General features: G+C 40.3%; 1 protein-coding gene and 1 long non-coding RNA gene across 5 annotated transcripts; both read right to left on the bottom strand.

Moving 5' to 3' along the window:
* Positions 1 to 27,266: 27,266 nt before the first annotated feature.
* Positions 27,267 to 45,512, bottom strand: rnpc3 (RNA-binding region (RNP1, RRM) containing 3). 4 transcript variants are annotated; one of them, XR_005638015.1, is made up of 16 exons: positions 45,408 to 45,512; positions 44,602 to 44,758; positions 44,464 to 44,511; positions 44,207 to 44,316; positions 43,680 to 43,769; positions 38,386 to 38,497; positions 37,657 to 37,725; positions 36,599 to 36,741; positions 36,263 to 36,388; positions 35,663 to 35,805; positions 32,680 to 32,865; positions 31,428 to 31,526; positions 31,169 to 31,227; positions 30,207 to 30,339; positions 27,805 to 27,882; positions 27,267 to 27,311 (listed from the first exon to the last, which is right to left on the bottom strand). XR_005638015.1 is itself a non-coding variant. In XM_039790580.1 (16 exons), exons 2-15 carry the CDS (start codon positions 44,752 to 44,754, stop codon positions 27,814 to 27,816), a joined length of 1,536 nt encoding a protein of 511 aa, XP_039646514.1. In that variant the 5' UTR covers positions 44,755 to 44,758; positions 45,408 to 45,512; the 3' UTR covers positions 27,553 to 27,633; positions 27,805 to 27,813. The 4 variants fall into 4 exon arrangements, 3 of the variants coding, with proteins under 3 accessions (XP_039646514.1, XP_039646516.1, XP_039646515.1); XM_039790580.1 differs by lacking the exon at positions 27,267 to 27,311 and adding an exon at positions 27,553 to 27,633 and having other exon boundaries at positions 31,432 to 31,526; XM_039790582.1 differs by lacking the exon at positions 27,267 to 27,311 and adding an exon at positions 27,553 to 27,633 and having other exon boundaries at positions 31,432 to 31,526; positions 32,680 to 32,862.
* An 832-nt stretch (positions 45,513 to 46,344) lies between these two features.
* Positions 46,345 to 49,248, bottom strand: LOC120552481. Its single transcript, XR_005638014.1, has 3 exons — positions 49,196 to 49,248; positions 47,423 to 47,560; positions 46,345 to 47,318 (listed from the first exon to the last, which is right to left on the bottom strand). It is a non-coding gene; the product is annotated as an uncharacterized LOC120552481 (long non-coding RNA).
* Between the last annotated feature and the right edge of the window lie 3,414 nt (positions 49,249 to 52,662).

Below are 52,662 nucleotides of genomic sequence, written 5' to 3'. Positions count from 1 at the left end.
CAGGGGTAGCTGTCTTCCTCCATGTACCTCATCTATCACTGCCTATTTCTAGGAGACTCACCCGTTTCCCCAACCACACACACAGATGGAAGGAAGTGAGAATTCAATCTTTCCTTGCCTCACAGTCATCTGCAGAAATGCATTCGTTCACCCTTTGCCCAAAACCTGCCAATAATCGTCCACCAGGGCGGGAAAGAATCACTGCAGATAGCCAAGCTTTTCCCATGTGATCTATTTCCAATCTGTAAAGTCCCACAGGTAGATCAGGGACAAGTGGAAACAGGGTTGAAGGAGTAGCGGTGGTCTTCAACAGCCGGGATCCTGTGCCACTTGGAAAACATACATACAGTACCATTCAGGAGCCCAGAGCCATATTCATTACAAGGCTTTGATTTGATGATTCTCTGTCTGGAAGTGACATTATTTTATTTTTTTATGGTTGTGTTTTGTATATGAGGTGTTTGGCTCTAGTTGGACAATTTATGGGTTGCACTGTTGTGTTGTGGCTGCTGTGGTATGTTTTATTTGTTCTTTGTTTTGTGCAAAGTGGAGAATGTTGTGTATGGACATTGGACCGGAAGCTGTTGAATTAATTACTGTTGGATTGGTGTCATGTGATTCCGTGTGGGATGGACGACTTAGTGGCATGACACGTAAATAAAAATATCAAATCAAATCAACAAGGGAATTCTTTTTATTTTTTACTTTTAAGAAAAATAGTTCATAACACATTCTTTTTACTTTACTTAATAAAAAAAATAAAATATATTTTTAAATATGGAAAACGAGAAAATGTTCCCTGTTGCAGCAAGACTGATCATATCTACTGTATCTATCTCTAATTATATCTAGCACAGCCTTAACAAAACATCAAGCCAAAAAATTGGCCCCAAGTAGCCAGCATAAACAAGCTGTGAACACAACACTGTAAACATTACATTAATGGTCAACAAACAGCAGATATGTTTCTGTCGAGTTATTAGCATAAATTGCTACTTGCCGTGTCATCATGGTTCTGTAAAAGTGTCATTATTTTGACTTTTCTTGTTTCTAAATGTTTCGGTCATTGGTCAGAAATATGGCCACTTGGAGGCAGAACGCCACAACGCAACACATCATCATACCTAAACAACAGAATAGGTAGATTGTCAATGACTCCCAAAACAACAGATATGATAGTTCTATTTACTGCCACACGGTGGCCATTTTAAACATGTGACACGTGGCCACGGTGGAAATTTGAATCATGTGACCGTTCTATTAAACATAACGGGTGCAGTTTTAAATACAGAGTTAACATTGTGAAACGGAACTGGTTAAGTTAAGGGAACAAAAATACATAGGGTTAGTAAAACATCAGAGGACTTAAAATAAGGTTGCGTAAAACTACTAAAATGACAAAGTAACGTGACGTCATGGCGGAACGCCATTGCGTCAAAGACTAAGAGCTGCAAAAACTCGGTTAAGTTAAAAAGTTGACTTATGGTTTCACACGGGACACAAACCCCGGTCTCCTGAGTAAAAGTCCTCTGTCTGTTTGACCCATCAACCACCCCAACCTGCCTACTCATTTAGCATAATTTGGAGCTCTTATACTTTGTCACCTCCCTTCCTCGTTCTTGCGATATTTACTACATCCGCGAGCTGAGCTAAGGGAAACTGCAATCAGGTGATAATTCTCTGTGGCTTCATTACTACGAGCGCCATTAAGATAACATTATTGATTACAGCCACTTTAATGTATGAATCTTCAGAAAGTTTTGAACAATACAGCAGATTCATTATTTAATCATACTAATATTTACATGAATAAAGACATTTGCATGCAGAAAAGGCCCAAATTAAAAAATTCACCAGAATGCAGGTTGTTGAACCCAAAGTTACACTCTTGCTTTAAGCACAGTTTGCTAAATAATACTTCTGTACTCTACTGAAGGTACTTCACCATTGTGTGTCAGTAAGCCATGCCAGTGAACCGGCATGCGCATACAGGACCCTGAAACAGACAAACCTACATGTAATCTGGTCATTATTCATGTTATTAATAACACTTGGGCTTTTTGTTGTGTCACAATGTCTGCTGTGAGGAAAGGTCCATAGGGTAAAATAACAAGTAACACCAGCAGCGACAATAAAAGTAATAATTATAATATCTTTAGTTGGTGTCAAAATAAATGAAAAGTTAAAATAAAAACACTAGCTGGAAAATATTGACTTATAATTTTGTGATGATCATATTATTAGCTGTTATCATTCGCTGAATAATCACTAAATGCCGAATCAACAACTCCAAAATTCAGAAATCAAAAAACAAATATGCCTACGATAAATCAATCAAACAAGTAAAATCACAGACATTCTACCAAAGAGCTAAACAATAAAAAATAAATATATTAAAGCAATATTACTGCAGTAATGTGAGCATGTGATGTCATTACGCACAGGTTTTTATTTGCTTTAAAGCTGTCGGATGGAAACACACTTTCACCGGCATAAATTGCTACTTGCCGTGTCATCATGGTTCTGTAAAAGTGTCATTATTTTGACTTTTCTTGTTTCTAAATGTTTCGGTCATTGGTCAGAAATATGGCCACTTGGAGGCAGAACGCCACAACGCAACACATCATCATACCTAAACAACAGAATAGGTAGATTGTCAATGACTCCCAAAACAACAGATATGATAGTTCTATTTACTGCCACACGGTGGCCATTTTAAACATGTGACACGTGGCCACGGTGGAAATTTGAATCATGTGACCGTTCTATTAAACATAACGGGTGCAGTTTTAAATACAGAGTTAACATTGTGAAACGGAACTGGTTAAGTTAAGGGAACAAAAATACATAGGGTTAGTAAAACATCAGAGGACTTAAAATAAGGTTGCGTAAAACTACTAAAATGACAAAGTAACGTGACGTCATGGCGGAACGCCATTGCGTCAAAGACTCGCAAAAACTCGGTTAAGTTAAAAAAAAATGACAGTTGACTTATGGTTTCACACGGGACACAAACCCCGGTCTCCTGAGTAAAAGTCCTCTGTCTGTTTGACCCATCAACCACCCCAACCTGCCTACTCATTTAGCATAATTTGGAGCTCTTATACTTTGTCACCTCCCTTCCTCGTTCTTGCGATATTTACTACATCCGCGAGCTGAGCTAAGGGAAACTGCAATCAGGTGATAATTCTCTGTGGCTTCATTACTACGAGCGCCATTAAGATAACATTATTGATTACAGCCACTTTAATGTAAAAGGGGAGGACAGTACAGCATAGTTTTAGTACCAGTATATTCATGAATGGACTTGATGTCAGCCCAGACAACCTGCATCTGGGTTGAAAACTTGTGAAAGCATAGGACCTAGTATAATTCACAAGTTTCCAGGGTTGCTTAAAGGTACAATATGTAACATTTCTGCTTTAAAATGTCTAAAAATGACCATACCTACCCAGACAGCATTTACATCTGTGCCAGATCCGTTTTCGAATTAGCAGATTCGCCCAGCAGTCACACTCAGTATGCAGATCTGCACCAACTTTGCGCCAGACTTGTCTGTAGCTTCTGAGAACGACAGTCCGTCCGGCGGGTGCGACGCAGATCCGGGACAGCTGCGCAGACCAGACACGCCACATGTCCGCCCGGCGAGTGCGGGCCGGATCCACGGGAGCTGCGCAGACCGGACGCGCCACAACTGAAATATGTCCGCCCAGCGGGTGTGGGCCAGACCGGACACGCCACAACTGAATTGAGTCCGCTCGGCGGGTGTGGGCCCGTTCTAATACATCATGATGTGGGCCGGATCCACGGGAGTTGCGCAGACCGGACGCGCCACAACTGAATGGAGTCCGCCCGGCGGGTCTGGGCCAGATCCACGGGAGTTGCGCAGACCGGACGCGCCACAACTGAATTGAGTCCGCCCGGCGGGTGTGGGCCAGATCCGCGGGAGCTGCGCAGACCAGACGCGCCACAACTAACGGAACGCTTTTTTCCTGCATAAACCCGCAACTCTATTTGAAATGCAGAGAGGAAGACTGCAGGCTGCACCGTCTTTGTGATTATTGGTAAGTGCATTATACAAGTAAAATTGTAAAAGTAAACTGCTGTTGATGTCATGTTAATCTGTTAAATATGTATAGGCTAAACATAAACGTTTACAAACTTAGTTTACACTGACATTCTGACAACCTGAGACTTGTCAGACAATACGCTGGGTAGGCTAGTAGACCTATAGCTAGGCTATGCTTGTAGTAGCTATATTCTTTTAAACATCCACAACTAATTTGAACAGGCTTTAAGGCTGAATCAGTGATCTTTGCTTATTATTCACCAAAATTACTGAATATCGTGTCCATTGTGTGTTAGCTGCAAAATCGTTTGTTAGCGCTACCCTCTAGGCTAAACCGTCTTTTGTTAGTTTTGTTAGTCTTTACTTAATCACTCTCTCACTCATTCACTCACTACACACCACGTCACATTTGTGCAAGCATTTTACTATAATGTCATGTAATAAATAATCTTTGAATACTTAATCTAACATACTGTTTGTTTCTTTGCTTTGTGTGCTTTTTGTAGGCTACGTCTTACAGGAGCAATGAGGAAGAATCGCATGTCTGACAAAGCCACGGACACGGAGATAAATCAACAGCCATCAGATCTGCCTTAAGACTGCGGGGGTGGACGCCGTGCCCGGTCTCACCCAACTAATGAGCAGTAAATATACCTACAGTAGGCGCAGTGTTCACATTAGGTTACTTGGTTTTGTATTTTTTTTTGTAATTTGAATAATTAACAATGATCTTTAATCATATGCTTTTTCTCTTTTTGTGCATCTGGATTCACGTCAGATGGTTGTTCATGCTGTAGTTTTCTCTTTTGCCTTTTTAAAATAAAAAATAAAAACTATTTTGAAAATTACAAATTGCGTGGATATTTGTAAATATGAATCACAGATCAGGGCCAGATGAGCCCCAGATGTAAAATATGAGTCTGGGCCAGATCCGCACCACACGTCATGGCATTAATAACTGTACTGGGCCAATTCTGTCCCAGATCTGTCTCTGATCCGTAATTCCAACCTGTTCCGGTATTGGGCCGTTGGAACAGATGAGCCCGGCCCAGCTCCGTTTAGCGGATCTGCGCCAAATGCTAATGAAGACCTGGTCCAAATCTGGCCCAAATACATTTTGCTGTCTGGGTATGTTATATATTTTTATGAGTTGTGTTCTTACACTATCCCAAATGTTTCCACCAAATGTCAAACCCAGAGAAATCTGTTATTTTATTTTCAGACACGGCACGTTTCCTTTAGTCGCCCGTCAGTGGCTTCATATAACCTTTCACCCTCCAGTTACTCTAACTTCCGTCAGAACACTGGCACCAAGATGATACGTTCAGGAGTAATTGTAAATCATGCAATGTCACAGAAAAAAAATACTTGTAACCGTAATACTGCTTTTTTTTTGGCCATAAAGCATCATTTTGTGATTAATTACATCCCACTTTTTATCACAGTAATACAACAGATACCTTATTTATTTTGAAAGTTCAATATCGACAAGTAGCTAACACTGATGCTATTGCTTTGTGGGTAACATTATGAGGTTACAACATCATTCAACACGTTTTAGTATGACTGTTTCGACCACAGTTAACAGGACTGGGCTAACCCACGAATAACTTCACTAGCAACGTTAACTGTATAGATAGACGATTAATCTAATGCTAATTTAGCCAGCTAGAACACCCCGGTCTGTCTGCCTCACTCCCCCGGCGCAGAGAGACTCAGTCGGGGATGACAGCTGACAACAGCCCGGACATATAGCTAGCTAGCTATCGTTAGCCCCCAGTCAGCTATCAGCCAGCTACTTTTATTACAGCAACCCCCGGCCAGAACTTATCTCCAGTGCCTGGTGCCTTACGAGCGTACGGCAGTTTAATTAAACGTCGGAAACGGACCATATCAGACCAGGCACCGAGTCACAACAGCGGCCATCCATAGAGTTAGCTACATCTCCCGGCCGCGCTACCGGTGTATGTGCTGAAAATCTCCTCCCTGCCGAATTTCTCCCCTCTTCGCGTTAAGCTGTCTTTACGGTTAGCTAAATTAACCTGACAAAAGGTGAGTTAAGCACCAAAACGAAAAGTTAAGATTACTGAAAAGTGAAGGGGAGATAATTCCGGGCAGCTGGGAGATGTTCTGCTGCTGCACAACCGGCATCGAACGTCCTGGCTCGCTGTCGCGGAGATTCCCCCGACAATCAATCCCCACCCACACCCGTCTCTCAGCCTCGTTTAGTAGCTAGCTAGCGTTACAACAAACCCCGTCCGCCCCGGTGTTGAAACGATCCAAAAGGTGACACTGATATGTGAAATATTTTGTGTTTTAGCTGCTGGCTACTGTTAGCTTGCTGGCTCACGAGCTAACTGGTCAGCTACAAATAAAAATCTAATCAAGAAAAACGTAATTATGTTGGGGAAACTGCAGCTATTTTATTAGAACGAATAAACGTAACGTGAATAAACTTGAACGGGTAAACTCGTCCGTGAACTGATGCATTCTAACTGGCTGTCAGTACCCGATCCGTTCCACCTGCACAATCCGTTCTGCGCATGTGCAAGATCACACGTATGCCATGACGTAGGCGCAGATGATAATGCTGCGTTCATTCCACCACCACCTTGGAATAACGGCACCGCTTCCACCTGCACGATCCGTTCTGCGCATGCGCAAGATGTTCACACGCTAGCCTCCAGCTAACATTAGTTAGCTAATAGCTAATTCGGCGGACCGCTAGGTGATTATAGCGGTCTGCCGTTAGCCTCCCCGGAAGCTGACGTTAGTTTAGCTAACGGTTAATTGGCGCGGACCGCTAGGTGATTATAGCGGTCTGCCGTTAGCCTCCACCGGGAAGCTAACGTTAGTTTAGCTAACGGTTAATTTGGCTAACCGCTAGCTGATTGCAGCGGTCTGCCGTTAGCCTCCACAGTTAAGCTAACGTTAGTTTAGCTAACAGCTAATTCGGCTAACCGCTAGCTGAGACAGCATGTAAACTTTAAAAGACCCTCAAAATAAAACTTGAAAATAAACGTTAACATATATAACAGCTGTTACGTCAGTTCTACTTTACTTGTGCTCATTTAAAATACAATCACTCAATACTTGTCTTTATTGTTATTACTGTAATGTCTTAATTTAGCTGTAGCTTGCTTTTCCCATTAAGTTTAACTTAACGTTATTTTAGACTGAATCTAGCTGCAGAAACAACGTAACCAGTGGGGCGGTGCCTGTTATTTCGAGGTGGCTTGAACGCAGCATTATCATCTGCGCCTACGTCATGGCATACGTGTGATCTTGCACATCCGCAGAACGGATTGTGCAGGTGGAACGGATCGGGTACTGACACTGGCAGCAAAGGTGTTTAACACTTAAAACTCCCATAATTCCACGCAACTTCCCAACGTCATCAAAAGTCCAGTTTTACCGTCCATTGTTTTGGTTGAGAGACCCCTAGTGGCAGAAAGTTACATATTGTACGTTTAATAATAGGCTACTTAATACTATGTCATACTATAAAAAATTTGGATTGATTACCTTCATGTTCTGCAATTTCATGCAGGGAAACTACGGACATTTTATGAAAATCTGTGTTTAAGATGAAATTTGTAATTTTTGAGACCATAGACACATCCATCATCAACACACAGGAGATGGAAAATGCAAATATTTTCTCAATTGATAAAGTGTACTGTAAAAATGTATATTAAAAAGAAATATTTTAAAAACTATGATAATACAATACAATTATTAGATTATAAGATTTTATATGTTTTTTTTATTTGTGCATTTATGTTTACGCAGGTTCCTAATGTTGGTTCAAACTGTCATATCAACATCTGCTGCATGTCAAAAATGTTGTCTGAGCTGTTCAAAAGGGAAATCAATATTAACGTGTAGCCTGGCTTTCCCCTGTGAAACAACCGGCTCATCATTACTCCGACAGACCTCGACTCCCTCCAGTCAAACATCTCCCCTCGACATAAAATGACCTTTTCACCAGGACTGTCTGAGTCAGGTCAGAACAAGGGGAAGATGATCACAGCCACGATCCAACCCTTTCAAACAAAACTACATCCCTCTGGTGAATGCCAACACAAAATCCAGACTCTTCTCTTTCCTCTCTGTCTCTCGCCGCTCTTTTTTCATTTGCATAATCCCTGTGACACTCTGATTAATAACTCCAGCGTGATTTGCATATCTATGCCTGAAATTGAGGACAGACAAAACGCAGTAAATACAGTCCAGAGAGAAACAAACTGTCGAATGTGGTATTGGTGGGACGAGGGATCTTCAGGGAGAGAGATGGAATATTCTTAGGTTAAAACACACACACACACACACACACACACACACACACACACACACACACACACACACACACACACACACACAACACACAAACACACAAACACACACACAAAACGCTTTCAAGAGTACTTTCTAACTCTTCATCTCCAATCCTTTTCTTAAGCCGTTGGCCCCAGCCAAACACAGAAATGCTGGGAAAATGGAGACCTTACTACTCCAGCTGTTCCTGCTACAAACAGTAGTTTAAGAAGATACCCCAAAAAAAAAAAATACATTCCTTGGACATTGAAGGCAAGCATTAGAGGCTTGTATTTGCTTCAACAGTGCCCCCCAGTGGGAGAAAAGATGGGCTCCTCATGATTTCTGCCTAAATTACCATCAGATCATTGCACTCTGCAGTTACATGTAATATCAACAAGTGACATGTCAATGAAGATACTTTTTATTAGACCTGTAAAGAAATAGCTGTGGAAATTACTTTTTGTGTACAATTGCTACACAGACAAACTAGGATACGTTTGATTTTAACCAAATATTCTTATATATATTTTACTCACTAAAAAGACTAACTAAGGTACATTGCGAAATTATATCCTCATATCAAGTCAAGTCAAATTTATGTCTATAGCACATTTAAAACAATGTGAGCTGACCAAAGTGCTTAACACCACAACAGCATACAACAAAATCATTTATGACATACATATAAACCACATATCCTCAGGCGGAGATCAATAGAAGATCAATGAACTAATAAAATGACATGCAGCAAAGGGCTCCAGGTAGGATTTGAGCCCAGGCCACTGCAAAGGACTCAAAGGCCTAAATGGGGAGCACACTCTACTGGGTGAGCTGGAGGTCGCCCCTGTTGAGTATATATTGTATTCAGAACTGATCACCTGATCAACTTCAACAAAGAGCTTCAGCTTTTTAAAATCTAAATGTTTCGTAACAAGCTACTTTTGAGACTGAAACATAATAGTTTGACCAGCAACAACCTAAAGACTGAATCTCCTCACCACTGTGTACACCTTATGCATTTGTGTTGTGTGGCTGAGTCTCACACACACACACACACACACACACACACACACACACACACACACACACACACACACACACACACACAAATTCCCGCTGCCCCTGGGAAACCAAAGGCTGGAGATGACAAGCCCGCAATGAGGTAATGACATTTCCTCCTGCATAATGTGGCCAAAGGCATCTCTCTCTCTCTCAGATGACGACAAGACGGAGATATCTGGCCAGCTCTGGTGACAAGCCCTGCTCTAATCGGCAGGTACAGCTTTCACTGCAGCTCAGGACCAAACCACAGAGTAGCAGCTAAATAATTGAACAGGTGCAATATGTTGAGGCAGGGTGGGGGGAGGTTTGGTAATGGGTGAGGGGGAAGAGGAGCAGGACTCACCTGAAATGTCTGCAGTGTCCTCTGCTTGGGGTAAAAGTCATCAAATGTTGGTTTGGGGAAAAATGTCCAGAAAACATGCTCCCTTCCACTTGATTCCCCCAAAGGCACCAGCTGTCAGCAGCTGCTTCTTTAAAAAAAAAAAAATTATTTCTCAGATTCTCCACCACACAGTCCCTTCATGTCACATTTTGTAAGAAGATGATTTATTATAATGCTACGTTTTGTTCTGAGGTTTGTATTTTTGCTTCCAAGTTCGACATCAAGTCTTCAGGTTGCCATGACAACAAATTGGGATGTCATGATGGCATTTCACCCTTGTCTTACCTTGCGTGAACGACGACTTCATGGCCATACCAATTCCTGATTTCACGGGAAAGGTTGTCAGCGGTGGGACTGGAGGGAGGATAGGTGTGTGTATGTGGCGGGTTGACTGACCTTGGGAGACTGCCTGCGTGCAGGGTTTAGTGAGAGGCAGCGATGGATTCAGTAAGCGAGATGCTGTGAAACAGGTATCCAGTCTCCCAGCCACACATGGCGAGTGCCACAACTGCAGTCAGCCGAAACCGACGTGGCCTGTTTGTGAAGGCAAGGTGCTGCCCTCTGACACAAACAACACTCCAGTGTAGAGCTACAGGTTTCTCCGTGGACAGGACATTAGTTAAAAGTCTCAAAGATGAAGTGCCCAGGAAACTTGGAAAAGAATCCACAAAAGCCAGGATCAAGAAAATAATGTTTGTAAAGAATAGCAGCTTAATGCACAGAATATAATAAAAACCAAGAGAAAATGTATCCAGAGCTGCCAAACGAACCGCACTGAAGATATCTCCTACAGCTGCAACTTTAAATATAATAACATCATACACCTTGAAATGTCGGACCCTTTCACAAAGCAACGTCATGTAGCTCCAAAATCAGCTAGTTAATGAAGTTTTTATTGTTGAATTATACCATATAACCATATACCATAATTCTTTAGATTTTCAAGATACGTAGTGGAGAATTTTGACAAGTTATCCCATCATCTGTCATATATTTACACACTATCTCCATGAAATTACGCTTGTACACTAAAGTTTTTCAAGGGAATGAAGTGGCAAGGTACTGTAGATGAATCGGAGAGGTGTGGTTGGGGTGGATAAAAACATCCGTTAAAAACGTCTTAAAAAGTGGGGGTAGAATTGTATATAATATATAAATAAAAGTTTTTGAGAGAGAGTAGTAACGCTATTTGGGATTACACATCCAGCATCAATAAATGTTCTCTGGGACTCAAAATAAATAAATAAATAAATATGTGTCAAAGTCTTCTGTGCCATCTCTCACTCCAAAAAGTTTGACTGTGCCAATCAATCAAACAGGACGTTATGGCAGAATAATGTGCGTTTCCTTTTAAGAATGCCCGTCAAAGGAGGCATTGTGGTAGAAACCTCCTCTGGACCCACAAAGGTGTCACAGTAAGCAAGGGTTGTCAGAGGCTTGTCACTGCTGGGTGGTTTGAAAGCATGAAAAATATCCTCTCTGGGGACGGAAGGAGGACGAGTGGTGAGGAGAGAGGGAGTGTGCTGATGTTGGTCGGTGTGCATGCGAGTGTGTGAAGGCCTTAACTCAGACAATAGGTCTCCATCCACGCAGCTGGCGGTTTTCACCTTCAGGGGTGACGGCTATATTATTCAGCTTGACAAGCTGTGCCAATGGGAGATCAAAATCTTTGCCTAATTGAATGCTGTGGCAGTTTAGGTTGACTCTATTCTATATGGAGACTGATTGTTTGACTGAAAAGGATTATTATGCGGTGAAGATTCCATCGAAAAGTCATTTTGGTAGACTGAGGGTTCAGAGTCAACGTCATTTATATCTGACAGGAAAGCACCTTTGACACTGACAGCTATGTCTTAAAGGCAATATCCACCTCGCAGGAGATTTAGCATGGGCTCCGCCATTGTTCTTGGATCGGGTTAGGCAGCGTCACGTTTTTGGCAGCCTACGCCAACTTAGCAAAATCTGATTTCTGTTTTTAGAACCATTACTGTAAAAGACTAAATCACTTAGGAATCATGCAACATTATAGTAAACTGCCCACTCCTCCTGCTTCATGGACCTAAACATCTTTTGGAGTGGATTTGACGTATACTCTCAGCAAGGGTTGTTGAGACCAGCTTGGACGCCAATTATAATAATTAATCTTAAAAGATAATTCTGGATTTTTTCAGCCTAGCTTTCACTTTTTTGCCTATGTTACTATTACTTACCATTTGCCAATACTGCTGCTGTCTAACCATTAAAGCAAAGTTGTTTGCCACAAATCCGAAATCTAATGACAAGCAATCTACAGCATATATATTTTGTTTGTAGAAGTAAAGTTTGGGTAGATATAACTAATGCTGACTTCAGAGCTGACTTTATCTGCCAATGTGGTTGTTGGTGCCACTATGTTTATTGCTTGGGTTTGTGTACTTGTGCACAATACAATATCTCCCACCAGCGAAATCCCATACATCCAACTTGTAATTACAACTAGAGGCAGATGTCAGCATGGTTTTACCATTTGGCTGTTTTCTGTTTACAGAACATTATGACTGAATCCAGCATCCTAGTCCCTGGCAGTCTAGCTAATACAAGTTTAGACAGTGTATGCAGGTTCCATTACAGTTTGACATTATCGTGATGAAGGAGCATGTTTTAATCACTTTTGCCAGACCTATCTCCACGGCGCTGTGCCCTAAGGTATGGCTACACCACAGATACATTCTAGGATAGGAGAAAAAAAAAAACACTCTGGGTTGTTTGCAGTTTTTTTTTTCATTTTGTCTTTGTAACTAGATGTCATTGTAAATGAGGGCTGCCCCTTAATGATTTATCAAGTATAAATAAAAGTTGAATATTTCTTTAAACTAATCGCAATCGTCTTGGGCGGCGCTAAGCTCCGGACGCATTGACGGTGGCTCTGCAAAACAGTCCCAGGAAGGAACTCATTTTGGTGGAACATTTGCACCCCGCAAAAGAAAACGCCACACAAAATATGAAATAAAGTTAATTGTTCACACAATACAGTAACGTGAGCTGTATAAATTAGCTAGATACAACGATTCTAAACGTAATTTGCTCTTCCCAGTGTATCGCCGTGTGTACAACAAAGCAGGCCTGCTCGTTGCAAATGTTCCTCACAAGCCATTTTCAGTGTTTGTGAGAGTGGAAGCGGATATCAGTCAATTTTCCTGGAAATGTACTTCCATTGATGCAAGTAAGTAAAGCAAATGGTTAGATTTAGGAAATAATTAAGCATCACAAAGGCAACAGCAAGGAAGTAAAATAACCCTCATTACATCACAAGTTAATTACTTTTGCTTCAGTTTTGGAGTACATTGATTACCTCCTGGACCATACCGACACCGGAAATAAATTTAGGGCTGGCTTTTTATGCGTCCATATAATATCTTTAAACCTAGTCTCAAAGTCTCATGCCACAGGTACCCGGCCACTTTGAAACCATGTAATTGGCCTGTCACAGTATCTTCAAATTAAATGTATTACCGACAAACTAAGTGAAATCAAATTGCACAGTGACATTGCATTTCCTTCTATGTCATCTCTAGGAACTGCATGCAAGATGATGCCATGTCCAAAACAGGCAATTTCATCTGCTAAGTGAGGCCTGTTCATCTTTTGAAATCCAGACTGAAATGCTGTCCCAGTTAATAATGCAAATGCAAATTCTGTTAAATTCAACAGAAAAGAAATTCTTTCAAAATCTTGGAAAAAGGCTGAAAACAACGCAACCAAGTGAACAGATTATAGAATGATCCAGGAAAACAAATAAACAAGCCGGCATCATTATAATATATATAAAAGAATAATTATCTTGTACCAAACGACAGAAATCATTCTCATCGAGCCAAGCATGTGCTATTTTGGTGCGCTTCCTTCTTTCTTGTCAGTTTTGATAAGAGATCAGTGGAATAGATTATGAATTTTCAGAGGTCTCGGGAGGTTGGTTTGGCTCCAGTTAGAATTCATTTAGTCAGATAGCCTCTGTGGATTATGCCTGTTTTCAGAGGCCTGCCTTTCTGACAGGTCATTATTGTACACCACACTGGGACCTACTGCAGAGAGCACCACATAGAGAGCCCCACCATGCGTCCACAGCTCTGCACAGCAGTGTCTACGTATACACACACAATATCAAACATGCCAAACAGGGGGTAAGGAATGCCCGCCCGTCTGATGTGCCGGTAGTTCAGTGGTGGACCTAATAGATCTCCTGCCCTGGCTCTCCATGATCATTACTGCTGCTTCATAGACCCAAGGACAAGGGCCAAAGAGAGGACTCACACTCACATGTACACACTGCGAGCAATGAGCAGAATGCTTGATGATAGACCCGAAGTCTGCATTTAGCTAATAGGAACCCTGTGTCAATATCAAAGGAGGAAGGAAGTGGGGGCAAAGGTTGACATCTCCTCGTTTTTCAAACATATACCGGTACCCACACACACACATCCTGTCATGTACCCAGAGTCAGTGAAAGATAAGCAGTTACATACTGCTAACTACTTCTTTCACTGTGTTCTGCTGGTCATTGCTGTGCAGCAACACAGTAATATCTCACCTTGTTGCAGCTTTGAAGCTAAACCATGAGTTTACTGTATATGAAACATGGATGACATTGCAGAAATTCAGGTAAAACGTTTCCATTGGAAGTAAAGTTTGAAGTCCAACTCACATTTTAAGAAACTATAAAGATACTGCAGCTATTATGCAAATTTTTCAAAAGAGGATGAGAGTCTACCATTTTTTGACATATTTGTGGAAACAGCTTCTGAACTTCAACCCTCTGGGTGAGCATTTCCCTTTGCAGCAGTTATTTGAAAGCAGCCGTTGCTAGGAGACGTGCTGTCTACTTCTGTAGTGGGCTACTGACATCATGCTGTATAACCTACAAACAGGCCAGCCATTAGGAATTATGGGGGGGACAACATTTTCCAAGTTGGGCCCCTCAACTATTATCACCTAATTTATGCAATTCCAAGACTGTTTAGGGACCCTGGAATGTATGGAGCGTTATTTAGCCCTTTTCCGGCATGACATGGTTGGTACTGCAGGATACATAAGGTTGTCTTGTTTCATATGATATCGGTATCTTCACTCGAGCTATCTTCACTCGCCCACATTCAGCTTTTGGGGTAAGGGGGATCACATTAAAAGGGTCAACTATAGACCGTTGCATGGGCCCCCATCATCATCTGGATGCTCCAGAAGAGGTAATTATCTTTGCCTGATTTCTGCACGCGAAAGTCGCCGTATATAGCCGTACTGAGAAATACAGAAACTCTCTGTATTTCTCAGTACGGCTATATACGGCTATATACGGCGGAGCTGATCGTCTTAATTAGCTTTGTAGCAACTCATTTGGCAACAACTTGAATGTAACAGACGTCCATTAAAGCGCCCATATTATGCTCATTTTCAGGTTCATAATTGTATTTTAAGGTTGTACCAGAATAGGTTTACATGGTTTAATTTTCAAAAAACACCATATTTTTGTTGTACTGCACAGCTCTCTCTCACTGCTGTAGATCCTCTTTTCACCTTGTGTTCAGGTCTCTGTTTCAGCTACAGAGTGAGACCTCTTTTCTTCTGTACTATCTTTGATTGCACTCGCACATGCGCAGTAGCTCAGATCGTAGATCATGTCAGCTAGCTAGCTCCATAGACCGTAAAAGAAAGGCTGTTTCTTCAACTTCGGTCAGTTACAAGGCAGGATTAGCTGGGAGAGTTCTAAATGAGGGCGCACATGTAAGTAGTTCTTTTGGAGATTATGGTGAACTTGTGTGTTGTAGCAGTGCTTAGTGCCAGCTCGTTTCGGCTAGTGACGTAGAAAGCTGTGCAGATTTTGACCAGCTCACTCGGAGACTGAAGGCAGATCCGTATCTCACTTAAAACAGCATGGATGGATTTTTTTCAAAGTTTGTATGCGTGTGGAAGCACCAGAGACACAAAATAACACCCCAAATCCCAGAGAAAGTGATTTTTTCATAATATGGGCACTTTAATATACAAAGTTTACGCACCAAAGGTTTAAATACACTATGTGGTTAGAAATCACAGGCCAGTGGATGAATGCAACGACATTATAGCACATCCATGCATTATAGGTTCCGAAGACTCCCAAACATACGACCATTCTATTTCCTGCCACTCTGTGGCGGTTTAATCATGTGACCGTAATCATGTGACTGTTCTATTTAACGTAATAAGCACAGTTTAAAACATGTAGTAAACGTTGTGAAAAGAACTAGTTAAAATGAGTCATGTAAAACTACCAACATGATGACGTAACGTGACATCATTGGTCTGTAAAACTAGGTTAATTTCAAAATGACAGTTGACTTTTGGTTACACAAGAAACATGAACCCCGGTCTCCTGAGTGAAAGTCTTGTTTGTTCACACACATCCACCATCCAAACCTGCCTCCACCTCACTTCCTCGTTTGCTCTCATGGTAATTACTACAGCCACGAGAGTTGCCGCCTAACGAGAAATGTAATTATTGGTCGTTATGAGCTGCTTGCATAAATCGACCCATATGGTCGTTTGGGTGAAAAAAATTGCACATTTTATATACTGTGGATGCACTGATGTTTGTCTTTCCAAACCATTCTTCAAATAGGTCAAGTTTATAACCATTTATATGAAGCCACAGATTAAAGGATAATACTAATACTGTATAAGGTCAAGCAAAAATCTCCACAAATGTATTGAGAAGTCTTATCTAAAACACAATAATCATCAGCTAAATAAATCCAGAAGCATCCAGTTTTAAAGTTAATTCTGATATCATAATATCTCACCAAATAAACATTTTTGGTGGTACATCAGACACAGAAACCTAAAGCACACAGGAGCTTAAGGGTTTCCATGAAATGGTGCCTCTGAGAAATGGTGGTGTTTACTTTTCAGCATTGCAAAATAAATCACAATTACACTTGGAGAAGCAGATAAGGGGCTTGCAATTCAGTCAAACACGACTCTATTTGACCTGTCATGAGCCAAAATTATTGGGGCTTTGACAAAGACCTGACCTAGCTGTCTGACAGTTGACTGGCAGACGGACTTTGCAGGAGAGTAGGCTTTATCTCTCCAAACTGAGACAGGCTCAAGAACAACCGCAGACGGCTCATCGCATCCCTAAAGTAATGTGCAACCGGTCCTCCCCGCAGAGTGTCTTGCTTTGCTGGCTACAGCTCCTAATTAATAAAACAGCAAAGAACCAGGATTTATGTGGAAGCTCAATGGGAGTGTGTACACGTAAGGGGTTTCAATGACCTGACTCCCATTAAGGAGCATTAGAAGAGAAGAAGAGAGGAGCTGCACACAGCTAATATTCACAGCTATTTAGTGAGTGTTGGCCGACTGTCTATCAAAACCGTGACAATAGAGCAGAATTACAAAGAGCTGCCCTTGGGAATGAGTGGATATCTAGATAGGATTAATGTAAACAAGGGAGAAATTGTTGATGATGAGGTTCCTGGCTGCCAAGGGAACCATTCCCTAACAGTGTAGTACAAAGAATTAAGCAGTTGGAAACTACATTGTCCCATTGCAAATTGTGTCACAGAGTACACATCCACCGGGGCGCCCGTTGAATGCTGAAATGAGTCCGGACAGACAACCAGTGAGCCTCATTCTGCAAGGTCATTGTTTCTGAACCTTCCTGGTAATTATTCTTGATACAAGGATTAATATCTAATTCAAGGCGTAGGCCTCGGTGACTCTTTTGTTATTAACTTTGCTACAGTGGGGAAACCTTTCAGGATTATTTCAATTCAGTGATTACTTTTGGCCTGGCAGCTGATTGCAAACTGTGCTTGTAGGTTTACTCACCACATTGATTTCCTTGCCAATATTGAGAGTAGAGCTCCCAAGATATATCACCCTGCTCTCCTTGCTATACTCTCTGTAAATCTTATTAGAGATGGAAGCTGATGGAAGCTCCTTCCCCGCACGATACTGAGGAAGAGCACAAGGTTAAAAGAAGAGACAAGTTCAACTGAGGTTGAAAAGATGTGGTCTTCAACTAACTTCTGCCATAAGAGGGAGTGAATGCCTGTACAGAATACTGACCTAAACAAGTATATGGTCAACTTATTTAGGAGAGTAAACAGAGAATTTCAATTATCTGACTACAGGAGATTGTGATTATTTTAACTGGATTGTTAAACTATTGTTAACTGTAACATTTTCATAAAAAAAAAAACAACTTTTTGTTACCTTGAGCAGTTCTAGAATCTACAGTATGTTAACTTGTCCCACATTGTTAGTTATATAAATACTCAATATGTCTTATTCAATAGCTAAAGTACATTTTCTGGGTTAGTTGTCTGGCTGTAAGCTGCATAGCTTTGCTAGCTAGAACGCTACATAACTCTACTAGCTTACTGGATAGCTAGCAAAAGAATATGCATTATGAATTATTCAACAATAAAGAAGCAGTTCTGTATTTTGTGTGCTTAATTTACATCCGAGGTCAGTCAGAGTGATGAACACAGAAAACTTTCAAAACTATTAACCAACTCTGCCCCTCTATATACTGTTTTAGCCTCTTTTAGCTCATTGTTTTAATTAAAAGGCCTGTGCTAACTATAGAGTCTCAACTTCTCTGCTAAACACCCAAGGCTAAGTGTCTCCAGCTAAATACCTGACAAACCTATCATATGCTTTTCATCCAGTAGTCTACCAAAATGACAAAGATACACAGGTGAACAAATGGAGCACCCCGTAGTTAAAGACCCAGATATTTTCCCCAGGAGTTGGTGGAGAGCAGAAAGACTAGAAAATACAGCTAAAGAAGATTGAATATAGGACTTCCATTTGTCTGGTGGCCAGAAACTCTACTCAAAATGAATGCTTAAGTTGCTGTGTCTACTCGGTGTGTAAGTAGGCAATTGTTTGCTAACACATGAGCCATAAAAACTTAACAAGCTGCTGAAATGTGGTGGCTGTGTATGTCCGCTTCTTTTGATGTTTTTCTGCCCCCTAGTGGCCAAAAGCTGACTCTTGCTGTCCCACTTGCTGAAGAGCAACGGCACCTCTACATATGGGGATATGTCTGTGCTCTTTACATTTTTTTTCTTCATAATTGTAAGCTCTAGCTCTTGTACCTTAACTACAAACAAGCCAAGGACAGGATGCAAAATGTGATATACACACACAGTTGCTGAGTCAGGTCCCTGTTGGGTGTTAGCTAATGATACCAGCTCATGGTAGATGGATAACCAGGCGGTGTCTCACTTCAGAGGCGAAGGCCAGCTCTGCCGTATTGCAAGCACAACAGAGTCGCCGTAGCACTGTTTGGCATGCTGCTCGGCCTCTGCGCGTTAGTCACGTAGAGTCACCCGGGGAATACTTTCTACCTCTACTGATCACCGGCCTGCACCTCCTGGCCCTGAGAAATCAACAGCCAGGATTTATAGATTTACCTTAGATTGGCTGTCCCGCATTTGTACCCCCATAAATACTTTTACAGCTTTGCTAATGCCACTGTTGGGAATAAACAAGGTTACGGCGGGCAAGATGAGGCTGAGATTTAGTTGGCAACTCGGACAGCACAGTGCAGAGCAATGAGAAAGGAGGTGTGATGTCAAAAAAAAGGGAGGAAGAAACTCACATTGGGGATGAGCACTTTATTGCAAAGCAGGGTGTACTTTAACATACCGATACAGGCTTTACAAGCCTCTGCAATAACTGACAAACATCTTGTGCCCTCGCCATTTCTACTGCATAGGTTGTGAAGAGAGTTGTTTTCTCTGAAAAGGCTGAACCATTAAGAGCTGAAGTTTTTTTTTTTCTGTCACTCTGTATGCAACAAAGAAACTCCATCCATAAGGCTCTGAATGCAAACAAGTTAAACATGCAATTAAGATGAATAAATAAAGCTCCTGGCTTAAATAAAACTGATGACCTTGGTTGTAATTCTTATAAAAGACATTATAGATTAATTATTCAAGCACATTACTTCACTTCAGTTTTAAATGCTACTCATTCGGACAACTTCATGAAACTTGCAAGGTTTAAACGCATAAAATATGCATGGTCAAGCCATCACTCTCTCCATAATGAATAAGCATACCTTGGAATTGACACATTTGCTCTCGGAGAGACTTGTAAGACTGACAACCATACACACACTCTGGAGTTGACTTAGCACTGTGTGTCTTCCCACTATTTGCTCCTTCAAAGTCAGCAAAAGCTCCCCGTTAAGTTGGTCCAGGCAGGAAGAAAATTCAGTGAGGGACATTAATTGTTTATACTGGTTTCAGTTGAAACAACGGTCAACTAGAGGGACAAAGTGATTGTTTCAGAAAGAGCTCATGGATATGACATGATCTAATTAGTCTTGACAGACATCTTGCTCTGTCTGCCACGATTTAATTTTGTCTCGTTGAGACAAAAAAATTGATGAACTGCAAAAAATAGCCACATACAGAAACACTTATAAATGTCTCGGCAGTATCATCTCTAATATTTCAATTTCGGAATACAAAAGCATGTCTTGGGAAAATGTTTAGATATATCAGTGATTCTGAGTCAGTCAAATCAGTCGATGATGATGTATTGTAGGTCAAATGATCTGTATTAAAAAAAACACCCCATTTCTAGATTTATAGATGTAGCCTAGTCATCATTTAAAGGTGAACATACACGATGGCTTTCTGTTTATTGATGTCTGCGTGTGGCTGGAAGGCCCACAGGGTCAATGGGATTTAAAACATTTCAATAAAAAGCACTCAGATTACTTCTCAGCCCACAGCGTACACAGAATGTGACAATCTACCTAAGTCTGTGTTTTTATTCTCATGTTATCACACTAGGCTGACTGTAGTCCAGTCTTTAAATGTTGAGACCTTTTTGATCATATCGGATTACCAATTGAAGTACCAATTGTAGTTCAAGTCATCAACACCATAACAAAAAAAGAGTTATTCTTCATATAGGAAGCAGCAACAATCACCTAAATTGCCTGAAATACTTTTTTCAGGGGCTCAAACCGAGGGGCGGGATAAACGGTTGTCTTTCAAATTCCCTCAGCACGCAATAGGATAGTGCTACAGGCAGAGCAACGAAGAAGGTAGCGAAGCTAGTTGATAGATTAAACTTTTGCCGTATTCGGTCGGCAAAACTCGGAACACATCTTCCTTTTTTAAGAATGATTTCAGTGCCGTTCTTTGTTCTTTTCTCAAAGAAAAGCTTAAAAAAGGTCCCATGGCATGAAAATGTCACTTTAGGAGGTTTTTTAACATTAATATGAGTTCCCCCAGCCTGCCTATGGTCCCCCAGCTGCTAGAAATGGTGATAGGTGTAAACCGAGCCCTGGGTATCCCTCTGCCTTTGAGAAAATGAAAGCTCAGATGGGCCGATCTGGAATCTTCTCCTTATGAGGTCATAAGGAGCAAGGCTACCTCCCCTTTCTCTGCTTTGCCTGCCCAGAAGATTTGGCCCACCCATGAGAGAGAGACATCATGGCTTTCAAAACAAGCAAAGTGGCAGTGCGTCTAGATTTCTAGGCTAGGCATTTCTGCCTTTATTGGACAGGAAAGCAGAAAGATACAAAAGGGGAGAAGACATGCAGGAAACATCCACAGGTCGGCTTCAAACCCTAGACCTTCTGCGTCGAGGAATAAACCCTCTGCACACATGCACCTGCTCTACCAACTGAGCTAAACGGCCACAATTGCCTGAAATACTTAAACACAAACTGATTCCAAATTGTCAAAACTCTGCAGGTGGAGGTAGTGTTCATTTATTTACTGTTCACACCAGTGGGGGTACATGAAGAGAGCAGCGATGGCTGTCGGGGAAAAAGCAGATGGCAAATTGAGGGTTATTACATCCTGTGCTTAAAAAAGTTAAGATGCAAAGAGAACTGACACATACACCAGCAAACAAGGAGACAAGAGGGGAAGCCGAAAGCTGTAGGAAGCTTTACATCTTGAATGTGTTACTTCATGCTGTAGGTGATAGTTTAGTCTGTGCCTCAACATCAGCTCCAAAAAAAGAACTCAACAACTGCTCATCAGGTGCGTCCCTGCTGTTCTTTACCTCATGTTTTCATTGTTGCAGAATTGATAACAAGGTAGCATGAAGATGTCATTTTCCCTAGACTGAAGCAAAGTAAAACCAAGTCGGGCGGTTGCACAGATATCTTGGGAAGGGTCTACCTGAATATAGTGTAAAGTGGACGCGGTAAGGTATTTTAGTGTAAATTTGTCAATTCAAAAAAGACACGTACAAGCTGAATGAGACCCAGAGTTGGATACATTTGGAAGCAGAAATGTTGCCAAAAGAGAGAAAACACTGTCTGCCAAGTAAAATGGCGCCACATTTGAACAAGATATACTACATCTCCATTAAACTGCACCGATCACTATTCGAAACCAACTGTTTACTATATAACAAAAATCAGCAATGCCTCTAGTCTCCCCCATTTTCTTAGTATGTATGTATGTATGCAAACCAAGATGTGGCCCACGAGAGGCCCGTGCTGCTCCAGCCTATCGCTCTCTGCAAGTGAATGCTACACCCACTGCATTAATCACTAACGTTAGTTCACGGAGGGCAGGCAACCCCTGCTAACGTAGGTTCAGTGTCACTTTTAATGTCATCCAGCAGCGAGGTTTCCAGTGACGATATGCTGACAGTCAGAGAGAATGAGTGTCCATTTTTTGTACCAAATGCTTTCAAAGATGTTCCCATTAAAGTGTCAGCACAGATCATGCAACCCTAGTTTTCATCTTTAATTCAGCATAAAAAAAGGAGACTTTGGTTTTGTCTTTTTTAGGGTTATAACTAAGACTAACTACATGTTTGTTTTGTTTGTTATTCCATGTTTCAATCCCACTGGTGGCTATACCTTACTGGTTTGCTCATAACTTATTATGTAACTTATAATATTTTGGGGTTAAACTCTTAGGCAGAATGTGCAGTGATACAGTGCAGTATAGCTCAATGGGAAATAATCATCATCATCATCTGCTGTGTAAAAGTTAAGAGTGTGTGCTCGATGTTTCAGTGGTAGTAAAATGATCCAGAATGCTTTCTACAATAGAAAACCTGTGATGTAGGTGTTAATGGGCTTCTTTACATTTAAATTGATTAATATCTGACAAATAAAGCCTATTAAACTGCATGTTAAAACAGGGATTTAAATCCACATCTGGCTTGGCTCAAACATCAAATAACAGAATTAGCTTAAAATCCTCTGGCGGAGCCAAATTACTAATTTGTAAAGAAAACATATTAGATCAACAATATAAATATTGCTGAGGTAATCTACACCTCAATGAGTCTTTAAAGACACTGAGGTCCCAAAAAAAAAAAAATCTAAATTTGATCACCTTCATAAATGAAGTAGAAAAACCAATTGCACACAAATTTCATTTCAGCTAGCAGAATTCTAACAGTTAGCGACACTTTTATTTTCAACAGGTCTTATTTTCTTTATTATCATTCAGTATTTTCTTCTTTTTATTTTTATTTTGGTCGTTTCTGTCCTAAAATCCTAAAATGTTTTAATCCTGGTTGAACCATGTAAAGCACTTTGTAACTTTTGCTTTGAAAAGTGCATTATAAATTAAGTGTATTTTATTATGATAGTGCTACATTTTATAAAATACTAACATGTACACAGGCTTGTACCTTTGACTATTGATTAAAGAACCAGATGTTTTCTAATGCAGTTCATCTTTTGTATTGGCGATTCCACCGGGAGGGTTTCATGTATGCGTCTGTTAAGGAGGGATTAGTTCTCCCAGCAGAACCCTTCTTTGAGAGCAGAAACTTTTCGTCAGTTGCTATAGATGATCCATTTCCTGAGGTTTTGTGTCTCTGATTGAACCTATAGGACCCTGATGTGACAAAGCCACGCTTTGCCAGCACAGCTAAACCCAATAGTAACTGTGTCTGCAGTGGCATGGGCAATGGAGTCTCGCATTGACAGACCTATCAACGGACTGACTGATTGACAAGGTGATGTTTACTGACTTGTAAGTGCATCAGTATTCCGTTTCAGTAAAAACAGAAGCTTACGTTGCACCAGGCTCAACCAAACCTTGACAATACAGCAAAGAAGCCCACAGGTTGGCTAAATTCAGACATCAATGCCGTCATTGGAGGTGTCTGGAGACAGACAGACCTTATGGCCTGGGGCATGTTTATGTTGCCTGGAGCATTCCTGCCATTTTCTTAACATGTTTAAACAAAGATTTTAAGTAGACCGAAATGAAACCTGCAGATTTTCTTAGTTTTCAGCAGGGATCCAAAATGAAAATCTGCAGAATTTAGCAGACTGTTTCTCTGTTTGCGGTGAAGATATGTTTACATTTGCAGCATTATTTTAAAGTTGTTTTATTTTTTTTTAATCTGCAGAAAATTCTGCGTCCGCAGATTCCGTGTGGCACTGATCGTGAGTAAACACTGCACTTGATTTATACACGTAATATGCAGTACAAAGGCAGGAATGAAGGTTGATTCGTACAGAGGTGACCAGAAAAATAGGCCACATGTATTTTATGTCCAACACTGTGTAGGCCTACATATGTACGCAGCAAACAATAGGCTCCATCCAGCCAACATACTGCACACCTGGTTGAGCCCAAAATAAGAAACATATTATGATGATATTACTTCTGGGTAGCTGCAGTATTAAACCGAGACAGAGCCTGTGCAGAGGAAAAGGCAGAACATACATCTTTATCTGCGTCCACTTACAAAAGGTTATCTTTCAAATTGCTCAAATGTTACCTGATAAATGTCCTGGTAACTCTCAATATTTCCACTGCGGCTGGCACATTTGTCATCGTTGAGATGGCGGGCAGAGCAGGGCACAGATGGGAACTCCTCCCTTATGCTGGCGTTGACGTATGAGCTGCAGGTCGGACCAGACGAGCACATGTGATTGATAACTCCGTGTGCCTGGATCTTAACCAGAGAGAGGCTGAACTCATGAGCAAGGCTGCCTGGGACTTAATGAACCACGAGATTTTACAGAGAAGTTACACAAAAGTAAAATCAGGAGGAATGCGATGGATTTGCCATATTACATGCAAAATAACAGGCCGCCTATTTCTGGAAACCATTGCCGTAAATCAATGGATTAAAGTTGCATTTAAATAGCGCCCCCCACCCCAAAAAAAAGTGTTTCTCTGTTATAAGATACACACAATATGCTTTGGACTCTTAGGTTCAGATAATTGTTTAATTATGGTGATTACCCCTTTGTAGGATCTAACAATCACACCCCATTAACCCGCCATTGTTGCACGTGCAGATTATCCTGTTAAATCATGCAGTCACTGTGCTCTCACATGAAGTGGAAATCTGATGAAACATGGCTACAGTATGTGATGCAAGTTGGCTGTGCTGTGTCAAATAATGACTACCATATACGAGAAGACTAAAAATGATGAAAAGACTAAAGTCTGACACCATCTCACATCTTCAGACAATCGGTCATAAAGTCAATGAGTTTTTAGTCACAGAATAGAAGATTGTACTACCAAGGCTTAAAACTTAAGATAATACCAAACACGTTTGATTTTGTCGGAACATCAAGATGGGAAAAACACAGACTTAGGACAGCTCGGACTGAGTTTTATGACCACCACACGAAACGATTGAGACGACAGGAGCAAACCTGAACTCTAGCAAGACTAAGAATTTCATTCAAAAATTTGAAAATTTGTCTGCAAAAGTGGAATCGCTTGAAAAGGCGTTTGGTTTAAGGTCAGCACAACACTGGCATACAGATTACACATTCCAACAGTTAGTAGGTGGTAGCAGTGTGCGCAAATGAGCTTTGCATTTAATGATCTGCATTATAGTGGAGGGACAGGAGGACTTTTCGGAACAATTTTATATAAGTGTACAATTGGTAGTTAAATTAGAATCAATTACAAGGAGATTTTTATAGTGCAATATGCCTTCTTCTAAAGGAGACCGACTTTCTTTTAAACACTTCTGAACTGGGACGTGTGTAACAACAAAGGCTACATGACAAGAGCTGTGATGATATTGCTGCCTTTTGGCTTGTCAGTTAATTCAAATAGCTAATTTCTGAATTATTTCCATGCAGTAATATCATTCACATATTCTGAAAAGGGATTCCAAATGTAGCAGTTAGTTTGATTTTGGAGCCACGGGACGTCTGAGCTGCAACACAACTAAGACAAGTTTGAATGGAAGATTGTCAACTAGGATGAGGTTCAGATAGGTAACGACTGTTAGATGCATTACGAGAGATACAATAAATCATTAGACATCACATTTGTGAAATCTGGAGCATTAAATTGTTTGAAATTAAACTAAAGTGGGTTTGTTGTGTCAAAGTCTTCATCTTACAGTACCACAAAGACTCTACGCCCTAGTACTCACACTGCTTTAAATGCAACAATATTCCATTGTACATTTTTCCAAATGCAGTTTTAAATGCTGTTTTAACCTAAAACAGCATTAGCAAGCAAATGCATGGCATCACCAACACATGACTGGATTGGCAAACAAGAAAGCGAACCAGGACACTTGAAAAATCTGAGGCACAAAGGCCAATGTGACCTATCATTTGAGGATTTAGAGAACTATTTAGTAACAGCTAGACATCAAGCTTATTAAATCGGGCGAGTCTTTTTACAGTTTTAGTTTCTCTGATGGTCACATTTCTATTACTTTGAGTGGGCAAATTGAGAACGAAGACCTTTTTCAGCTCCCAGCTAAAATATGGAAAGATACAGTGTTGCCACTGAAGGAACATGATGAATAATAATAATAATAATAAAATAATAATAATAATAATAATAATAATGAGGTGGTGCTGCTTTTATGTCTGTCGTCAAACCACCAAAGCGGCGTAAAACTGAATCAAACCAGACCGCGTTCGGCCAGCCGCTCACCACAGCAATTCAATGTGTTCCCTCATTAGACATCGTAAAGATCAGACATCCCAAACTTTAACTTAGCTGTGATTGACATGCGCCAAGTACACTCCCAGTATTGCTTACACCAAAAGAGGACAAAAAACAATTTGATTTCCAAATCTTCAGCTATGATGGCTGCTGAGGGGAGAAGTTCTACCTCCAAGGTTTACTCTCTATTATCACACAGATGGGGCCAGCCAGGGATTGTAAAGGTAAGCTAACCCAGTCTAAGCAATTTCTCACAGACTGCAGTCTGTTTGGTTTGTTTGCCGTCTCCTCAGGACTGTGGTTTTTCCACTGTGTTGACAGCCTACCATCTGCTGCAGAGCCAATCTAGATCTCATATAGCTTTCCCCAGTCTGTGTTTACGCTGCTGTCAGGACATTTAAGTTTGGTCCTAAAGATAATCAGTTATGACTGAAGTGAACCCACACATGGGGACATATGTTTGAAGCTGTGATTGGAAGAAAACATGACAAAAGATTATCTTAATAAAATATTTTTTTTTTTTATTTAGTTATAAAAGAAGAAGATGACATCTGACGACCATCACCTGAAATTCAGTCAAACAAGGCAGAGAGAAGTGTAAAGAGAAGTTTGAGAGAATCCAAAATAGCACAGGTTTACAGAGTCTACACTTAAAGTATTTCAGAGAACGTACTGTAAAAGACAATAAGCTACAGAAACAAAGCATGGTACTTGTTTTAAATTTAGACTACATGAATACAAGTCAAGTTGTTTCAAGTTCCAATTGGGCCACAATAACTACAAATAAACTGCCCCATTTTCTTTTCTTTTTTTTTTTTCTCCAAAGGATATATGCCAGAATAAGGATACAAATGGTTCTGCTGGGCCACAATATCAAGTCTTGGCATCTTGAATAAATAAAGTGTAAACACAAATGTAAAAAGAAAACACCATTACAAGAATAATAAGGCTTGTTCTATATATACACACAGAACAGATACACTATGATGTAATGAGGAATCTGTTTTCATTTGAATATTCTCTTTTTGCCTCACCGAATGCTTTAGTGTCTTACTCACCTGTTGAGCTCATCGTTGTTTTGGTCCTCTCTTGGTAACTGTGTTGTCTTCTTTTGGTCTGGCAGATCTAGCAAATTGCTGTGAATTTATAGTTAAGGTCCGTAGGCAACAAACATTTCCATTAAATGGGCAAAAGGTTTACTCTCACTTGATAAAGTATCTTCCTTTTCAGGCAAAGACTTTTAGCTGCTTTTAAGTAAGGCTTGTTGAACAAAAATATAATCCCATACAGGCAACGCATCTGCTCCTTCATCTGGTCCCATTAGCAATCTCTACCTTTCTAATTGTAATTTGGGCATCAACAAATGCATAGCTTTCTTTCTCTACAAATGTAATACACCAATAGCACCACAGAAAATATACACAAAAAACCGCAACCTTGCTGAAAAGCCAATTTCAGCTTTCAGCAGCGCATCAAAGATGGAAAACCACAGACTAATATTTTATATCATACTCCTATATATGATCATGTTTTACTCCCAGAGCTGTATGCGGCAGCTTTAAGCCACAGGGGCCCTCTTCCTTGTGACACTTGCCGACTCATATGAATTTAATTTGAGAAAAGGTCACAGCTGTTTGCTCATAGATGCCAGAAGACTACTGGCCAAAAATGGACCTTTTAAGAGCGTGGGTCTCCTGCTTTTCCGAGGTTGGCTCACTTACTCAGTGACAGCTACTGTCATTCACATAGATTGCAGATGTTCGGCCAATGTGACCATGTTAAATAAAGGGAGAGGAGCCAGATGTGTGAAAGGCTGTCACTGTAGTGCTGTCTCTTAATAAACCTTACACTTTAAACTACTAGCATGTTGTTCTTCCAGCTCAATCATTTTAGTAGCAGGCTGTTTGAGGATTCTCTGGCAAGTGCCATACCGCAGTCTCTAGCTAGCGCTGAAAAAATCATTATAGGGAATCTAAACTGACACCGGCTGTCCTCTGACTATGACTGCCTAAAAAGACATCTCTACCAAAAATGAACCTCCAGTGACACTCCAAATAGAATAAAACCACAAAATCATTCCAAGTCCACCTTATAACACATATTGAGTTCTATTTGCTACATTTTAGCACACTTGCAGTGGTATATTTATACCAGCTGTACAGTTTTTTCTTAACTGTGCAACACCAGCAAAAAACGTATACAAAACATAATAATAATAAAATTCAAAAGGAAAAAATGGCACTTCTTGGCTGGCTGCTTCATCTCACCACCCATTTAAAGTTATAATCCCTAAGAATTTCATGAATTCCAACCTCAGTTGGGCAAGGCCGAACATGCGGCTGCTGCTTCGAGGAGCAAACCCCTATATATGGGCGCCTGCTCTACCAGGGGAGCTACCCAGGCGCCCCCAGTTTTGATACCATTTATGGTTGGCATAAGGCATTTAATGTATTTGTCTTTAGTCATTACTTCAAGTAGTAGTTATTATTGGTAGTGGGGACGACTGCCATTCCCACTTGGATTCCCACACAGCTTCAGGTAGCTTACCTAAACACGGGGGATACACAGGAAACGACAGAGCCTCTTTATCAAGCGAATACATTTGCCAGCAGTTGTGCATCCAACATACAATGCCTAAAACTCTAAACCACCATACTCCAGTTAGCAAAGCAAATTTCAAGCTTTCAAACCGCCTCTTAAATGGCTGAATGCTGACTAAATGTCTAAACTAACTGTCACCTTACCTGGAATATAGCTACATGCAGGACTTTGCTGTTTATTCTTTGAACTCTGAGATGAACATGCTGTCGCTGAGCTAATTGGTTATTGGGGTGCACGTTAAAACGCCATCAAATTCAATAGCCTTGTTCCATTAGACAAGTTCAAAAGGTTGACGTGCAATTATCGGTGTTGGGCTGAGGAAGAGCAGGTGGTGGGGCAGGGCTGCCAGAAATTAGTCCTCGTCCTCCAGAAGGCATGGAGGACCGAAGCCAACCACACATCTGTGATGGTAGGTGTCCACCTAATAATCCTCACACACCACCTCTTAACTGACCCATTAAGTATGTTCAGTGCATTAGTATATACCAGGTCTAAATCCTTCTTTTCTCAAGTGGTCTCTTGTGGGATAAACTTTCCATGTACTATAAACACACTGTGTTAGGTCTCATAAATTCAATATAAAATGGCCTAGTGAGATGGAACAGGAGGTGGATATTACACAACAAAGTGAACCCAGACTTGCTAAGTACATATTAGTTTTGTGTTTTAGGGGAATGGTTTTCCAAAAAAACTAATAACTAATCATTTAAAAAAAAACATTGTACCAGTAAAACGAACTATTCGTATACAGATGCGTCCAACTCCTCCAAATAACTGAACCCTATTAAATAAACTTGGATTTCCACTCCTTAGAAAATCTCGTCCTTGTTTCATCTTGCGAGAGCGAGTAAAAGGATACGACGACGAGAGGTTTGTCATAGAGAACGTAGCCGTTGGTTTCCCGCAGGGCTTTCTCTGCACTCTGCTCACTGGGGAGTCCTACGAAGGCCTGCCCTTTCATCCGCCCCTCCTTCATTAACACAATGTCAAACCTGAGAAAAAAAAAAAAAACCAAAGCAGGGACAAATCATTATCACTCCGGGCTCGCGGCCTAGCCGAGTCAACATTATGCTGAAGCTATTCAGAGTTACAAGAGGAAGATCTTATCTGCTGCTTCTGTAACCACATAAAAACACTGGTTGTCAATCATGTGCCACACTGCCACAGACAACCAGGCTGACCCAATCATTATTTTATGATTTCATGACAAAATCAACATGAATACAGGGTTAATGACAGCAACCTACGTTTAGGTGAAACTGACCGCAGGACCGATCGAAGAATGAATTTTGCACGTCAATACGCAACTGTTCAGTACGGTCTGTGTTTGGTTGAAGTTAAAAACCTGCAGACTTTTGGGTGAAGATGTGGTAACACGGTTTAGGATTATCTGCAAACATGTTTATTCGTAAGAAATTCACTAACTGAGATAAACTGTAGTAAAAAAAAAAAGAATCCACAATTTAGGAGGACCAGAGGACAAACTGTTTCTCTGGCAGAATTGCTTCTCCTTTTTTTTTTTTTTAAATCACCTACATCTGTGTTCAGAGCCTCTACTCGACATAAGCTCGGTTTGATGACTCAGTTGGAATATTCATTTGAAGTACTGCTGATGCACAAACATAAAATGTCCCTCGTGATCTCTGTGTCAGGTTAGATACTTCGTAATAACAACACACAGTCAGCATGAATTACTACACACTCTCAAAGGAAAGTGACAAATTGCCAGAGTCAAAAATAGCTCATGAAGATCGGATGGGGTGAAGTGACACGCAAGCCACGTCAATAAGGTCAAGATCACGTGGATTGCTGTTTACATACATGTTTCTCTCGGCTTCTGACAAAGGGTTGACATATCTCCCATAGATGTACTTCAGGTCCTGGAAGACAAATGATGAATATTAAGACAAATAGTCTTAAAAATCATCTTAAAACACCATTGCAAAATGTAACTTTGACACTGAATGACACAAAATGACAATATGATGACGTGGAAATTGTCTAGAGCAATTAATGAAAACTCCAGAATAAAGCACCATATATCCAGTACACCAAAGTGGGTCAAGTGCTATAAATGTACCTACTTTCTCTTCCACTTGCTTTGCAATATTCTTCACGTACAGTCTGCAGGTTGGCTCACCCGGTTCATAATTTTTAAACACAGACATCCTTTTTATCTCTGTTTGAAAAGAGAGAAGAAGAAAAAATTTGATGCACGGTGCATTTCAAAAACAGGTACAAAGGACCATCACAGAGCTGCCTATACATACATAAAGCCAAATTCAAAGTCATTGCAACTCAATACCATCCACTCAATGTTTTATTTGAAGACCGAGTGGACTGAAGAACTAGGCTAGAGATGTGTGAGACATTAAAGCAATGATTACATGTTTGATCCGAGCACCTAGCAGCCAGTTCATTTTAGATATGGCTTGGACATAACCATTTAGAAATGTTCCCAAATTTGAATTGTTCCCACATATATGTACACTTCCAGCAGAGTGATTGACTTTATTTTGGTTTTAGATTTACATTATAGAAATAAGTGTAAAAAAAATAAAAATAAAAAAAAATAATCAAACTACAGTATCCCCAAATGCTGACTCAGGTGGCGACGGGTTTTCAGAAATTACATTTTAGAACCAAAGCGCTATTCAAACAAGATTCGTTTTCCTTTTTGTCCAGCCATGATGGCTTTCACTGCTCACACTGCCCGCCAAATCTCTCTAATATGCATTTCAAACAACCACTGCTTCCATTCTTCTTGCATCACTTCTACACAGAACAGGATTTGTCAGAGGGAAGAAGAATGTTAACAGAAAACGTTTTTGTTTTTTTCAGTCGATATGATCACTGTGGTACAGGATCAACCTGCAATATACAGCATTAATACAAAGATGGTTGGATTATTATTGGAAGCACTTCCCTAACCATGTATGGCTTCCTGTAATTCAATTACCATTATTTTCTTATTTTTCTGATTTGTTGTGTTGCATTTGAGTTGCTGTGATAAGGGAATTTCCCCAGTGTGGGATCAATAAAGTCCATCTTATCTTAATGTTTTTTCTTCTCAGGTTTGAAAACTAAAGTCTTAAGGGCTGTTTTTTTTTTAAAAACCAATGCCAATGCCAATGATATCGCTTTCCTGATACTGACATCCATGTATTTAGGGTGCGAGTAAATGGAAGCACCTAGTAAACCTACACAAAAATGGGAAAAACATGCAAACTCCACCCATAATGGCCCCATAGTTTGGCCCAAGAGCCTTCCTTGCTGTAAGTGGACCGTGCTAACCGCTGATTCACCGTGATGCTTAAAAAGGTCATGTTTACCATCTCTTGACAGCCGTCCTTTCTCCAGCTCCTTTCTGGAGATGACGTCTGAGGGGAGATCCTGCTCCTCGTCGCTGTGCTCCTCCTGCTGTTGGGACGTCTGGGCGCTGGGGTAAAGCTTCCCGAAACCCTCGGCCTCTGCCACCTCCTGACTGCTGCTGGGGCTGAGCTCCCTCTCAGCCACTTCTGAAGAGACACAGAGGTTGGTTAAGGCTACCACATGGAACACATTACATTCATTCTGGCAAAAAAACAAACAAAGGCAGCAGCTAAACTGTATTTCATATTACGTGCCACTACGTTGGATGCACACTGGATTTCTTTATGATACACAACCGTAAGAGGACACTCTACCTCAAAGACAGATGGAAGTTTCCAATGTGTCTAACAATAGCAGATGGTGAATTAAATCACTACACTTCCGCAATGTTTATCCTCTTCACTAAACCAAACAAGCTCAGGATGGGAAAGTGGAAGCAAATCACATCTTGGTCCCAATTAGTTTAACATATTGATTTTGAAGATTTCTAACCGTGGCATCAATATAAACTGATTGAGTTGAAAATAATGATTAGGGCGGCAATTATGAATCGATTAGTTGTTACCAACTATTATATTAAATCGCCAACTATTTTGATAATCAATTCATCGGGTTTAGTAAGTAAGACAATATCTTTTTTCTAGATTCTTCACTCCTCTGTGACAGTAAACTGAACATCTTTGAGTTGTGGACAAACAAGACATTTGAGGACGTCATGGGACCGGTGGACCGGCTCCGCTGCGTGTCTGCTCCGTGCTCCGCCGTCCGTCAATACCCACCAGGCCCGGATTTGTTGTTGTTCATATAATTGGTTAAAAAAAATAATCCTTAGTTGCAGCCCTAATAAGGATTTCTTTTGTTGGGGTTTAATATGATAAATGCTGTCACATTGGTTGCACTGATAATTGAAAGGTCTGGAGAGTGAGGCATAAGCACATCAGTCTATGTCATATAAAGAACTGTATTCAAATCAAAATCCAATCCTGTTTTGCAAACATGGGTTTGAAAGGCAGTGGGAAGGATAACTCTGGCAGACTTTTGAGGAGTGCACACACGTTGTAGATGAAATTACTAAGAGCAGTGAGCATGTACAAATCCAGGGAGGGGGAAAAAGCTTGTCATCCACATAAGGTGTATGTGAGCGTGCACTGGAGCAAGAAGTGTTGGAGTTTTTCTGATACACCCGGCAGAGAACTAGATCACTGCTTTCAAAATGATCCTCCTTCTTATCTGTCCCCCACCTCCCCTTTCCATTTAAATAGCTTGTTTATCGGATCACCCCCACCCCCCTCTTCCCCAAAACAAGACTAATCCAAAAAGCCACCTGTCATAGTTTATCTTTCCCCTGCCTTTAGAAAATCTTTTGTGTTTGACTTTGAGATCTATTTTACTTCTCAGGGGCTTGGCAGGGAGTGAAGTTGTAGCTAGAGAGAAGGGAGATAAGGCAAACGGGGAACTGCACAGCTGACAAGTAACACAGACTGTGCCCCCAATGACATTTTCTCATACAGATAATGGTAAAAACCTTTTCGGTGCCAGTTTCTGCTGTGATATACTGCTGTGCAACACTTGGCTCTGACTTCACCCATGGTACGGGCTTTAACTTATGTCAATAGCAGTATCAAACCACCTTCTGCTTCAATGTGATAATAAACATGATGTATAGTATTAATCAAATCCTTATCTATCTATCCCTATCTTGCTCAAAAGACAGAAAGCAGTGCACTTTTTATACAGATCCTCCCCCCCCCCCCAAAAAAAAAATGTATGTGCTGACTATAGTATTGGTATGATTTATATTTACTAGCCAATTGTAAAAATAGCCTTTTTGTGTTACTTATTAAAATGTTGCCTGTTTGGTCCAGCCCTAATCTGTATTTGCACTAAATTCCTTCCCAAGATGCATATACTCTTAATTAAGGATGATATGGCTTTTTCAGGGGCGATAGCCAATATTTGCAACCAATATACATTTGCAGTAAAAGTGAAAAGCCTAGTGTCATAATTTAGAATAATGCAAAATCCAAACCAAAACATAGTTTAAATGCCTTTAAGCATATGTTTATTTAAATGCTGCAAAAGGCAACTTTTGTTGTATTGGTATGATTTATATTTACTAGCCATCGAAGCTTCGGTGAGAAATATTTGAATATATTCGAAGCTTCGCAGTTAAACCGAGGCGGTGGTTGAAAAGAAGTTTCCCTGAGCACTCGCTTAAGAACGTAGCAGAGCCTACATATTTTTGTAACCTAACTACGAAAAGCAAGCAGGCAAGAAACAGAACTAAGTGACATGTTCTGTTTCAATACTGCGCCGCACGCATCAGCAATCAAAAGAACAAAAAACACGATTCAGACAATCGGAAAATTATGAAAATCGCAGCCAATAATCGGCCATACTGATAATGGGTCGACGTTGACCTTAAATCGACCAAGTCATTTATGGAGATGATAATCCCACAGTCAGGTGAATGAAAATAATTGTCAGTTGAAGCCCTTGTTTCAATATGAACTTATTACAAACCCTACAGATTTCATTGATGGGGCAAGTGCATTCCTGATTTAACATTAACTATGGTTTACTCCCAGCAAAGTGCCATAGAACGTAGAGGAAAACCTTAATTGAACTGGTCATTAACCAGAACCTGAGTAATCTATTTATAAGCACAAAGGCCAAATAGTCTTAAACACGAGGAGCTGCTGCTTTTCTCGGTTATATCATTGTGTATTGAGTATTTTGGGGGATTGGAACTGGTGTTTAGACAAAGCAAGAACTTTACAGACATCACCTTGGGCTATGGGGAATTGTGATGATGGACACTTTTCACAGTCAGCAAACGATTAATGATTTAATAAAAATAAATCAACAGACTACGTAGTTATGAAAATAATCAAACTGAAGGAAGTGAAAAGAAATGTCAAAATAGGGAAGCAGAGCCCTCACCTCTGCCTTCATCATCAGGTTGACTTGGCCCACTTCCTTCCACTACGGCTGCCACCTCTGGAACCGAAATGTGGAATTCAATTTTCTTCTGCCCAGCGGGGTGGGGCTGCTCAAACACATCGGAGGGCTGCAGCACTGGAGCACTGAGGACAGCAGAGACAATCACCACTCCCATCAACAGCAGCCTCTAAAAAGCCCCAACAATAAACCTGGCTCCTGAGTGGCTTAAGTATTGGGATATTTTGTTCTGGTCAACCAGAAATATTTCCCAGTCCACATACATGTAGCCTCGAGACACTGAGCTGTGGGTGTATTTATAGTTTGTGGTCTGTCATTAAGTGTGTGTGTGTGTGTGTGTGTGTGTGTGTGTGTGTGTGTGTGTGTGTGTGTGTGTGTGTGTGTGTGTGTGTGTGTGTGTGTGTGTGTGTGTGTGTGTGTGTGTGTGTGTGTGTGGTGCTGAAACAATAAGTATCTGAGCCACAGAAGGCTGTCTTTATGAGAAAGACTTATTGCCTGGAGGTTTTTGTCCTGCTTTTTAAGCTGCCCATGAATACTGTCTGTGTGCGAGGACTGGAACATGCATGAGTGCCTTTGGTGTACCTCTGAGAGTCTGGTTTGGGAGCATAGAGTAGATCCTTGATCTTGGGCTTCTTTCTCTTTGAAGCTGTTTTTGGTCTCAAGGGTCTTTTGCATGCTTGGTTGACCAGGCCCATCAGACGAACAATCCTGAAATAAAGCAAGCATAGGGTATAAGGGGGGAAAAATAAAATTGCCCACCCATTGGAATTTAAATACATTTCCCTTCAAGCCACTTAAAACATTTTAACTTCTGAATGATACATTAACACACTGGATCTACTGGCAGAGTAATGAGAAAAAAAAAAGTCAATTCCTTTGTCTTAATAAAATGTTTACGCAGAGATGAGTCCTCTTTACCTCTCCTTGTCTTCGTCTTCCCCACTCTCATACTCTGACTCTTGTCCACTGGACAGCTCCATCTCCTCCTCTGGTAGCGGGGGATAATCAGGAGGGAAAGGAGGAGGCATGGGGAAGGGAGGCGCAGGAGGCAACACGTCAAACTGCAGGAAACAAAACAACATGGCTTAGCTTACAAATGCCTCCGTGTTCCACTGACAGACTTCAGAGCGTAGTCTTTGCCAGGGTACCTGGTAAGTAGTGGTCAAAACTGGGATTCATTGAAGCAGTATAATTGATAACACTATTAAGGCATGGCCGGCCACATGTTCATTATCACAGTAGGGGTGATCGATTTAAATTACATTTACAACATTTTAAAACTTGTGCAAAGTGTTTAAATATTACCGACACCTACGATGTCTGTGATAGGTGGTGATATTTAAAGGGCTGTATTTTCATTAACAATAAATGTGATGATTATTTCTTAAATGGATCATTCGATTCTTGAAAAGTGTCAATCACAATTTACCGAGAGCCCAAGGTGATGTCTTCTAATTGCTTATTTTGTCATAAAAAGAGTGAAAAGCTGAAGAAAGTCATTTTAATCTCAAGTAAGACAAAGCAAAACCGTAAATGTTCACCTTTTAAGAGCTGGACCAAGCAAACGTTATACGGTTGCTAAGAGATTTTTCACTTAAACTGGCATTTTCAACATCCCATTAAAAAGAGGAACATCTATCTCCGCACAGTTTCAGATTCATACAAACACAAGCTTGTCCACTGTCTGCCTTCAGTACTCAGGGCTTTCCATGCACTGTACTCCCATAATCCCAATGCTCACACACGGCCTAAGTTAGGAAACTTTCATTTCTATTTTTACATGGAATCTTTCGAGTGTTACTACTAAATCAATAAGCCACTGCTTGCTGAGGGTCCTTTAGAGATAGGAGTTGGTTGACCTCAATAGTTGAGTTCCTTCCTTTCACACATCTTCTTTGACACACATTTGAATACTGGCCTCTTTATAACAACACAGCCTGTTGATCTTTATCCAGCAATAATGTATACAAGCTTACCATGGGGGGTCTGGCAGTGACTGGGCCAAACGGACATGGTAAATTCATCTTGTTCATCAGATGTAGTACCTGTATAATTGGAGATAGGAGTGTTACAACAGTGATAGTTGTATCTAAAGATTCACACCAAAAGTTGGGTGGGAGCTGGTAGTACAAATATACTGCTTCTCTCAAAACAGGCAGCCTATGTAAAACAGATGGCAAGGCTTTTGCATTTCCATTTAAAATACAAGGCTCAAGCTGAGATTGAGGCTGAGGTGAGATACCAGTGGTGAGGCTGGGCGTGAAGGCGGCTGCTCTGCAACACACTAGCACCACCAAGACGCCAACGCTGGAAGTAGCAGCAATGTAAATCCAGGCAGCACGGCTCCCAGGGAAATGTTAAACCCATAACTCATGCCTCCCACTTATGGTTTATTATTAATACTTCCTCCCCAAATTGAAATTTAAAAGGCAAATGTTTTCTGTTTGATCTTTAAGAGGTTGGATACAGTTCAAAAAAAACCTCTGGGATATTCATATCTCCATTTTACAATATGAATTTGAAGGCTGGAAATGCTGTCACATTTGCATTTTTTTGGACAAATTCCCGCTTCCCAATAAATTAAAGTTTGAATAGAGGGAGAGTATGAAAAGAAGAAAAAATGCAAATACAATACACACAGATTACCAACATTTGCATATCAAAGAAGGTGAAGGTGTTGGAATAAGGTAAAATTATATACTCACTTGAACATAAAACTTGGGCACACTCATGAGGACATGTGTTATATTTGTCAGAATGCTATTAGAAGGTGGGGGGTATAAATATTTCAAAGTGGGATTCAACTGGAAATTCAACCTGTAGAGAGAGTGAGAGGAAAAGACAAAATTACTTAAAAGGAAACTCTGTAGCTGCAACTATCGCCTTCACTTAACAACTCACAAAATATGCCCAAAAAATGGAGACGCGTGAATATGTGGTCCAGACGGTGAGCTTCAGTTAGGTCGCTTATTCTTTAGATGACAAGCACTCAGCCAACACAATGTGAAACCCAGCCATTAAGGGAGATTGGGACCAGCATGCCCTGTCAGCACAAAAGCTTGTCCTCGTGTAATAATAACTTTTATAAAGCCAAGACTCTGCATGGCACGAGAGAACAAATCTAAATCTACTGAGGCCTAATAAACAAAGACTTAAAGGGGAGGTACACTGTTTGTCATCTAGCCAAGTGGCAGATCAAACAACAAAGAAATCTGTTAGTTCTGCTGGGACGTAGATGAAAAGTGAAAACTCAGGAGTTAGTTCAATGGATTACATTTAAAACAAACTATTAACTGTGTAATAATGCTTGGGAGAACAGACTATATTTTGCTACAAGGTGAAAAATAACATGACAATGCAATCTTAAAAAAGGAAAGTAAAAAAAGAATTAAAGAAAGAATTTCCATCAGTTTAGCTGTAAAATTAAAAAGGTTTGCTCCGACTTTCTCAATATTTCAGTTAACAAGAGTACACTAAAATGTTTCTGAAAACATTTGAGGCAGGTAATAAGCAATGCTGTAAGTTTGATTCATATTTGATCAGTGCCACCTAGTTTGACCAGAGTTCACAAGCAGTTATCGACTCCTCGACTGTGATTGGTTGTTTTCAGTCGGCCGCCGTGGAAACTTACAAATGCCATTCAAAGCACTAAGGAAAGGCAGAGGACAGATTTCACAGATATTCTGTCTCATGTACTACGGTCAGGATATATCGACAGTTTCAGCAAATATGAAAACAAACATTTTTTATAAAAGTTACCTACTGCAGCTTTAATGCAATACATGGTAGTGATCCCTTCTATGCATTAAAGCTGCAGTAGGTAGCCCATTGAGACAGAGCACATTTAAGTCCCGGCCCGCGCGATCTCTCCATCTCTACATAAAACTAGAGCTGGGCAATATATCGATATTATATCGATATCGTGATATGAGACTAGATATCGTCTTAGATTTTGGATATCGTAATATGGCATAATTGTTGTCTTTTCGTGGTTTGAAAGGCTGCATTACAGTAAAGTGATGTCATTTTCTGACCTTACAAGACTGTTCTATTATTTGCCTTTGCCCACTTATTTATTATATACATATTACTGATGATTATTCATCAAAAATCTCATTGTCTAAATATTTTGTGAAGGCACCAATAGTCAACACTACAATATCATTGCGGTATTGATAGAGGTATTTGGTCAAAAATATCGTGATATTCAAAACATGCATTTTTGGAGGGCATTAATGACAGTGTTACTTTAGAACAAAGCTTTGTTTTGTTTTATCCCAGAATATATTCTTGTCAGAATAAAAAAACGTCTTAGTATTTCAGGACACCAGAATTCTCTACTGCTATACACAATAAGAATAACAGATTTATTTGTGTAGACATGTATGGAGTCTAATCAGGATATCTCATTAGAATTGATTCATATTAGGGGCTTCGGATAAACAATCAGAGTAGTATTGATCCGTACTACAAATAATACATAATCAAGCAAACTGCATCATATCAAGAAGGTGAGAACAGTACTGGCTGATCCACATTTTATTTCAGCACAAGGCAGGATAGACTGTCAGTTTTGGAGCGAAAGGTATCAAAGACCACCTGGTCCCACCAACTGGCAGGACAGACGGCCTGTCAGGCGCTCAATGGCAGCCTGACCATCTAATTGGACACAAGGCCGCTGACAGCTTCTGACTATTGCTCTCAGATTCTCATCCAGGTTTAATGTCAGCTAGTCTCCAGGTAACTCACTCACAAACACACAAACACAAACACAAACACACACACACACACACACACACACACACACACACACACACACACACACACACACACACACACACACACACACACACACACACACACACACACATACACACACACTTAATTGTATAAATGATGTGAGTGGGTAATGACTTGGTAATGAGAGATAGGGCCAAAAACAGGTTACCATAATGTAATATAATAATTTTCTTTTAACCACAAAAGACAGGCAAGAAGAAATAATAGAATTCAACATTCTCATCCAGGTTTAATGTCAGCTAGCTAAGAATCTACCTTCCTTGGACGCTCTCCTATCCTCTTTCCTTTGACTGCTCTCTCCTCTGACTTTTCATCTCTGCTACTAATCGGGCTCTGAGGAGTTTACTCCCCGGAGTCCTTGTGTTTTGATTTTTTCTCACCCAGCATATTTCCTTGGAGTACGTTGGCACCAAGATCTTGGTTGCAGCTGTCACCGTGGTCCTGCTGCACTCCCTGCCAAGCTCTGCTGGGCCCTGCAGTGTCATGCTGCGTCCTGCTGAACCCTGCTGCTTCCCGCTACATCCATCCATGCTCTGCTGTGCCGCGCTACATCCTGTAACGCCCTGCAGGGCCCTGCAGCGTACTGATATGATATGAACTACTATGACTATCATTTGAAGTCACTATTCCTTATCTTTAAAGTGACTATTATTGCCTTTGTTCATCACATCCCCAACCGGCATCGTCAGACACCGCCTACCAACAGCCTGGGTCTGTCCGAGGTTTCTTCCTAATAGGGAGTGTTTCCTCGCTACGGTCGCTCTGCTTGCTCTTGGGGGGATTATTAGAATTGTTGGGGCTTTGTAAATTATTGTGTGTTTGGTCTAGACCTACTCTACCTATAAAGTGTCTCGAGATAACTCTTGTTATGATTTGATACTATAAATAAAATTGAAATGAACATGACGTATAATGCACTACAGAATGACCCACTAACCCACCAATAATGTATAAACGAGTAGAGCGGAACGATTTTGGAAAATAATCTAATTGCGATTTTTTTCCCCCAACCAATATTGTGATTTAAAATGCGATTCTTTTTTAAGCTCTATATCTGCTGTATTATTCAACAAAGACAAACAATAAATCATTGTATAGTAGGACAAACACAATTTCAGATAGATTTAACAAACTGTTCCTTCCTGTAAGCCAGGCCTGTATGTTATGATGAAATGAGGTGATGCATGAATTTATATGAATGACATATTATTTATTTATAAACCACTTCAATCACAGTGACTGATTTGTTGAACGTCCAGCCTTGTAAACATAATAATTACCATGACACCATAAAAAAACCCGCTGACAAATAAACCTGGTGTAAACATTGATATGAAAGTCCGCAACAAATCACACAAACTAAAGTGCAGATTGCAGAAATGCACTTTTTAAACACTGTCTGTGAACTTTACTGGACAGTCTTTAAATATGTATATCATATATGTGCATTGTGCACAATGAGTATGGCACTGCCAGCCATAGCGATCCTACGGCCTGACCACGTCAGTTGAATATATAAAATATGTGCGGAGGGCATGTTGTACCGCGTCTCCAGTGTATTTATCAAAGCCGTGAGCCCAGGCTTGGTCACCGTATTGAGGTGCATCATATCTTTCGCAATAAACTCGGTTACTGCTTAAGTAATTTCCACGTTCTGTTCTGAAGTATGTTCATATGGAGTTACACATACGCGGTCAGTGATCCCTGTCGGGTGGTATTTCGCTTACTTGACACACTGACTTTTTTAGCCGTGCAACTATCGTACATGGCTTTGTGGTGATACAGGTTAGTAGTGCTGCCCCGTGAGGTAGCAACATTAGCAGGGCAGGTTTTGCACAAAACCTGATGCTGCACAGCAACTTCCTGATGCTTCCTTTTGCAGACACTTTATTTATAAAAAAAAAAAAAACTCTCGCGTGTCACATGACCAGAGTGTAATCGCAGCCAGAACCCGACGCCTATTTTTCACGCGACACGCAAGCGTGTTGGAAGCGTTTCCAGGCAAAATAGAATAGGAAAAGATGTTTATATGTCGTTTAGACACTAATACATAATAATAAATGACATGTTGATGTTTGAAAGGCTCTAGGTTTTTATATAAATTCTAATATTGCACCTGTCAATACAGAACGAAATATTTTGTCGCCTATTTTGCTGTCAATACTGCCGACGTCGTCTTAGCTGTAATCATATATATACACACATATATATATACATATATACACACACACACACACACACACACACACACATACACATATATATATATATATATATATATATATATATATATAACATGGTATTTCATTTTATCAATGGGAAACATACATGTGTCCAGACAAGGCTGGCAGCAGCAGCACCGCATCAGACACATTTCTGGTGTGTAAAGACATAGAAAAATCCACGCAGCTGACACGCAACAGAAACTCCACGCTCACGCCACGCAGCCAGTGTGTAACCGGCCTTACAGATTTATCACCCATAAAAGAAATCAAGAGAAGAGAATGTCCAACCCAGTCTCACGGCAGTTTGTGAAATGGTCACGCTATTTAATCTATTGATTCTTGTACACGGGCATGTTTTTCTCATTTTTTTTCGTGGTGGCCAGCACAAAAATGTAAACTAATATATTTCAATGGGAAGCACATGCCGTGATCACAGCACAACTATGGTAGCGAGTAGTATGAAATGCCGAGAGAGACTGGGGGTCATGGCCCGCGTGTGGCATTTTGTTTCCCCGTTGATGCGTTCCTAATCACAACCGTCCCGTTATTGTCGCGCGTCCCCCCGCGGCCGTCCCCCGGCGTGTGATGCGTCCTTTCCCCGTTCTTCTTTTCCTAAACACAACCTCTGCCGCCGTCCCGTTGTTGTCGCGTGTCCCCCAGAGACCGTGGATCGTGTCCCGGGGCGTGACGTTTGCTTTCCCCGTTCATCTTTTCCTAAACCCAACCTCCGTATAGATGGTTCCCATTTCGTGCTGGCCACCACGAAAAAAAAATTAGATAAACGTGTTCTGGTACACAAATCAATAGAATCAAAATAACGTGACCATTTCACAAACTGCTGTGAAACCGTGTTAGAATGTCTCATCCTATTTAGAAATTCTGAAATCAGCACTCACAACGCTATTAAAAAAAAAAATGCTTATGGACATGCATTCAACCATGGAATTAAAACTTGTTATGCATTCAACACTCACCCAAGGCTAGGTGCAATGCCGGTCTCTATAAGGGGAATGTTTGGTTGCTTGGTTTCCGGTTTCTTCTGCTCTTCCCTGCCCCGTTTACCACTGTGGAAAAATGTAAACATGTTACAAAAAGGATTCAATGGCACCTTTCACCATCATTTGTGTATTGGGTAATATTTTAATGCTGGTAATTCGGTTTAAATGGGCGATGAGAATAGGTTCAAAGTTAAACTCAAGCACTAAGTTTAGATTTCAGTTCTCAGCATTTAAAATGTTCACTTTTTTCAATTGCGAGTCTGGTGGTCAATCCGATTTGTGTATATTTGCTAACTTAGAAATAAAACCCATGTGTGGGAAATAATTTCTGGTCTGTGGCACTTACAACAGGATCTTGAGATCCACACAAAAGACACCACGGTCTGGCTCTATCGCACAGGCAGGTTAACAGCCCATACATTTGCAATGTGCAAACATAATGTTTCTCATAACTACAGCAAAATCGCCAGTGTTTCTTTATTCACATGATTCAAGCAACTTACCTGTCTGACACTGGTGGGTCCTTTAATACTGTGACATGATCTTCTCCTTTGGCAAACTCCACAACGAGTGTATGATCAAGAATCTCTAACTGATGGAGTCTGCTAAGAGCCTAAAATAGATGTAATGGGGAGTGAACACCATACAGGACAGAAGAAGATAAAATTAGATTGAGTCTACATTATTGTTTAGCTCTAAATGTATGCAAGCAATGCTTTCACTGAATGTCATAAGCACAAAGACTGCATAAATAACTCACTTTTGCTGCCGACTTTTCACTTCTAAAGGATGCAAAGGCTGCATGTTTCTGTGGAGATAGAAAAGCTTGTTCAGAATGGACAGCAACTCAAATGAATTTCAAGACGTAAACGCTCTCTTTTAGTGAGGCACAACCTACCAAACGACCCGTGTTTGAGAAGACCCTGACCGTCTCAGCTCCGAAATACTTTAAGAGGTCCTTTTTTTCATCCTGGCTGAGTTCAGCCGGTAAGTGGCGGATAAGCAGTGTCTTACTGCAGTTTGTTTGGACCAGTTCCTCATTCTTGTCCATTTCACTGTGGGATAGCAGACAGAGACAGGCCACACTTACAGACTGCTCAGACAGCAACATTCAAAAGAGCGACCAGAAAGTAAACCTCTTTCAATGTGATGCAATAACTATAACTGTAACACATTTCAAATTGTTTTGATTACACTGTAATTTGATCCTTTACGTGTATGAGATGGACAAAATATTAGAAACCTATTTAAGTAACGTTGCAAGTGTAATCAGAAGTCTGTGCAAAGCATCCTTAGCGTTAACGTTAGCTAGCTACATGTAACATTCATTTATTGTCATGTGTTAACAATTTGAAAGAAATACTGCCGAATTACAGAACCAATCTTGAGGATTTTTTTAAATATCCGAAGTCATGCTCTATCAAATGTGTACGTCTTTCGACAAGCAAGGCAAAGTTAAACTGCCATGTCTTTAATAAAGACACGTTACTACAACTACACTATGCTAACGTTAGCTCCAACCTTAGCGCAGTAATATAACGTTATCTAAACAAAGCTTACGTAACGTGCAGCGAATTCCCAGGCTGTTTGAACTGTTATGTTGCCTACTCTACATTATTGTATGACTCCAATACAATAAATGCAGCCACTTGTATGTCTGTAAGCAAATAATTCAAAGCTAAAGTGTTATCTTTAATAACATACCTGCCTGTGCTGCAGCCAGCTCCATGCACTAAACACTTCCGCCTGGCTCTTCTTCTTCTAACGATAATTTCGGGTTGATAACAAATAGCACCACCTTATGGACTGGAGTATGCAAATCTAAGATTTGAAGACATTTGGGGGTCTAGCCCTGACCTCTGGGGGGATCCGTCTGTAAGTTGTCCTCCTCTGTAGCAGCAGCATCGGAGCCAGCAACACAAACAGACTGAACAAACTGATCAGGAAGGCTGGCTGCGTTATTGGCTGCAAACAGGAGACATGTGGAAGCTGGAGAGGAGGTCACTGAACAAACTGTTATCTATCGTGGATAACCCCGACCACCCTCTGCACCCCACCACACTGGTCCAACAGAGGAGCACCTTCTCTAAAAGGCTCCGACAGCTTTGGTGTCAAATGGACCTCTACAGAAAATCATTCATACCACAAGCCATGAAATTCTTCAACATTTCACAGCTGAGTGTGAGATAACACTGTCATTACCTCATTTATTACAATATTGCACTAAAGCACAAATTGCCAACCCAGTATATTTAGACTACATATTTTTTTATACATAGGCTACTTTGTATGTATGCTGGTTGTACATTTTTATTTTTTACTATGTTGTACATTGTTTTTCATTTCTCTTGTATATCTTTGTAGGTGTTCTGGTATTTTAATTTATTATTTTTTCTTGTAATTCTGTGTGGATGTTGTGCATGTTATACCTGCTGCAAGTAACAAGTCATTTCCCAGTTTGGGATTAATAGTCAATCTATCTATCTCTCAATCTAGCAATCTATCTTACCCCGGTGAATTTGTTTTCATAAACAAGTTCTATTTTTATGCTTTTTAATGCACTCTGGCACCTTATTTACATTCAAAATACAACTCTTATCTGTGAATGTGAAAGTCTGTCAAATGTTTTTATTGAAGCAAGTTTAGTAGAAACAGTGATGCATTACAGTGGCTTCGAACAAGTGGTAGAACTGAGAACATAAATGCACACATAACCAACCAGACAAATGGTGGACAAACAAGTGCTAGTACTTATATTAAAATCAAGTTGGACTTAAGAGAAATAGTGGGAAAAAGATGGAAGAACAAAATAAGACAGGGTGAGGGTTGCAGTTAGTTCCATAGGCCTACATATAGTGCATTGAGCTACAACAAGCTGCTGCTCTCTTCATATTCATATGATGGTGTAAAATGAGTAAAGTCAGTGTGGGCTCCTCCCAGAAACTTAACAATGGGAGACCAAATGGGAGAAATCTGCCAGCTTGTCTTTTAGATCCAACCTGATTCTCTCCAGATGCAGAAGGGTTATTAAGTCATTGATTGATATTTTATTGAGGGAGTTTCAGGTTTCTTCCAGTGTGGAGGCATAAACCTTGATCACTGTTATGAGACTATGTTTCTGAAATTTTCTCAGTGTGTTCAGTCCCTCCGTCATGCACAAAATGACCAACTTTGGGTCCGGATGCAGTCTTCTACCAATGACTTGAATATTTTAAATGTCTACCTCAAAAATATTAGTTAAAAAGTATTAATATTGAGTAGAAACATAATTATTCACTGCTATCATTAAACATTTATTGACTAGAGTTGGAAATCTATTTGTTAACATTAGTTTATTGGACTATTAAAAATGGTATTCTTTCACTCAGACACACTCAAGCCACTGCTAGGCTCTTAGTAAAGTTGGACCCTAAAGCAGAGAACCGGAGCTGGTTTGGTAGGGTACAAAAAGTGTATTTGAACCATAGACTGTATTAATATTATGATTTGAACGAAAAGTGTCTCTTGTAGGAGCAGTGGCGACAGGGAGCTGTGGGAGATGTCCTCAGAGGCAGAGTGGAAAAACAGGCGTTGAAAACCAGGAACTGGAAACAGCAGCGTGGCACCAACATAAAGCTGCACACACAAAAATCCACAGGTTAGGTACAAGAAATAACCGGAGGTAAAAATAAAAAATATATATATATAATTCAACTGGTAGCGAACAGAAAAACAGCTACCGAACATGACGGAATAATCTGGCAGAGCAGTGGAGTGAAGACCAGGCTTAACTGGGGTGGGTGATGAGATGATGGAAAGCAGGTGCGCCTTGACTGCTGCCTGGAGAAGCCAGCCACGCCGCCTGCCACACACATGCTCTGCAGGAAGGAGAGGAGAGAGAAAAGAAACACAACAAAACCCCAACCAAAAACAAGACCAAAACACAGGATCATAACAGCCACACCATTATGTAAAGTAATGCCATGCAACTTAAGGTTTGTAAAGTAATTTTTTGGGGCATTTCGATTTTATTTACGAGAAAAACCCTGCTAAAGAGTGGAGCCTGCTAAGAGCCTAACTATGGAGTCAGATTTATGCCATATGTCTAGATTTATGTCACATGCTCACGAGCAAATATATTATTTTACATGGGCAGATATTAGTGGTCGCGCAGCACTTCAGCAACTGGATGGCACCTTCGTGTATAAAGCTAAGCAGCAAGCGCAGAGAGCGTCTGCTTTGCGAACGCTGAAGGGCATCCGCACCAGCAGGTCACTAATCATCACACCCCCAACCGGCTCGTCAGACACCGCCTACCAAGAGCCTGGGTCTGTCCGAGGTTTCTTCCCAAGAGGGAGTTTTTCCTCGCCACTGTCGCACTGCTTGCTCTTGAGGGAATTACTGGAATTGTTGGAATTGTTGGGGCTTTGTAAATTATAGAGTGTGGTCTAGACCTACTCTATCTGTAAAGTGTCTCGAGATAACTTATGTTATGATTTGATACTATAAATAAAATTGAATTGAATTGAATTGAATTAATCGCGTCGACAGTGACCAATCATAAGAGGGCCAGTGCCTCCCTTGGTTTCCACCTCTAAAGTGTCAAAAATTAGTTCCATTCGCGCAAGCAGAAATCAACCTTGAGAGCAGAGTGACCTGTTGGAGCGCGTATGCCCTCCAGCGCTCGCAAAGCAGACGCTCTCTCATGTGTGGTGGCTGCTCTGTGCACTTGCTGCTTGGCTCGATGCCACGCAGGTGCCATCCTTTGCCTTACCCTTTTCTTTTTTTTTTCTCACTCACAGCTGCTTGTACACGTGTGTGGAGACTAATTTAGCTCAGCGCAAATTCTTTCAGGAAGACCTAACAATAATCAGTTCTCTCCCTAAAGCGAATCAGCGCTGGAGGCTTTCACCTTTCTGATAAGCCAATAAGAATAGGCCACGGATTCCATAGGCCAATCACAGCGTCACAACACTGCTTTAAAATCTGTTTCTCTCCCTGTGCTATCAGCTGTCATTTCAGGAAAGGCATTCATCCCTCCTCCTCCCCTTCCACCTCCTGTCATACCAGTTCCTCCTAGGTCTGGTCTTCCGGCCCTTCTCCGCCACCACCAGTGTCTGGATTCCATCTGGGGCTTACATCATGGTTCCCTACCCCTATATTAAATGTATTAATATAACGATGGAGTTCAATCTCCAATACTCTGTACAGCTACATGCTCTTGTACATTAAACCTTTTGCATATCTGCAAACAAGTCTCTCCTGATTGAAATATCTGCACATGTGAAATAATATTTTCTCATGAGCATTTTATTGTGCTCGAGGCATACAACATATATCAGATGTAATGGGGATTGAAAACCATACCCATAACCATCTCCTCTCCTCTCTGTCAAAACAAAAACAATTGCAGACAACAGAAAGTAGTTCAAATCTTAATAGAGAACACAGGTGAACAAGAATTATCCATCTCTATCATTCTGATAGTAACATAAAAAAAAAATCATATTTACCTTTCACATGAGGGTTCACACTTAATTTTGCCCTTTACATCCTCCTTTCCTCTGTAAAAAAACAAATGCACATGACAGAAAGTTAAAATCTTAAGAGAGTAAAGATGAATATGATTTATCCGTCTCTACTGTATGTAGGTTAAAAATAGTTTTTCCTCTTTAACCAGAATATATATTTATATTGCATTATATTTACTCTCTTTAAAAAACAAAAAACAAATGCAGACAACAGGAAGTCGTTAAAAATAAATAAAAGGCAGCGGGTTTGCTCATACAGCAGGGGGATCAATGCACCCCTGTTTTAATATAAATAAACGTTTTGTCAGGGCTGAACGTGCCCAAGGTGAATATGAATTATCCATCTGTATCATTCTAAGAAATGGATATTTACCTTTTACATTAGAGGGGTTTAAGCCTAATTTTTCCTCCTCCTCCTCCTCCTCCTCCTCCTCCTCCTTTCCTCTCTGTAAAAAACTAATTCAGACAACAGTAACTTGTTAAAACTTTAAGAGAATAAAGGTCAACAAGAATTATCAATCTCTATCATTCTAATTATAACATTAAAGAAATTCATATTTACCTCTTACATGAGAGGGTTGAAGCTTAATTTTGCCATCCTCCTCCTCCTCTGCCTCCTCTCTGTAAAAAACAAATGCCGACAACAGGAAGTAGTTACATTTTTAATAGAATAAAGGTAAACATGAATTATCTATCTTCATCATTTTAATTATAAAAAAAAGGATATTTACCTTTAGGTTCAAGCTTAATTTTGCCATCCTTCTCCTCCTCCTCCTCCCTCCTCCTCCTCCTCCTCCCTCCTCCTCCTCCTCCTCCTCTGCCTCCTCTCTGTAAAAAACAAATGCCGACAACAGGAAGTAGTTACATTTTTAATAGAATAAAGGTAAACATGAATTATCTATCTTCATCATTTTAATTATAAAAAAAGGATATTTACCTTTAGGTTCAAGCTTAATTTTGCCAACCTTCTCCTCCTCCTCCTCCTCCTCCTCCTCCTCTGCCTCCTCTCTGTAAAAAACAAATGCCGACAACAGGAAGTAGTTACATTTTTAATAGAATAAAGGTAAACATGAATTATCTATCTACATCATTATAATTATAAAAAAAAGGATATTTACCTTTAGGTTCAAGCTTAATTATGCCATCTCTCTCCTCCTCCTCCTCCTCCTCCTCCTCCTCCTCCTCTGCCTCCTCTCTGTAAAAAACAAATGCAGACAACAGGAAGTAGTTACATTTTTAATAGAATAAAGGTAAACATGAATTATCTATCTTCATCATTTTAATTATAAAAAAAAGGATATTTACCTTTAGGTTCAAGCTTAATTTTGCCATCCTTCTCCTCCTCCTCCTCCTCCTCCTCCTCTGCCTCCTCTCTGTAAAAAACAAATGCAGACAACAGGAAGTAGTTAGATTTTCAATAGAATAAAGGTAAACATGAATTATCTATCTTCATCATTTTAATTATAAAAAAGATATTTACCTTTAGGTTCAAGCTTAATTTTGCCATCCTTCTCCTCCTCCTCCTCCTCCTCCTCCTCCTCCTCCTCCTCCTCCTCCTCCTCCTCCTCCTCCTCTGCCACTTCTCTGTAAAAAACAAATGCAGACAACAGGAAGTAGTTAGATTTTTAATAGAATAAAGGTAAACATGAATTATCTATCTTCATCATTTTAATTATAAAATAAAAAAAGGATATTTACCTTTAGGTTCAAGCTTAATTTTGCCCTCCTCCTCCTCCTCCTCCTCCTCCTCTCTTGTAAAAAACAAATGCAGACAACAGGAAGTAGTTAGAATCTTAAGAGAATAAACGAGAACATGAATTATCGATCTCTATCATTCTAATTATAACATTAAAGAAATTAATATTTACCTTTTACAAGAGGGTTCCAGCTTAACATCGCCTCTCTCTTCTCTTTTTTTAAGATTATTTTTATAGGACAGATGAAGACATGAAAGGGGAGAGAGAGGGGCAATGACATGCAGCAAAGGGCCGCAGGTCGGAGTCGAACCCACAGCCGCTGCATCGAGGAGTGAACCTCTATATATGGGCGTGCACACTCCCTTGATTGCTAATGCAATAACCTGCAATACAGACTCTTCTTGGTCTAGGGTGGGCGTCGACAGACATATGAACCTCCTTGACATGGTGTCGCCATCCTTTTATTTCTCTGCACAGCGGAGCTTCCCCGGGAGGGCCTAACACGTTGGAGGTTCACGCTATCCCCCCCAGATCACACTCCCTCTGTGCAGACACCCTGCCTGAGTCATGATGCAGCAACATGGACTCAGTTCTCACCAGAACATGTCATTTCATCCAATTATATTTTATATAATTCAGTTCATTTATACAGATCAGTTCAATGTACATTATAATCAATTGAAATCCATGTAAAGCAAATAAATTAAATTAAAAGCATTTCAAATTAATTCACTTAAATTAAAAAAAATGTAATTCAAAGAAATTCAAAAGTGTAATTCAAATAATTCGAAGAAATTTTAAGAAATGACATTCAAAACAATTAAAATAAATGCAATTCAAAACAATTAAAATAAATGCAATTCAAATAAATTCAGTTCAATTCAAATTAATTGCCTTGTTGCCAATACTAAATGTTTTGCCACTACTATTTCTTCTCTACTACCCAGTGTGGACCCATGCACTGAGGTCCTTGTCACTGCAGACTCTTCTTGGTCTAGGGTGGGCGTCGACAGACATATGAACCTCCTTGACATGGTGTCGCCATCCTTTTATTTCTCTGCACAGCGGAGCTTCCCCGGGAGGGCCTAACACGTTGGAGGTTCACGCTATCCCCCCCAGATCACACTCCCTCTGTGCAGACACCCTGCCTGAGTCATGGTGCAGCAACAAGGACTCAGTTCTAACCAGAACATGTCATTTCATCTAATTATATTTTATATAATTCAGTTCAATTAAATTATAATCAACTGAAATCCATGTAAAGCATTTCCATTCAAAGTAATGTGATTCAAAGCAATTCAAATAAATTGAATTTGAACAAATCAGTTCAATTCAAATCAATTAAATTTAAAGCAATTCAAATAATTAAAATCAATTAAAATCAATTCAAAGCAATTAAATTCAAAGCAATTCAAATCAATTTAGTTCAATTCAAATAAATAAAAAGTCAAATCACATAATTCCAAGCAATTTAAATGAATTCCAAGCATTTAAATTCCAAGCAATTAATAAATTCAATTTAAATAAATTCAGATCAATTCAAATATTCAAGATTTAAAACAATTCAATTTAAAGCAATTCAAAGAAATTCACTTCAAAGTTATTCAAATAAATTCAACTCAGTTTAGCACAATTAAATCAGCTGAATTTAAAATCAAGTTAAAGACAAATGCGCTTACCTGCAGACTTACCTGCAGGTTGAGCGGCTCTCTTGCGCCCCCTGCTCTGGTTTCTCCTGTTCATTAAAAGCTT

This window comes from Perca fluviatilis, chromosome 22 (genome assembly GCF_010015445.1).
Source record: "Perca fluviatilis chromosome 22, GENO_Pfluv_1.0, whole genome shotgun sequence".
Taxonomy (NCBI): domain Eukaryota; kingdom Metazoa; phylum Chordata; class Actinopteri; order Perciformes; family Percidae; genus Perca; species Perca fluviatilis.
The sequence above is the reverse complement of the archived record's forward strand: the minus strand, read 5'-3'. Positions and strand labels throughout refer to the sequence as shown.

Bases quoted from the DNA above. Each gene is read 5' to 3' on its own strand.
- rnpc3 (XM_039790580.1), bottom strand. From the start codon at position 44,754: ATGGACAAGAATGAGGAACTGGTCCAAACAAACTGCAGTAAGACACTG. The intron at 44,512-44,601 runs GTAGGTTGTGCC...CTATCTCCACAG, and splicing joins TCTCAAACACGGGTCGTTTG to AAACATGCAGCCTTTGCATC. The intron at 27,883-30,206 runs GTATCCTTTTAC...ATAAATTCACAG, and splicing joins ATGACAAACCTCTCGTCGTC to CAATTTGCTAGATCTGCCAG.